A 57259-nucleotide genomic window follows, 5' to 3' on the forward strand; every position below is an offset into this window, starting at 1 on the left:
AAGCTAAAGTTTTAGTATTGATGGCCAAATACTAGTCTCGTCTTTAAAAATTTTCTAAGGCAAGCAGGGGTTGTCTTCTAAGGCTTCATCAGCACTACGTGGCTTACCAGAATTAAATCATCCATATTTGATTGCGCCACCAGTTTATGCCTCTTCCTTGTGAATTCCGGTTTGCAGCCTAGTTTTATGCCTGCTGGTCGCTTGCTGTTCAAGCACGGCACCAGAGCACCTGGACGAACAAAGGGAACAACTGCAGAAATGTACAATATGTTACGCAACACCCACTGGAACCGCTGATAGCTCTCACTCTCGCAGCACAGGTTCAGAAGCCTCCAGCAACACCTTGTTTAAATGTTAATCATCTAGCATCATCCAAACTTGGTCATTTTTGCGTCATTTGAACACTCAACGCTTGGCAATTTAAAGTTCAAATATTTGATATAATTTTGTTCTGAAAGAAAACAAGTATCTGCATGGAATGAACCATAAATGGGGCACTCCAGCTTGTTTTGCTGTGCAATGAGTCACGGTGCATCTGAACAACAGTTTGCAAAAAATCGCCAGTTTTGGACTCGAATTTACAGCAACCTGACATAACAAATCTGCAGACAACAATCCTTCATGGATTCAGAAGGGAAGAAACGATTCATATCGACTTTTCCAAACACAACATACTTGCAGATATACACTTGCTGTTATTACCGGCATATTGAATACTTCATTTGTTTCAACATACACGCTGGCTTGTAACTTTTGTTTTAGTGGGTATTCATTCACATTCACAGGAAACGGTGCTACAAGGCACTACTCTTTTGCTAACGCAGCATCGGGCAGCAATCACATTCTCCTCAGATTGTCCAATCTTGCCTGCAAATCGGCATCGATTCCGCTGTCAGCGTTCCCGGCACTTTCAGCCTGGGCAACCTTTCCAGCAGAAGCAGGCTGAGCAACAGCAGCCGATGGGGCTCCAACAAGCTGCAAATATACACAAGATGATTATATATACAGTATTCTCCCATCAAACATCAATCCATGCAGATTCAGAAGCATCAGTCCCGACCTAGCACTTGGCCATGATGGCACTTACTTTTAAAGTTTGATTTAGCATCACAATGGTTCTGGCTTTCCTTATTTGCATTATTTCTAGCTTATCCAATGTTGGATGTAATGAATCTCTCAAAAAAATAGTAGAGATGTTTCTAAAATCTACATTTAATATTTATTGAGCAAAGATCTATAAATCCTAAAATAACGGAAAGCAGATCCAAAAATGCATAGTGGTACTGGATAATTGTTTGAAAGCTAAAACCAGAAACTGTATGAGACTGGGTAGGACAAATAACATTATGGTAACACCTGGTAGGAGTAAGCAAAATAATAGATTAAATATATCCCCCCAAAAGAACCGCCTCAAAATTGGGATGGTAATACTAAGCTATCCTCAAGATGAGATCAGTAACCATAGTTTTTTTTTCCTTTACGTAATTAAAGGGAAAACCACAGTCCTCTCTAGTAGAGTTAAAAGGTTGAACAGAAATATTCTAGCTACTAGTAGGCATAACAGAGGACCATAAATCCATGGTATTGTCCTATGCAACCTTTTGGCTTAATCAAGGATGGTGCATTTAGAAGACCAATCTACACTCTAATCTCTGGTGTGCATTCATGAGAAGATAAAGACCCAAAGTAACTCACCTCTTGGTTGATATCAATGCCAATTTCATCAAGTACTTGATTCACAAGCTCCTCGGTTTCTTCTTCTTCCTCGTCTCCTTCCAAAGCATCATCTATGGCATCTCCCATCACCTCACTCACCATCTCCATCCTCTCATTTTGTCGCTCAAACTCTTGCATTATCTTCTGCAATCCTGGCAAATTTAGCTGCCTATTCATTTGAGCCATTGCTTTTGTAACACCCTTCATAGCATCACCCATAGCTTGAGTTGATTTTAGCGTCTGCAACAGTTGCACAACTAAAATGTTAAGAAGAAGGGCAAATGGATGCAATACAAAATTACATAAGCATAAGAAGCAATTTTAGCATTAGAGCTTCAGGTCTTCAGCCAAAATGCAGAATATTCAGTTCTCAGTTAGAAAATTAGAATCATATTATAAGCCATAATTTCTGTATGAAACCATATCACTACTTTGTAAGGTTTAATGAATTGAGAATGGGACTACTCCAGATCAATTTAATCATACGAAATTGCGAATTCCTAGTTAGTTTTTTCTACAGCTAACTAACAACATAGTAGGACAATACAATGCTATAGAAAGCATAAGGCCGTTTGGTACAGAAAAAATGAATGCCTTCTACCTCTCTTGGTTTTGATGGCCAGTACCACACTGGTACATCACTAGACCAACATAAACTGAAGATGACTTACCGCCACATCACAGTGGTATTTGATAAGGTGATTAAGGCACCAATATAGAGTATAGACTATAGAGAGAGGATAAGACCAAACACATGGTTACCTGAACTCTTAGAGAAACTCCTTGGAGCTGGGATTTAAGTTGATAGAACTTTGTTATCTGATGCCGGGTACGAATAAGATCTTTGGCCATTACTTTGACAGCTCCCTATAGCAGTAACAAATAGTCAGCACACAAACACTACACGCAAAAATTATGAAATTGCACCATGTACACTGAACTTCCATTTACATTTAATGAACTGCAAGATGCACGACATCGAAGGCAAGGATATCTAGGTTAATATTACTACGTTATTGAAGTAAATACTTGATAATTTAACATAGAATTTTTTAGCCCTAAGCTGACCTTCAAGAGCAAGCTATGGTCTTGCAAGCTTGTGAATGAAATGAGTCTATGACATGAAACTACGCGAGACAGGGTTCTAAGAAAATCTAGTACGCCATAGTTGTGTGTGTCAACCACGCAAAAAGTCAAATTTGCCTGACTTTGGCTAACCAAACTTTCAGGTCTTCAGGTAAAGTGAAAATAGGTACATATCTTAATGTTTCCATACACATGGCAACTGTTGGATATAAATATTTTCTACAACATTATATCATCAGACATGATTGGAAGTTGAAATATAGGGGACTATTCTCAAATAATAATAGTAATAATCCCTGACCTTCAATGGTCCCAAATACCAAGCATGCTAAACAACAGAATCAGAATATGAATTTGAAGTTTCAAAAAATACCAGAGCTCATACCATCTGGCCTTCTTTAGCTGTTTTCTTGATCTCAGTAATGAGCTTTTTCTCCTGGGCCTGCAATCCTTGCCTCTCCCGTTCAATTTCCCTGATGGATCGATCTAACATTCTCTTGTTCTCTCTCAAGAGCTCTGAAAGAAATAATGGATCATAAACATCAAAAACCATAAGCCATAGATAAGAAATGTAAGGCTACCATTGTTCATTCAATTCAAAACATGAAAAACACCGAGTGACTATTATTATCACTAGAAACTGCTGCGAAACACAATGAATCAGCTCAGGAATTGGAAGAGGTGGAAGGCTTCAACTTCAGTAGATGAAGCCTTCAGTAGATCTAAACTGAAGTACAGTTTAGCTGCCAGGTCCAACTCGAACAAACAGTCTTGCCGAAATCCACACGGTTCAAATCTCAACCTCGTGCCATCCTCCGACTACACGCCGATTTACTCCCTAACGAACTGTGCCAAGAAATCCTACCGGGTGCCTGAACCGCCCGACACAAAACATCACTGGTGTCTACACATGCCAAGAAACCCCTCCCACGACAAACAAAGATAAAACAAGCTACCGCAGCTAGGGACGATCAATCGGACAAAATTCGAACGCGAACCTCTCCGGATTGGAAGGAGGGGTCTTACCGGCGGGCGTCTTCCGCTTCCCGAACAAGAAACTCATCTTGGACCCTCCGGTTCGTGGGGGCAACTAGGATTTCGGTTGGAGTGATTCGTGAGGAGATCCCCCCGAGAACTCGATCGGATCGGCGGTAGGCTCTTCGCCGCTCAGGGACGCCGGTGGAGTGATGATTGGATCGCCCTCCTCCCTTTCCCCCTCCCTCCGCCTTTCTTCCCTGATGCCAACGCAAGTTGTTGGGGTTCTTCGGATGCCAAACTGAAAAAGGAAAGAAGAAAAAAAAAGAAAAGGGAAGAATTATGCTTTTGGGCTTCTGGGGTCGGGAAAAGGTTATAATGGGCCACCAGCATGAAGCGCCCTGGCCCAAAGTAGGCCTTATTTAGAATTATTCGCAGAAAATGATATGGGCCAAACAAAAATTCAGTCTGCGTGCAGTGGAGGCCGGAGAGCTGGTTAGATCTGCGTGCGGATGATCCGTGCATATATTGCCGTCTCTGTGCTCGTACTTTTATAGGACAGTTCATCAGTGTACCTGTGTTTAACCGGCACCCGTCAAGTGTAATCACGCTTGTAGTTAACCATATCTCATCTCTCTGAAATAAAACTGAATCAAAACCTCCGCGTAGATGGAGTACGGTCCTCCTCCAACAGATATGTCCAAAAGTTATGTGATAACTTGATTTGTGATCTACTTCATTCCAAAATGCAGTTTGTTTTAGGTTTTTTCAGATTCATAGTGTTTTTTATATACCTAGAAATAGAAATAATAGATATAATGGATATCCATATGCACAGCAAAATCTATAAACCTAAAATTTTTAGCGAAAACGAAGTATATTTTGGAATGGATGGAGTACATTAGTTACTACCAAAATCGGCTTCAAAGTTACGTGTAGACGGGTTGATTACAATTTTAAGAAATAATAATCAAAATAGTAGTATATCACTTAGTAGATGAGAATGAACTTTATCAAATCACAATTTTAAGCAAATATTCATTTTGGTTCGGCTCAAATTGGGCAAATAATGGAGAAAAAAAGGCTAAAGGGTCCAAGAGGTTCTTTTTTTTTTTGTTTTGAGATGGACTTAACTATCACAGACCATCTCATTATATTCCTACCAACATTAACCAAAAATTATGGATTTCATAATCATCGTAAAAGAAACCATAAAAAATATTAATAGATACTCCCTCCGTTCCAAATTGTAGCTTGTTTTGACGAATCTAGATATATAGATTTCGTTATGCATCTAGATAAACGCTATGTCTATATACGTAGCAAAAATTATGTATTTAGATTTGTCAAAACGATCTACAATTTGGAACGAAGGGAGTCGCACATTTGAACTCTTCAATTTCGTAGAATTTACTCATCAAGCTCAAGCTAGCAAACTATACTGATCAAGCATACTGCTTGTCGACCGATCAATGTTCTGGTCACCTTAATAGAACTTACTCATCTACCTTTCATATATACTTGCACAGAGAGAGATGGAGTCTACTTGTTAATAGGCAGAAGAGATTGATGCTCTGCGTGCTTGTATGAATCAAATTAACCCGGGGACAAACCGAGCAGTGGGTCCCACGCTCCAATAAAGATCAACGGAGAACAGGCTTCATCTCCCAAAAGCCAGGACTCCATTCTTCCAAAAGAAGAAAAAGCCAGGACTCGTTTCTTCCCCGAAGCTATCTCTTAGATTTTTTTTAAAAAAATTAGAGATGAACAAAGAAAGGATGGTCGTAGCGTCGCCGGTTACAAGGCCTTAACCATCTGTATAAATAGCGGCCGGTGTGGGAGCTATAGCACGCCGCCATACTCGATCGAGCACCTACGCCCCGGCTGGTTCTTCCGATCTCTCTTAGTATTAGCAACCATGAAGAAGATTATGCTCTCGTGCTTCCTCCTCGCCGTCGTCCTCATCGTCAACGGTAATCTCATCAGCTCGTCGTCGTTGATTTACTATGTTTGCAAATGCAAGCACCTTGGTCGTTGATCAACACTAATGCATCTGATGATACGTCGATGCTTAAGGAGAGATCTGACTTGTAGAGATTGCGTAGTTTGCTCATTTCCGGGGCTTATTAGGCATGTCCGGTTAATTACATCCGTAGAACGAGTTTACGAAACATCTCCGATTAAGCTACACTTCTATGATCGTTATCAAATCATTTGCTCGTCGTCCATATGCAATATATGGCGCGGAAATAACGTGTGTGAAGCATGCTTGAGATACGGGTGACTTTGTTTTCACCGAAACCCGATCACGATAGTATTGTCGCCACATCGGTAGTAAACAGAAAATGTTGATGAATGGGTGACTTTTGCATCATCGGTGCCTAGTCATGTAGCCCAACTTCATTCAATGTGGATATGTGTGTTGCCTTCACCTTGTCGGTACCCGGTAAAATAGTATCCAATCTTGTTATTTGGGATGTGTCGATGGAATCGTGACCTCGCCTCGCAGCACTTAGCCAAAAGATTTGTCTAGCCTCATCGGTACTAGACATGTATAGAACTCCATCACAATCGCGGTATTAGTATCATGTTTGGACGATGCTCACAAGATGAATTGATTTGAATAGCCTTCCGGCATATCAAATTCTCTTTTCTTTTATTTATTTCAGCTGATCTCTTCTCAGGTAGTTTCAAGCATTAGCCAAAAACACAAATAGGACAATTGCTCGTTTGGAAGAATGAATAACTGTATGTATGTGCAGCTCACTGGAACTTCTATTTTTATTTGCTTCTTGATAGAATAAGGATCATTGCTACCCTGCATAATCCCTTCTGGAACAAGATTATTTTATCTCTCGCTTCCTCCCACAATGGAGCAAGGGATATAAAGCCAACCGCCCTCCATGGAATAATTATGGCCGTATCACGTCGGAGAAATTGGTCGTACGAGTCGTAGCCTTTTTCTTCCGAGGACACCGTCAAGATGCAGTCTAAATATAGCCGTGTCACCTTGGGGAAACGGTCGTACGGGTTGTAACCATTTCCTTCCGAGAATACCGTCCCTATACAATCTGAATATAGCCGTGTCACCTTGGGGAAATCGATCATACGAGCGTAGCCGTTTACTTCTGAGGATACCGTCGCTATGCAATCCGAATATAGCCAACACCATCATAGATAGAAAGAAGTTTACATATTTTTGTTAGCGTTGCTCACCAAGAGTCGTAGCTGCAGGGAAAACATCGTATTGAGGCTGAACGGCTTCGCGGCGAGACGAGCGTTGGCGATGGAGCCGTCGGCTGGCGTGTGTTGCAGATTGCTGCTTGCTTGTTGGCGTCGGTGGCTGCAGCTCGTTGGCGCATCACTTGCTTCCTTCGTTGACGAGCAGCTTGCAGCGGCGTCTGGACGTGCGGTGTTGGCGTGCGTGCGTGTGTCTGGCTTGCGCACCCCCCCCCCCTCCCCCCCCCCCCCCCCCCCCGGCGCCGGTCTTGCTGCTTTATATAGGCCAGAGGAGGAGGCCTCTTGACCCTCGGCCAAGAAATAGTTTAAACAGAACCAGACTCTATCTCTTTTTTACGTGAACTGCTTTATCTTTAATTACCGGCTTTATCTCCAACTAATCAACCGGCCTGGATGCAAATCAAAACAAACCAGGGTAGGTAGAAATCCTGCATGGGCAATGACAGGTGGGCCAGCTTGTAGAGCACCCAACCTAAATCAATTCGTGGGATGCACGCGCACATGATCAAATCTCACCAGACGTGAGCTACCAACGGCACCAAGCTTTATCTTTCTATCTCTTTTCTTCTCCTTCTAGAAGCAAAATCTTTAATAATTCAAGATTAATTAGTTGAAACCTTGGTGCTCTCTCAGGGAAGCTACGCAGGAGCTTGATCTGGGTTCTCTTTAAACAAGGAGTGGGGCCCACATGTCATGGGCTCAACCATGATTTATGATTTATGAAATGATATATGTCATCATTTTTTTTTCCTTGTACCATACCTCATTGTATTATTTTTTATCATCAAACAGGAACCAAATTCAAGTAAAAAGGGGCCAAGAAATTAAGCTCAACTTTTTTAGAGCCAAGGAACCAATTTACTCTGTGCCTGATCAGGTATGCTAGTCTGTCATGTTGCAGTGTCATTAGCAGCATGTTGCAGAATTTATTGGAGAGATCACTTATTTGCCTCATAATGGTTGACGAGTGCTCATCTCTTGCCGCGTTTGTGCCTGCCGACCATGCATAAGCCACTGATTCCAAAGTACAAACCCCATGGATGATCATACGCACATGAGCCAACCGTATTCGAATTGAGTGCCAGAACTCAACCGTGCCGTCGAAAGCCATCTCAACGCAACCCAGGCAGGCCCAGAATGCAACGCTCTCTTTCGGCCCACTGATAATCTGGTAACAGCGTTCGATGCGCAAAGCTCAGCCCAGCCCAGGGCTGATGATGGGATGCACGGCGCCGACCCAACGAGCACTGGTGAGCTGAGCTGAGCTGAGCTGACAGTCGAGAAAGGAAGTAAAGAAAGCGTGCTACTGTTGACTCACTGTCCCGCTTGCACGGACGGACATGTCCATGGATGCACCCAGCTGAGGTGGGGGGGAGCCCACCGACGCGCGACCCATCAAAAAGGTATCCTCATCTTTCCTTTCCTAGGGCCTGTGTAGTACGGGCTAAGCTAGTATAGGGCCAATGACACCACCTGTTGTTTGTGTTGATGTGATTGCAGTAAAGGCTCCTGTAGGCCTGTGTGCCCAGATCAGATGCAAAGAATGCAGGAACAGTCAAGTAGTTGCACGCCAAAGCATGGACGACCATTGGCAGGCAGCGCGCGCAAGTGAACAGAGAGGAAAGGCAAGCATCCGCATCCCATCCCGTAGGCTCCTGCTGCTCAACCTCAACGCAAAAGCAGCAGCCGCCCAGCACACCAATAAAGAAAGAATAAACGAGCCGGCGTTGGTTCAAGGGCTTCAGCTCAGGGAAAGCCTGACGGGCATCGCATCGCATCGCATGTCGTGTCGTCTCGTCTCAGGCCCTATCGCCGTACGACATCGCAGAGACAGAGACCAGACCAGCAGCAGCCAACCACCCCCAGCTCTGGAAGTGGCATATGGCACTGCCGCTCTGCCCTGCCATGCCCACCACCGCTCCCTCCCTCCGAGGGGTAGGGGAAGCCAGGGAGGGGAAGGTGACAGGGACTTGGGAGGGAAGAGATATCGATCAGAAGCTGCGCCAGAGCAACAGTGATCACTGACACCGAGCTGCAGCAGAGAAAGAGCGAGAGCAATGGCGGGCGGGCAAGGAATAGTCGCTGGGTAGCGAGGAAAAGGCATTGGCCGATAGGCCCCCTTTGGCGCTAGCCCATTGGCTGCACTGCTGCTGCAAGCTCAGTGCTCAGTGCTCACTGCTCATCGCTGCTGGGAATCCACTGCTCACAGGAACTCTGCACCAGTGGCATGGCCAAACCAGGTATCATAAATATGGTTCACTTATTCCAGAGTCTTTTTTTTTGGCCACACGCTCATGCTCATGGTCCACGAATCCACTTCCCAAAACGAAGATCGAAACTTGAGACAACCATGAGCGGCCAGAGCTTCGACGATAGTGACCAGCTGGGGAGACGGAGTGCCTCTCCCCCGTGTTCCCCCAACCAATGGCCCCTGCCACCGACCAGCGAAGCACGGGTGGCCGCCGGTCAGGCCAGGCGCCCGTTTCCGGTTGGACAGGGCAGGGCAGCTCGCCTGTCAGGCGGTCGGGGGGAAGCGGAGCTGGTGGTGGTGGCGGCCGGCGAACGGGCCGGGGCCGGACGGCGGCGGCGCGCCGGCGGTAGAGAATCCTGATGATGCTGCAGTAGCGGGGAGCAACGGCGCAGGGTAGCCCTGCATTTGCCACGCCCAAGGAGGGAACGACGCCTGGGGGCCCGGCTCCAGGTGCTTCTCCGTAGCTGGTGGTGCCTCCTGCAATTGCACATACATAGGACGGGGAAGCGTCAGTCCCGACTCCTCCACAAACACCCAGCTAAACATGTCATCAACCTTTTCTTTTTTGTTTGAGACGAATCAGCTTTTCAATTAGTTTTATGGTTATCGGCGATTGTTGCTCCTGCAAAGCAGAGCAGCGCTGAGCAGCTAAGCAGGGGAGCAGTGCTGGCTCGCGCGGCAGATATAGGTGAGCATTCATGTAAACCAATATGGCATCTTCAGGACTGAAGCTGCAGGACGCTACAACAAAGATACGTCAATCGAGCTGTGCCACAGTCGACAGCTACTCCTGTGGCTCATGCAGTGTTGCAGGCTTGATCGAACAACCGCAGCTCACAAGCCAAACAGTGCCCACAACTATCTGCATATGCTATTTACAGGATCACATTCATTGGATATTGGATAAGGCCTGTTCGTTTCCTACCCTCTAAACTTTAGACCCATCATATCAAAAAGCATCTTGCTATTTAGAATTATTAAATAAAATCTGTTTATAAAACTTTTTGCACAGCTGGATGCTAATTCGCGAGACAAATTTAATGAGTCTAATTAATCCATAATTTGCTATAGTGATGCTACAGTAATCATCCGCTAATCATAGACTAATATACCTCATTAGATTCGTCTCGCGAATTAGCACTGGGATTCTGCAATTAGTTTTGTAATTAGACTTTATTTAATACTTCTAAATGATAAGATTCTTTTTGACGTGACCCTCTAAACTTTTGGCTCCAGGAAACGATCACACCCTAAGCATATACGGCATAGTGTGCAACATATTGGATAAGCAAAGTGATACTCCTACTATTTCTTTTTCAATATTCAGATTTTGTGCTTCAAAATTGTCCATTCTGAATTCAGTATCAAGTGGTAATTATAACTGCATTTGACTGCATTTGAGACAGAACAGAAAATAAGGGTGTTAGGTTTACCCTGAGGTTCACAAAGAAGCCTGGAGAAGAAGATGCATACAGATGTGGCTGCTGGGGTGGAACCAATGTGCTGTGGGGATGTGCAAGCCACTGAGGGCTTATTGGCTACAACAGCAAAAGATCCAGTGAGTCCAATATAATAAGATCGAGATCCCTAGTACCCCTCAGAAAGCACAAGTAGAATCAAAGCAACCAGAGTGTTATGGCTTTGGGAATATCTTTTAAGCGATGCGCATAAACATACAAAATTGCTCTGATTTTAATTACTAACAGGGAGTAACAGAGAAAACACATATTCTTTTGTTTGGAGTTTTGGTTAAGAACGTAAAGAGAACAGCGAGCAGCAGCAAACTTATTTTTGCTAGTGTCAAGCAGGGTTACCAAATTGGCCAAATGTGAACAGAATTTTTCATGTTAACTATCTGACAAGTGAACTTTAAGCTATTAAGAAAAGCTAAGTTACAAGATACTCATTTAACTGGTATTAAGAATCGAGAAGGTGGAACGAACTGTATCGCTGTAGCATAATATTGTCATATATTTACCTGAGAAACAATTGAACTTGAAGCTTCAGGAGAATTACAGTTTACTCCAAACCCAGTCAGGATACCATCACTTTTCGGATCATGCACATTAGGTTGTGAAATCCTCAAATTTAAATCAAGGATGTCCCCATCAACCACTGCTAAGAAAAATCAATCCTGATAAGATTTTGTAGAGGATGATTCTAGTGGCCACTGGACACAACTAAACATAATATTCCAATTAATAGTACCATCTTTCTCGATTTCAGGAGGAAGTGGAGCATCTCCATCATAGGAACTAGAATCAAAATTAGTAACAGCGTCGGGACCATTGAAACGAATGGCCGCCCTATCATATGCTCTACAAAATTGACAAACAGTTCAAGGTGAGTGAGGGGGTTTGGTATACATGAATATATATATATATATAAGAAACAAGAAGTGCGCTAACTGAACCTTGCTGCTTCGATTTCACTGTCAAACAACCCGAGGTAGATGTACCTGCACATGAACATCACTTCTTAGTAAATTTACAGAAGGATACATGGTGACTTTAGCCAAACTGCACCAGGATTGCAGTTTTCAATCACTATATTACCAGAAAAAATAAGAAAGAACAAATGCAGCCATTTACCAATAACGTCAGAGTTACCAAAGAAAGCATAAACATGTTCTTTCCAAATACATTTCTGTATCTCGATAGAGATTTTGTTCTTGTCATGAAAAAGAGCTAATCTAGAAACTATTTGAAGTAGCTATAACCAGAGCAAAGCAAGATATCAGGACTACTTACTTCTTCCCAAGAAGCTGACCCATCCGAGCTTCCCATCGACCACACTTGTGCAGAGTCACACCCCGGTACTTTGAGCTCCCCCTCGCAAACCCAGTGCTTTGACGCCGGAGTATGTGAACAAACTCCTCCTTGGTCCAATTCTTCATCTAACAGCGCACAAACTAATCAGTCAGGATCAATCAACCACACACTCAAACCAGAAACACCCCAGCATCACACGTCTGGGTCAGCATACCTGCTTCAAGTCAGCCTCATAGTCCTTCAAATGGAAGTTGATGTCCGCATCGAGGCCCCTGAACTTGATCGCAGCACGATCATAGGCCCTGCACAATCCAATCCAGAAGCAATCTCAGCACACTCGCAACAGCAGTCAGATATGAATGCGTCAGTGTTCAGTTCAAACCTTGCTGCGGCGTGCGCGGTGTCGAATCCACCTGAAACAGAAACGTCACCAGCAGAGCCCAATCAAATTAAGCACAGTAAAAGTTTTTTTTTTACTAGAAGCACGGTAAAAAGTTAACGGCAGCTTGAGCAGGGGAACTAGAATCTGAGCTCACCCAGGTAGACCTGCTTCCCGCAGTCCCTGGCCAATTGGAGGATGCAAACGAGAGGTTACTGAGTGGAAGCTCCAATGAACAAGAAGCACGGATTAAGCGGCCGGCGAGAGCGCTCACCAGATGTGCGACTCCCAGCGGCCCGTCCTCCTGTAGAAGGTGACGCCCCTGTACTGCGAGCTCCGCGACCTTGGCCCCCGGCGGCTCTTCTTCCCGGCCGCGGGCGACGAAGGCGCGGCCGCAACCGCCGCCGCGGACGCCCCGAGATCCGCCGCGCGGCGCGCCCACGGGCCCGCCGGCTCCGGCGGCGGCGAGGCGTCGGCGTCCGGGTGCGGCGAGGGGAAGAGCTGGCGCGTCACGACGGGCGGCGAGGGCGAGCAGCCCTCCTCGTCGGGGCTCCCGCCGAGCAGGTCGAACCGGAAGAAGCCGCCCGCGACGCCGCTGGAGCTCGAGGTGGCCGAGGCCGACCCGGGCGTCGGCGAGTCGGCATTGAGATCCGGCACCATCGGCCCCAGCTCGGGCCCGGCAGGCGATCGAGCCCGCGACGAGCTGCCTGCCCCGGCCTCCTCCTCTACCAGCAACCTAGCAGCGGCGGCGGCGTCGGGGCGCGGCGGGGGCGGTGGCCATGGAGGAGGAGGGCACCCCAGGACGAAGGGGACGGCGCGATGGGACGTGAGGGGGGCGAATGGCATCGCAGGCGAAGCCATTTTTGTGCAAAGCTTTTTAAGCTGCTCTCGAGTCCCACGCCTTCAGCCCCGAAAGGAAATGCTGCGCGCACACACGGGGCATGTGTTTCTTTTCCTTTTCTTTTCTTTCCCCTCTCTAATTGTAATGTTGATGACCCATATAGCCATATAGGCGCATATAGGTAAATATAAGTAAATCGCTGTGAGTGCTTGTGTGTGTAATTCGTGGGTAGACCTTGTACCGTGGTTTTTAGGGGGCGGCGGGCGCAGTTCGAAACTCAAAAGTGAGGAACGGATAGCTCGCTTGCAGGATAGAATTGCCGTTACTGTCTGGTCAAGTCGTTTTGGCGTTTAGAACGGAAATGTGTGGTTCGAAGAGAAGAGCACCGTTACAAAGTAGCGCTGCCGTTAGTGCTGGGTCGAAGTTTCTTTTTCTCGTCGTTATTGTATTACACCGGCAACTAGCGTTATAAAGTGTTCTAGTTCATGATGGCTGAAATCAGCAACTTTTAGAGATCGCTGCACCTGCTTAACAAAGCCAGATAGGTGGTGCAGTCTCCATCTCGCTACTTCCACCTTTCATCCTCACATGTACCTCTTCATTCTCGCACAGCCGCACCTTGAGGGATGGGCACATAAAAGTTACCTATCAGGCTACAGCGTTGTTGGCTGCTCTTCCAGCACGCAGCACGCATCTATATTTGTCACCGGTTAGCACTACAGTTTAGTTTTGAAGTAGATAGTTCTCTATGTTTGCATTCCGTCCTTATACCATAGAGTAAACTAATGTTTTCTTTTACCTTCAATTCTTAGCTATTTGCTAAAGGGGAGGTGTCAAAACATGTTTTTATGCAGGGGCCACTTGCTCATTTTTTGGGCGATACCTAGCTAAGCTGATGCGGAATGAGATGCAGAATGACCTGCTGCCCCGGAAAATGGCCCCACCTCTCCTCACATCACATGCCTCCTCTCTTTATGATGACTATTTCTAGAGTAACATACATCTCTAAAACAAAAGATAATCTATTTAAAGTCTTGAGCAAGGTGCTAGTTACTAAAGTAGACGAGTTATCATGCAAGATGCTGGTGACGCAGCACACTGCCTGCCAGTACTTTTACACGGCCTGAAAGCGTTGCGCCCAATGATTGTTCGCGTAGCATTTTGATGTCGGAAAATATCCACCGGCCTAGTTCGGCATTGGCTGTCCCAGAGCGTCCACGGTCAATACCCTCCTCGGCAGCACAAAGGACTAATGGCTGAAAGTACCAAGAGATTTTTACACACAGATTGTTTGGCCCCATGGCTCCTGAACAAATATTTTATTTCGACTACCCGAAAAGAAGATTATTTAATTGGACTCCTGAGCAAAGACTGGACGGTGTGTGTTTCAAGACTGTTTATTTGTGCTTTCTTTCAGCTAGTCCTTGGCGATTTCCTGCAATTTAGCTAATGAAAGGTAGAGCTGTTCCAGCACTTAGGCTGTCTCCAGCGATATCCTCCAAATTCCATCATCTACATCCTTCATTTACAGAATTCTCTACGAGATTCTCTCCTCTGTATCTCATTTCTCTCCAACAACGTTCTCTAAATCTCGTTCTCTATACATTAAACCCTATATTAGAAACGTATTTTGTTCCAAATTTTTGTACGTACGTATTTATCATACCTCAAACGCTATGGACATATTTTATTTTTATTTAATTCAGTGTTTGAAACGTAAAGAAAAAATAGAGAAGAGGAAAGAGAATCTCTATATATAGAGGAAACATGTAGCGTTCTCTATTTTAGAGGACCATTTAGAGAACGCTGCTGGAGCAATAGAGAACGGAATCTTCCTCTATATATAGAGTACAGAATGTTTTATGTTTTACAGAACGCTGCTGGAGACAGTCTTAGAAATGGCCAAGCATCGCTCAGCAATGAACTACCAGCATACAGTAGAAGAGAGCAGCAGAAACCACACAAAAATACGAGAGGAAGAAATATTATGTATATATGAGTTGCCGCATCATGTATCAGCTAGCAAAATCATGAAATAGCTCAGTTCGGGGGAATTATAAAGGTTCCCCCCGAACCCCCCTCCTGTATTCCTTCTCGAGAAAGGAAAAGGCCATATTGTATTCCAGAGTGTTAGACTGTTGGGGACCCTTTCGTTATGTTTTGTTTGCATTCCAGAGTTGATAAGGAACCTGGAGCTTTCTAGGACCTTTTTTGGGGGCCACCCTTGCTTATGAGTTTTATTTTATACGTCATTGAGAAATTGTTGGATTATTCTGGAAGTTTCTTTGATTGCAACGTACCATTGTTTTTTATGAAAAAAAATTGTCCTGCCCATGCCAATAGTTTTGGGGCTGTTTGAATTCGGGGACTAATTTTTAGTCCGGGTCACGAGCGTCTCGGACCGTTTCGTTGCTGCACGAACTTCCATGCAAAACGGGTTGAACTGGTGCCATCATCGAATGTTTAGATACCAATTAGGGGAACCAAATATGAGCTAACTATAAAACTAATTATATAAATAAAGATTAATTCACGAGATGAATCTATTAAATCTAATTAATCCATCATTAGCACATATTTACTTAGCATAATAATGTCAAATCATGGACTAATTAGACTTAATGGATTCATCTCGCGAATTACTCTCCATTTATGCAATTAATTTTATAATTAGCCTATATTTAATACTTCTAATTAATATCCAAACATCCGATGTGATACGAACTAAAATTAATCCGGGGTATCCAAACACCACCTAACCATGTATCACGGACAGGCGACCTATAGGCTATAGTCGCTATAGCACAGGACAACTGACCCTCTGCAATTTCTTGTCCGCCATAGCAAATCGCAAATTTGCACCATGTGTGCGTGGCCAATCATTGTCGCCAAATAAGAATTTTGCCAATCATTAAATAAGATGCCATGCTTTACTAGGACAAGGTAGGAGGACCTTAGTAGTGGAAGAAGATTGGAGAAGAAGAGCAAAAGTGAAGGGGAATAATGACTCGAATAAGGATACAATTGTTTTCCAACGGTTAAGAGAGATGGAAAGACCACTGTGTCCTCATACTCCTTAAGTCTGCAGTGCCATATGATTAGGTACTCTTGACCTTCACACCAGCATGATTTTGCATGTTATATTTTACGACACAAGGATGACACTAGTCGTTGACAGCTCCGTAGTCCAGGTGTTTACATCTAAAAGACAAAAAAAAAATGGTTCAATTTTTCTTTTTGAACTCAAGCGATCGACAAGCATCAGTCATCTTGACGCATGAAACAAAGTAAGACATATGCCACACGAGAGAAAGACCAAAACATTGATCAAACTAGAGTGTGGAAGAACCAAGCAAAACCGAAAAGAAAAGGAAAGGAAAGGAAAGACCAAAGCATACACACATACTATATATTCAAGATTGACCCAAATGGAGACAAAACGGCCTTGTAGTCTTACCCTCCAACCATCACATCCATAGCAAGCAAGAAAATGGCATGTATTGACCCACAAACACACACAGGCTTCCCTTTCCTTTCCAATAATGGGGGAGCTAGCTTTGGAGCCAGTGGCTGTTTTTTTCTCTGTTGGAGCCACCAATAGCTGTTGGAGAGTGCAAGGGCCAGGAATCTATCTCATGTGTAGGGGCACCATGTACCTAAGCTCTTGTTAATTGGCCACATCTTGCTTGGGTGTCACTGGCATGACTTGGACCTCACTACTCACTGGACTACAGGGCATGCTGTTGGTGCCAGCTTCCAAACTGGATGGATGGGTATTTCCAAAGTGGAGATGTATTGGGGGGTGTGTGTGTGTGTGTGTGTGTGTGTGTGTGTGTGTGTGTGTGTGTGTTGTGTGTGTGTGTGTGGGTTGGGGGGGGGCACTGTTACTGTGCCCTAGTACTGTTCATTAGCGTGTAGGGCCATGGTGCATGGTAGCGCGTACATGATCAGTTGTTTGGAGCACAGGAACGACGACGACCGAAACAGTATGCTCAGCTACCTCATCAAACCAGGAAAGGTACAGCAGGCACCACTTTGGCATTGCAGTGGCTTTTCAAGATAAAAGCGGTTTCTTGTATTCTAATTTCAGATGCATTTCTTATTTTGGAGGGTGAGCCTTAGCTTGTGAAAGAGAGGAATGCCTCTCGAAATTCCTATGAAACTACATGTTTCACATGATTTTTCTCCTTAGCTTTCTTTCTTTTTTCCTTTTTGTACCTTGTCCTGTCCTATTTACGTGCTTTTCCTTGCTGTTCAATTTAGTTTTTTTTCCTCCTGATTTTGCAGTCCACAGTCGTGAATTTGTGTTTTTGTTATTCATGTGAATTTGCTCCATCTTGAATAGTGTAATACAACGTTCTGGATAGGCCCTTATACCTAATACAATGCCTTGAATTCTGAGAAGACGCACGTGGAGCAACGGTTCGTGGACCCCACGCTAATAATTTACAAAGACAAATTCAATGATTGCGATTTGTTTGATTACTTGATTTTTGAGGCATCATTTTTTAATCCTGGTGTTTTTCCTTTTCTTTTAAGGGGGAAAAAACAAATTTTTGAGACGTCATATTTGGATCTCATTGCATAGGGTTAATTACAGCGAATATACCATTTAAGTTTCGAACTGTTCAAAACTCGATGCATTGTTTATAAAAAGGACCTTTTGAGTTTGAAAGGTAGAAAGGAAATGCTTCGCGTGCTACTTCGTGCACGATACAAGTACATCCATGCATTTAAATTTAAACTAGCTGATAAATCCATAAGCTTCTAACCAAATGATTTGAAGCATAGGATCCTGAACTAATTATTATACTTGAGTCGTCAGGAAATTGACCGTATTTTTTTTTGAGATAAGAAATTGACCGTACGTAACATGTAGCCGTGGCGCCGTGCTAAGATCCCAAATGGAGGGAATCGCCTTCTTGGTCGGCCCATCTCCAAAGTCCAAAGGCCCAAGGGCCACCCACGCAGCTAAGCGAAAAGCAGCCCGCTCGCCTCCGGCCCGCGCGGAGTTCGGCCGCCACCCGCGGACCCGCATGACCGTTGGCCGCCCGCCGCCGCAGGGGGACGGAGCGGACAAGAGCAACCTGGCGGCGGCGGCGGCTCGAGTCTTGGGCGCTTGACTCCCCCTCGACTGCTCTTTCCGTGCAACGCACGAGCAATGGATCTCTACGTGCGTTAGGTATTGATGAATCTCTCCCTGCAACGCGCGGGTATTTCTTCCAGTTTTTTCTTCTAGTTCCCCGAAAGTTCTTCCCATTTCGTTCGAGGAAAGAGCTAGCTAGCTTCGCACTTAGGGCTGGGTTCAGTTCGATCAGCATTCCTAAATGATTTTTAGGGGTTCCTATCTGAAAAATGCCGGGCCATTTTGTGAAATTTTTTCTGTTTAGATCTGGAGATAAATTGAGATGCTTTGTGTAACTAGTTACACTGGGAGCATTGTTATCGATAACTTACTGCTTTGAACTGTAGTAGGTTAGACAACATGAGCTGACTGTAAAGTAAGTAGGGAGCATAATACTATTCCTAGAAACCGAAGGTACGCAAAGCAATGCTTTAGTAACTACTTCAATTTGCACCTTCAGAACCGTGTTAGTTTTAAATCACCATAGGTTCAGACTGTGCGCACATGCTTGCTGTCACAGCGGTGGAGGCATCTCTGGCGGTCCGCCCCCTACTTCTGTCCCAGCCATGGATGAGAGATGGGCGCAGAGAGGACTTTGCCACCAACCTGCTTCTGTCCCTTGATAACATGTCGTCTTCGGATGAATTCTTGGTATGTTGTTGCGTCTGTAACCAGCACCATGTGGATATAGATGGATTCGCCGTGGCATTGAGTACTGCCCTGCTGCGCTCCGTATTCTGATAGTGGACGATGATCTTAGCCTCATGTTGCCCCCCATGGTGAGCTCTAGTTTTCGTCATCTTAAAAGGCTGCGTCTCCAAGAATGTTGATTTGGACAGCCAGTTCGCTGACCTGCTGTAAGCCTGCCCTGTCATGGAAGATCTGGAGCTTGAAGTCTGCAAGTTTTCCGGCGATTGTTCTCAAGGCATTACATCGTCCACACTGAAAAAGTTGGTATTGAATTACTGTGAGAATAATACAAGTCATCCGATGGTGATCACGGCTCCTAGCCTTTCATATCTCGAGCTTGCATCTGTATATTACCAAGCTGGTATTGTTTTATCCAAGATGGATTCCCTTGTCGAAGCAAACATTTATGTACACACATACAATGAAAAACGCGAGCTTCTTGGTAGCCTGTTCAATGTGACAAGGTTAGAGTTGATAGGATTTAAAACAGAGGTATATCTTCTATATGAGCTTCCCCTGATTCCTCCTTTACATTCAAGATGCTCACTTGAACATTAATATTCACATGAGTGACGATCACTGCTGCTGGATGTCTGTTAATGCCTTTTGCGTATGAATGCATGCAAGTTCTTTCATCTGTGAAAGATAAAAGTTATGTCCAGACTTCCAGCTACTAGAAACTTACTATATAGAAGTGCTTTCATCTGTGAAAGATAAAAGTTATTTCTGTGGATGACTGATGTATTTACTTAATCCTGATTTGATTTCTGTGTTTATTTCAGGTGATGCTCAGTAAGAAGCCTGACAAATTCCCAACATTTGTTGCAAACCTTGGACTTTGATAGTCCCTTGTTTTATTGATGAATATGGAACGACAAATTGAAGGCCTTAGGCGGCTTTCTTCAGAATGCTCCTTGTTTGGAGAAGCTTAGTTTGGAGTGTTGCATGGTACTTACTCTTCGTCTCTTGTGTCTTGTCATGTATTTTATAATCTGCTTAGATATCTAATGGCGCGTGTTTGGTTCCCTGAGGCTTATTTTGAGCCCTATTATATTGAATATTTAAATACTAATTAGAAAGATTAAACATAAGCTAAGCCTAGGGCTTATTCACGAGACGAATCTATTAAACCTAATTAATCCATGACTAGCACATGTTACTGTAGCATCACATGGACTAATCACGAACTAAATCACGAACTAATTAGGTTTAATAGATTCGTCTCGCGAATAAGCCTAGGGGTTATAGAATTTATTTTATCATTAATCTATATTTAATATTCCTAATTAGCATCCAAACAACCTATATGATGAGACTTAAAATAAACCCTAAGATAACCAAACACCCCTTACACGGATATTGTATTAATTTCCGCCAAAAGCTTACGTCATTTTCTGATTCGGAGCGGGAGATCAAAAGGACGAACACCACCCTACAGCGCCAGGACAGAAATAAAGACTTTGCCGTGTCACAACGCCAAAAGTTGATGGAGGTCATCTACGATCATGACCATGATCGCCGACTAATTGAACTTGTGTGGAGCCTTGGGAGGAGGCTACCAGATGTCAACATTGCACTTGCCAAGAAGGACAACTAATCTGCGTAGTCCTTTTCTCTTTGCAGCCTCCCTTGAGGAGGACCTTTAAAGGCTGCATAATTTGTAGCATGGTGAATGGGGCATGTGCCCTCCTTTTGCGTTGAACTAAAATGGTTTCATGAGAATTAGATGGGTCTCTGGTAGTCTGGTACTCTGGTAGCACCGTTGGCGAATAGCTAGGTGCGCTACTCGTCTTCTTTTCTAAAGATTAGGTTCATCATTCTGCGTGATAAAAGCAGATGCATTTTCCTGTTAGAAATTGTGTGGATCTTTCCATGATCAATTTGATACGCAAAGCCAGAAATGATAGTAACTTCTCATAGAAAATGGACGAATTATCCTCAAAAGTGATGATAACATAAACTATATACCAGGCCACAGGAAAACGGGATGGAAAAAGTCCTTTCAACCCCCTCAACTATCAACACAATCTGATTTACCCTCCCAGTCAAAAAACCGGATATTCAACACCAAACCGTCCAATTTACCCCCTCTGCGGTTTCCAAAGGCGATTTTACCGACGTGGCGCCATATCAGCAATTCTACGTAGCACCACATCAGCCAAAAGGGGGTAAACTGAACCATGTTGATAGTTAAAGGTGGTCAAATAGACTTTATCAAAAAATAGTTAAAACTATTTTTTTCTTGGAAACATATGCAATTAAAATTTCTAAATCTGATTTCATAATAGAAAAATATGAAAAAGCAGTTTCATACTTCTTTCTAAAACCATGCTCTATCTTCTGGTTCCTAGTTAGGAGTTATTAGATCTTTCAAAAATACTTTGATTAAAATTATTTTTATTTCCAAATTAGAATTAGGCGTTTTTAACGGATGTTAACTTCAACTTGGCTCATTTAGCTCGTCTGAAATTGAGGCTCAAACGACACAGAAGATGATAATAAATAAGTTGAGATCACTTACAATAAATAATAGAACCAACTTTTAAAAAAAAATTAAAATATGATCATAAGATCTCAATAATTTTTTACTGGACACTATAAATAGAGCATGATTTTAGAAAAAGAACTAGTTTCATATATTTGTGAGCTAAAATAAATTTTTGGAGACTAAACCAGATTTTAGAATTTTTAATTACATATATTTTCTTAAAAGTATATTTTTATAACTATTTTTTTGATAAAGTCTAGTTGACCACCATAAACTATTAATACGGTCCAATTTACCCCTTGTGGCTGATGTGGCGTTACGTAGCATTACTGATATGCCATATCAGTAAAACTGTCTTTTGAAACCATCGAGAGGGTAAATTGGATGGTTTAAATAGTTGGGGTGTTGAATGATCTGGTTTTTCAGTTGAGGGGTTAAATTAAATTGTGTTGATAGTTGAGGGGGGTTGAAAGGATTTTTTCCAAACGGAATTGATGAACTACTAGTAGCATTAGCAGCAGCCCACCCAGGCCTTTCTTCAGCCCACTACACGGAGGCCCACCAGAACGGCCTGAAGCCCTGAACCCTCTGGCTTGCTCATATCTCACGCTGCTAGGTCATCCACGGATCCACCGGTCCCACGCCGGACAGTCTCCAGCGGCAGCCGGCGGCCGGCGACAGAGGGAACGGCGGGGCGGGCAGCGCCCGTCCAGGTCGCGAGCTGCCAGTGGGGGGCGACCGGGGGAGGTAGCGCACGCGGCTTCCAGGAGCGGCGGGGCGGCGTCCGGGCGTCTAGGGAGGTGATTAATCCCTCTACCCAAATCCCTCAAATTTCTAACCCTAAGCCATGGCCGAAGTGCGGGCGGAAGCTTCAAGGCGTTGCGGTGCCTTCATGCTACACACCGATGGACTCTGCCGTGATTCTATTGTTAGCCGTAAAGGGGAGCCTTTGATCTGAGAGTTCACAATCCTGAACAGTAAATTCCATTTCCTCGAGTAGTCAGTTGTTACTGTTAGGGATACTTATGACTGCACTGAGATTTGGATCTCAAATTTATATATCTCGTGAAGGAATTGGATCTTTAGACCTTCGTTTCATTCTCTAATTTCTTTAATTTCCTTGAGATGCGTCTATTATGAATAATTTGCACTCTAATTTTCGCTGTTGGGAACTTTTTTTTTTTTACATTTTGCAGTGAATAACTTCTGTAACATCAAATAGCCATCCAGCAAATCTTGGCCATCGGGATCCAGACAACCAGACCCCCGTGAAAGCAGGTGGAGATGGCGCAACCTGAGCCAATTGCGAAGCGCAGCACGGCATGTAGCCAGGGTGTAGCTGGTGCTGTGGACAGGCTTAGTGCGCTGCCGGATGGGGTCATCCACACCGTGTTGTCCTTCCTCCCAGCCCCGGAAGTTGTGCGGACATGTCTGCTGTCACGGCGGTGGAGAAGCCTTTGGCGCTCTGTGCCCCGCATCAACCTCGATATGAAGGACTTCGGGATCTCCATGATGACCACCCGTGATGGTGCCCTGGAGGAGAAGTGGGCCAGGTTTGAGGATTTCGCCACCAACCTGCTGTTGTTCCATGATAATACCTCGTCCTTGGGTGAATTCCGTCTTTCATCGCACATCTATAACCAGCGTCATGTGGACCGATGGATTCGCCGTGGCATCGAGTACTGCCCTTCTCTGCTCAAAATTCTGATATATCCTTGCTTCAAGTTGCCACCAATAGTGGGCTCAAATTTTTGTCATCTTAAGACGCTGAATCTTCGCAATGCGGATCTGGGTAGCCATTTCACGGGCCTGCTCTGTTCTACCTGCCCTGTCATGGAAGATTTGGAGCTTGAAAACTGCGAGTTTTCTGGCAATTCTTCTCAACGCATTACATCATCGACACTGAAAAAGTTGGTATTAGACTGTTGTGTGAACAACACAGGTTATCCATTGTTGATCGCAGTTCCTAGCCTTGCAAATCTCTGTCTCATGTATGGATGCTACCAATCTTGTATTTCTTTATGCAAGATGGATTCCCTTGTCAAGGCAGAGATTCATGTTGCAGAATACGGAAAAACTTTGCCTCAGCATTCCCAGCGTGAGCTTCTTTGTAGCCTCTACAATGTGACAAGCTTAAAGTTGTTGGGTTTTCAAGTGAAGGTATTTAATCCTGACAAGCTTCCCTTGGTCCTCCTTTACATTCCTTATTCCTAAAAGATGCCATTTGACCATTAATATTGCACATAATAAGTTGTCAGTACTGATGGGTGTCCTATGAGATTTGCCAGTTGCTCCTGGTAGATGAATCTATGCAGTCTTTATTACATCTAGGGGAAAATTACAACTTCTTTTCCAGCTAGCAGATAGTTACTACACATGGCTAGAAAGGGAACAATTGTTATCTCATCACTTGCTGCTAATGACATGTGCATTTACTTAATTTTGGTTCGGTTTCTGTCTTTATTTCAGGGGATGCTGAATGAGAAGTCTGATAAATTCCCAATATTTCGTAATATGCGAACCTTGGAACTTGATAGCTGTTTTCTTGAGGATTATGAACTGTACGAAAAATTAGAGGCTCTAGGGAGCTTTCTTCAGAGCGCACCTTGTTTGGAGAAGCTTATTTTGAAGTATTGCATGGTACATGCTGTCTTATGTATCGCATCATGTTTCAGATAATTCGCTTAGATATCTCACATAGATCTTTTTGTTTCTGCTGAAAGTTCTATTGGTTTTTTGGTGCGAAGAGCGGTATAGAAAGGAAAAATATCACTCTGCACTGCCAGGATGGAAAGACCTTCCAGTGTCCAAAGCTGAAGTTGATAGAAGTCATCTATGATCAGGACAATGATCACGAACTAGTTGAACTTTTGTGGAGCCTCGGGAGGAGCCTACCAGATGCCAGCATCAAACTTAAGAAAATCTGAGGAGTTTCTTGCCTAGCCCATTTCTTTGTGCAATCTTCGGTGAGGCATTTGTCTTGCACATTTCTTAGCATATTGAGTGGACGTGTATGTGCGCTGTGTGGGCATGAATTGGCCATAGGTGTTCCATTCTGTATTGAACTTATTTGATGTAGGATACTTTTTTTCAGATATGATTATGAGTTTTAAGATGAATTTACATTTATGGTTCCTGGTTGGAATCAATTTTTGAGATCTCATATGATACTCCGTTGTTGTATACTCCCTCCGTTTCAAATTATTACATGGATTTTGCTATGCACCTCGACATAATATATATGTAGATGCATAATAAAAACTATGCACCTAGAAAACTAATATGCACCTAAAAAACTAATAATTTGGAACAATTTGGAACGGAGGGAGTATTTATTATTATCAAGTTTTTCTGATCAGCGTATAGTGTATGGACTTAGGTCCTGTGGCTTATGGTTAGGGACTTAAATTAAGTCCTAATAAATCTCTAAAATGCCAAACATGGTGATTTATTGGGACTTATGGTCTATAAGTTCATAAGTTAAAAAATATTGCTTATAGGAGCTTTTATCATGGGTACCCCTCATTTATTCACCCCCCTGGCTCCCCTAGGCACCCCTACATCGCCGCTCACCTCCCTCACCCCGGCCGCCTCCGGTGGCTGCCGCCACCGGCAACCGTCCGGGCGGCGGCGGTGGCTCGCGGCTGAGCTCGCCTCCTCCCCCCTCCTCTCTCTCTTCCCGCACGCCTTCCTCTCCCGGCCTTCTTTCCTGTGATGCTCTCCGCCGGCCGCGGGGCCGGATCCAATGTCCTCCTCGTCGGATCCAAGGATCCTCGGGCTAACTCTGTCACCAGCCCTACCCGTGGCGCGGGCGTACGATGGGCAGGGGCACCATTCGCTGCAGGTCCTCGCCGGCCTCCCTATGGCTCGTGCTCTGCTCACGTTGTGGCTCAGGTGGCTAGGGCAGTGGCTGCGCCCCTGCCGCTACGCTCCGGGGTTGGCTGTCGTCTTGCACACGCCACCCTGGAGAAGGCTGGCGGGTGAGGGCACTGGAAGGGGTAAAAGGGTTCATACACAGCTACATTAAATAACTTAAGTCCTACAACCAAACAAATTGGGATTTATTTTTAGTCCTTAGATTGGAACTTATTTTTAGTCCCTAGACAACCAAACACAAGCAAACAGGACCTTAATCGGCTAGAGCTTCCACAAGTGAGCATCACCACGCACATATTTGCATCCATAGCGATGTCTCTTGAACCTAGGAAGTGGAAATCATAGGGACGGGAACACATCTGTTTCACTATCTGGTAGCAACGCGATTGTAAAAAAAATAGAAGGGAACACGGCCGTGTTAGCATTTCTCCAAATTTCATGCGGGACAAGAAACTTCGTACACTAGAATTCCATGATTGCCAACTTTTGGCTACAAAGCAAACAACAGCAAAATCTTTTTGTGAACAAACACTTTGGTTGGGCTTGCTTTGATAGTCACCTAAACTTGCTCATAGTCCTTCATTATGTCCTTATGGGATAATAACTCGATTGAATAATTAATAAAGCTCTCTCTTGCTTTTTTTTTAAAAAAGTAGAGTTTCGACCATGTCCCGGCACAGAAGATCCCGACAACCCTCGCCGGCGCCAGGTCAGCCTAACCGTCAAGCCCCACCGCGCAGCCCCTCACTCTCCTGTACCGCTCCTCCCTGGACCCGCCCCTTCACGTGAACCCGCTCACTGACCGGCGGGCCCCACGGGCCGATCCATCCGTGGACCGCGCCCACCGCCCTGCCCTCGCCTTAAATCCCGGCCCGGTGTCAGAGCGCCGGCCTGACCCTGAACCCCTTGCCTCGCTCCCCAACCGCAGGCGCCGCCGACACTGCTCCGCCCCGCCGCCGATGGAGGCGGCCGCCCCCGTCTCCTCCGCGCCCCGCACCGTCGGGGAAATCTACAGGGACTACACCGCCCGCCGCGCCGGCCTCGTCCGCGCGCTCACCTCCGGTACGCCGACGGCATGTTCCCCCGCCTCCCTCTCCCTCTCCCTCTCCCTCTGCCGTTCTCGCGCGCGGCCTCTCCTCCGGATCTCGCGTCTCACCCCGTCCGGCTTCCGTTGCTCGGCTGTGCTTGCAGATGTGGACGAGTTCTACGGCTTGTGCGACCCAGGTACGACCGGATCGGATCTGGGCCTCGGAGCTTCGGTTGGGCTCCTGGGTTGGCGTTGCTCGTCTCCATTGGTTGGGGTTTGGGGTTTGATTGGCTTAGCTGGCTGCCTGGTTGGGCTGCAGAGAAGGAGAACCTGTGCCTGTACGGGCTCCCGAACGGGGGCTGGCAGGTGGCGCTGCCGGCAGAGGAGGTGCCCCCGGAGATGCCGGAGCCCGCACTGGGGATCAACTTCGCCAGGGACGGGATGAAGCGCCGCGACTGGCTCTCGCTCGTCGCCGTCCACTCCGACGCCTGGCTCGTCTCCGTCGCCTACTTCTACGCCGCCCGCCTCAACGGCAACGACAGGTACTTTGCTACGCTACGCCTGCCCCGCCCTGCCCCCCTCCATCAGATTGGGAATGGGAAGGGAGCGCACCGCCCCCCTTTCTGTCTCTGTGCTAAATTGACCGTCTCTGTTTGAAGAATTTGGTTCTGGTAACCGTCGAATTCGATTCTTGTCTTGTCTGCGTGATGCTGCTCCTGTGCGCGTGGGGCATAAGAAAGAAGGCGCCCCATGGATTGCTTATTTTATTTCACCGCACCTGAGGCATGTGTGTGCCCACATGGTTCTTGTGCTTCCTTCGCTTCCCCCCACCTTTTCCCTAATCTTTCTGCTGTCGATGGGGCCATGTTTACCACTGTGTTTTCTTTATTCTCTTTAAATGCTCTGTTCCTTGGTTCTCTACTGTGGCCACAATGTACAAATGATAGTGCCACAGCTCTGTTTCTTCCTTGATGAAAAAGACATTTGGAAGTTTCCTGTGGAATGCTTCTTTCTGAAACTTAGATCTTTTGGATACATTATGGTTGCCATCATTTTTGTTTTTCACATTTGCGCTCTAGATTGTAGTATGAAGATAGCGATAGGCCATGCTACCCTACATTTTTAGATTAGTATACTTGGACGAATCATAGCCCAGTGGAATGTTACAAGTTGATCTTTAATCTTCAGCTTTCCATGTTTGCGTTTGGAGTTTCACTGAGGGTGCATATTTTCAGTAGGGGGAATTTATGATTTCACCATTTCGAATGTCAGGTTTTTAAGGTGTTGCACTACAAATGAGTTTATACTTGGATGTGCCACTTTGATCAACTCTCATTTAAAATTTTCTTGTTTAAACCGAACTGTGTCAGAACAGACTGAACTTTCTGGGACCAAGCTGGTTGGTACAGCCAGGTCTTGAAATCTTAATAACCATTAAAAGCATATCCAGTTTTCTTATACACATACAACCAATTTGAATTTCTCAGGCTAATCGGATATTGTGAAAGCTATTGGAAATGACCATTTTTATCTGTCTTCACTGTATTTAGTCATATAATTTTCCAAGTTTCCTTCCTTAAATTTTATTAGTTCGGTGTACCATACAAATTCCTGCAAATGCAGTAACTTTGGGTTGTTGACCTACTTGAATGGCTGACTGTCATGCCCATTGCAAGATTTATAATCTTTGTTCGTCATAGAGATATAGGTTTCGTTGGTTTGCTGAGCTTTGGCTGCTAATTTGCCAGTCATGGTATCGATTTACTTAGGTGCTTTATAAATGAAGTTCTCGTACGATTTCTGCTTGTCAGCTTTGACTCTTTTATTATTTTTTAAAACTGGTTTCCTTTTGTTTCGTGTTAGTTCCTTTTACCGTATAGGGCTAATCAATTGCCAGTGTGAAGTCATCCTATTTTCTTCGTACTTTTGTTTTATTTTACTTAAGCCAAAACAATTTACTAATTATTTACTAAATGCCTACTATCCACTTGTTGTGCTTTTAGTGCACGTGATGCTTTCTTGGGCATTTGAAGTCTTAGTGGCGATTCTTTGCTAATCTGTTTCTCGAAGTGTTTTACCAAAGATGTTGTCAGCATGCGTGCTATTGGGACTATTTCATTGTGTATTACATACATGGTTTCTATGCTTTTGTCCATCACTTTATGGATGAAGGGGTATTTTATATAGGATAATTTCCAGACTGTATTGTGAAATGGGAATACAATCTTGCCAAATATTGTCCTTTGTACAATGTTCAAAAATCTTCTGCGGTAGTTGCTTCATAAGGTCATTTCAGCTTTCACTTCTATACATTAGAAGCAATCTCTCTGTTTTCACAGTTCAGGTTAATTATCATACAACAACAAAGCTGCTGGAGATGAAATCCTACAAGTGTCACAAAATAGAGGAAAGTGATAATAAAAGGAGATAGCAATGTAGTAATAAAAAAAAGTGGTGACAATAGTAATAAAAGTACTAATAATAATTCTACTACTACAAGGGGACAGGTATCATACTGCACTGTAATTTTTTCTCAGATTTTCATGACCCATTTAGGATATTCTTAACAAACCCTTGTTAAGGTGACAATTAGAAATTATGGTTCACTCCGATGTGAAGTAGTTAGTGTCCTTGATTCTCCTTCTGTTTTGAAATTACTGCAACAGCATCCACCACCTCTTTTCTAGAGAATGCAGTGAGCATGGTTTATGGAAATTGCTATTGGACATCTTGACTCATTTTTTTTCTTGCACTCATTATATTATTCTTTGTTTGTCAGGAAGCGCTTATTTAACATGATCAATGATCATCCATCCGTGTATGAAACAATGGTAGACCGGAAGCAAAGGGAGAATAAGTCTGGTGTTGTTAACAGCGGCAAATCCAGGCACTCAACAAAGGTGCCATGTTGACACACTATTAATCTGTTTGCTCTTTGTCAAATCGTTATCCAACCGTCTGCCTTTGAGCTATTACAGAGACTGGCATTTTACTTTGTTATGCAGCGATCAAATGATGGGAAGATAAAGAGCTCGAGATCGGCGGCTGTTGAAGATGGGTATGAGGACGACGAAGAACACAGTGAAACCCTCTGTGGCACTTGCAGCGGTTTGTACAACTCGAATGAGTTCTGGATCGGATGTGACATTTGTGAGCGGTGGTTCCACGGCAAGTGCGTGAGGATAACACCGGCGAAAGCGGATCAGATAAAGCAGTACAAGTGCCCTGATTGCTCCAAGAAAAGCAGGTAATAAAACCTTGGAGCTGTGGCCTCCCATTGCTGACTCAGCTGATCAACCAAAAAACTCTCTCCAATTTGGCTGTAGATGTGAATTGCCATAGGCATTGTGTTGTGTTAGATGCTGGAAAAAGACACATACAGGATAGTTGGGTCTAATAGACTGGTGGTTTTGCTTTTGCGCTTGTTTCATTGACATGTGGATACTGGCCATTTAGTCTTGAGAAATCATTTGTTGATGCCATCTTGGTTGGTGTAATATTTGCTTCCATTTGGTAATCTTTGTGTTGTGGATTCTAGCAACATGATGGATGTGGCGAAAAATGAGATTTGTCACTCCTTGGAGTGCGCATCTGAGGATTTGTAAAACTGATTAGTTTCGGCTTGTTTCCTTGTACAGTTTATTTTGCTATTCTGTCCCTTGTATTCTGCTTTCCTTAATTTTTCACGATAACTCTGTATTTGGATGTCAACACTACCACTCATAATTTACACCCAAAATCTGTTTAAATTTAGTTCAATTTATTATCTAATGCCTGCCGTTTAAAAATAGCAATCATCTCGCACTGTGCATACCTACTCTTATTTTTCTATGGTTTTATGCATACCTACTACACTAGTAGAGTCGTAACATCGGAAAACTTTGTTCGATCACCCTCGTTGGAGAGTGATAAGCATAAATAACCTCAAGTTTTAATAAAAAAAGTTTTAGCTTTTAATCCAAAGTTTTTGCCAGGGGCAAAGAGGTAATTCCCCAAACCCAAAGCCTTTAAGTTTTAGCCTTTAATCCAAAGTTTTCCTTCTCCAAATCAAGGTTGGGGGGGAGGGGGGGGGGGTCTGAAACGAAGTATTTTGTGCTTTTTAATCGGAAGCGGCGTGTAGTCTTGAACCGAAAAGGTTTCCAACGGTAGAACAAACAAGATTCCAGTTCCGACTGGAGTTGATGCACTGTCCGATCCGGTCGAGCTCCGGCCGACATTGAGCCTTCATAAGCAAAGCCATGGTGAACAGATGCGCAAGCAGTTCTCGTTCTCGACTCTCGAGCCTTGGTCGATCGTCCGGCAGCCGGCATCAATGGAGTCCCCGAGGTCCCCGGCGCTGAAGCGAGTCCGGTTCTTAGCTCCCGCCAGCGACGGCGTCACCCTGCAGGCGACCCGCAGCCGCCGGGCGGTCCCCCTCCTCGTCGCGGCGGTCTACGACGCCGCCGACCTCTCCCGCGTCGACGTCAGGCTCGTGGACGTGTCCTCCGGCGCCGTCGTCGCGCGGCTGGGCGGGCTGAGCAGCGGCGGCCACTTCGGCGCGGCCGGCGGCCTGGTCTGCCTCGTCGGCTCCGGCGGCGACAGGGCCGCCGTCCGCGTGATCGACGTCGTCGCCGCACCCGGGAACGCCGCGCCGGCGCACAACGGTCCGCGGACCCAACCGCCCTAGCACGTGTTCGGGCACGTCCCCGCGACGGGGGAGTACAAGGTGCTCCGCATCTCCGCCGCCGCGCCCGGCCAGTCCCAGTCCCAGTCGTGCGAGGTCCTCACCGTCGTCGTCGGCGGCCGCGATTCGTGACAGGAACCATCATGCATGTACATCCTTGTATTCCTACTTTTTCCAACCTTTCAAAAAAAAAGTTCTATTTTTTTCAAAAAATTTGTAAAACTCTAAGGTAATAAAGGTCAAATTTTCACCGTATGACGACTAGCAAGGTGAAGTTACCAAAATGGCGCAATTTAAATTTCATTGGCTTTTGAATATTCTTGATGATTCCCTAAAAGTTGGTGTAATACAAGACGAGAGTCATCGCTGGGCGCTCGTTTGTTATTAGCTATCAACAACAATTGAATGTCAATAACGATTGAACGTCGTGTATATTCTTCTTTCCCTTCCTTCACGTTGTGGTACCCTATTGTCGAGAGCGCTGGTGCGGTGGAGTCATCACCTAGCCGCTCCCTCTACCTACCTCCCTCCACCCCGCCCTTTCTTCCCAATTCGCCCGTGTGTTGGAGGAACAGGCTCAGAGGAGTGATGGGGGCGGGGCCAGCACCATGAGAAGCTTGGAGTCCTGGTAGACGGTAGGTGTTGGCGGATGGGGAAGGTGTCACGTACTAGCGACGAACGTTCGACCAATAGATTTTTGAGATACGACTGCTATGTTCGCATCCAACATTTTTATAGCGTCAGTAATACGAAAGTCTGTATCGTTCAGCATTCCTGCTGCGTCCAAACTAATAAACTAATAAAATGTTAGTTGCTCTAGTATTCTTTTTTCCATGAACTGTTCATGATAATAAATTAAAAATACTTTGATGCTTCTTTAACAGGAATCAAGGCCGTAGACCGACTTATATGGTACTTTGATCAAAATTTCCTTGAAAATAGAAAAACGTATTTCTTGTGTATCAATTCTCACAAATTACCACCGAGAAAGTTCTAGTAAGTGACTTAAATTAGAAAAATTACTTTTCCAAAGAAGAAAAAAAAACCAAGGTGCGAATAGCATCAGGAATCGTATAAGGACGTTTCACACTGCACTCGCAAAGTCAAATTCGACCGTGTTTGCGTCAAATATACTACCGTCTTCTCCCCCACTTCGTCCCTACCAAACCAGTCTCCCCACATCTTCTCCTTCCCCTGCGGCGGCGACGGCGAGGCGAGGCCACCGGTGACACCTCTCTCCCTCCTCCCCGCCGGCTTCGGGGCCTGCTCGTCCCAAGTTCCCACGCCCATAACTGGCCCCTCCTTGCCCACGCTCCCAGCGCCCGGCCTCCAGGGTCCAGGCCGCTTTCCGCAGAAGCGCAGCGCGCCGCCCACCTTGAAGGTATTCACCTCTCGCGCCGTCCTCTACTCCTCTACTAAGGAAGTGGAGATCCTCCAGGAATCGGATCGGCTTTTCCTTTTCTTGGTACGGTGCCCTATCGTAGTTTGTTCAGTTTGTTCGGATGCATTTTCCGCCTGCATATTTTCTCCGACGCGGGCAATGAAATCCAAAACTAGTTCTCTTGGTTGGATACTCAAATTCACCTGTTTGTTGCGAATTCCTTGCTGTACGGTGGGGGTAATAGTAGCAGTAACTTTCCCATTGGGGGAAAAACTAGACATTTACCTGAACAGTTATTATCTGTTGATTTCTCTCAGCCATTGCTATGCAACCGTGGAATTGTACCGAATTTGGTTGAGTTTTCTGAAATCATCTAGTCTTTTACATGTCCCACCTTGTGGTTCTGAACCAGGGCGTATTTGGAGTGTTGTTAGCAAGGCTCTGAGATGGCTGATGGGGATTCATCTGACTTCACCTTCTGCAAGGTAAGCGTGGTGATCGTTTATGTCATGCTTCTTTCTTTGTTGTCGTAGTAATTTGTACCATTACTTTATCAGTTTTTTCCTGATCCCAAAAATTTTCTGCTGAAAGCTGAACTGCATATTTTGTGGGGTTGAAAAGAGTTTTGTGAACATGAAAACAGCACTTAGTTGTTACCATACCATAGATAATCTGTCTGGTATTTGTTTCCGCACAAAAATTGATAAACCATAAGTCTTAAATCCTGTGGCTTGCTTTGATAATCCGCAAAAAGCATGGAATCAAGGATATGGTTTCACCAATATATGTTCATTTCTGAAACCAGTACAAGTGCATAGGTTACATTTCCGAATACTATGTGAATAAGTCAAGGGGAGAAATTAAGAAACAGGATGGGAGAGGGGCTCTGATTGTTTTTGTCTTCTCTTTGCTGTATGGAAATGCATGTCTTGATGCTATTCTCAAGAAGTCATGATGCATGCATCAAAACAGTTGCTCTTCGTTGTTCTTGTCTAGGTTGCTGATGTTGTAGGATTGGGTTAATTAGCTACTTAGCTAGTGTATCTTCATCGGCACTCACTTCATTACCCTTTTTTAGGTTAGTAGCTGGATATCGCTGAAGTATAGAAGTAGCATATATTATGAACTGTTTATTGTCTTCACTTTCGCTGATTACACTTAATTGCATGATGACTTGTCAATGTGTTATCTTAGTGGTCTAAACCTCTTGTATTGAATATGTAATGGCTGTTTGCCCCTCGACCCGTTGAGTTGCTAAGAGCATCCAATGGCTTGACTTAGAAACTTACAGGTGGTAAATTTTCTTTCTTCTGGTTTACTTTCTGATATGGCGTCTAAACTTTTGTGTTATATCTTTTCAGGTTAGTTCTGAAGAAAACGGCGGACAGTTAGGATCTCCTAAAGCCATTCCTGTGGCAAGTATGTCGCTCGAGGATGTTCATGTTGATAATGCAAAAACTGCAAAGAAAGATGGCTTGAAAGCCGATGACTCAGATAAAGATAGGTCTGGTAACAGCACTAGTGTATCAACACAAGACAGCAACATAAAAGAACCAATTACACAAACAAGTGGTGGAGCAGAATCAAATGTGTCATCACAGGCAAAATCTTCATCGAAGAAACCTGCAGTACGGAAGAAGGTTCCTTTCGAGAAGGGCTATAGCCAAATGGATTGGCTAAAGCTGACACGAACGCATCCTGATCTAGCTGGTAAGTTGTTACAGACTTTAGTGAGTGCTGTTTGATGATCTTTGGTACTTTGATTTATCTGGTACAGAGTGGCTTGATGCTGCTGCATAATTGATGCCTCTCAGAGGACCGGTTGTGGGGATCCGGGAATGACAGTGAAGCGGTCATAACTATACTAATTGAAAACTTGTGCATTCTGTAGCAATTTAAGTTACTGTGCCATGTTTTTCTGGTGTGTATTTTTGTCTGAGAGAGGTTCTGTATTTTGTGCTGACTTGTTAGGTCCTCAGAGGGGTTCCATCAGTAGAAAAGAAACATTGCCAGCTTGAGAAACTCGATGCTTACCTTGCTGAATAGTTCAAATTAACTAAGTTGAGAACCTTTAACTTTTTAATATTTATATTAGCCATTTTCCTTCGAAGAAATTGCCTACACTTTGTCTATTGTAGCCTTCATGCCTCGGTAACACTTTGCATCAGTCCTAGGAGTATTTATAATTGAGAAAATTCCCTATTTGACACCACTAAAGTCACTGGTTCCTTTCTTGGCTCTCTAAAAATTTTCGTTCCCTATATGGGAATGATTTCAACTTTAGTGGTGTCAAATAGGGAATTTCTCTTTATAATTTGGGTGACTGATGGCTCTTATGAATACTAGCTCCACATTTATGCTTCCATTAATGTTTCAGTTTTGTAGCACGATAAGTCAACCAGGTTCATAAGGGATGAGGCTGTTGTTTTACTTGAGGGCACGGTGATATGTTTCCTAATGATAATGCTTTAGCTACAAATTTAATAGGATTTTTTTTCTTTTGCAATTTTATGTGGTCATAATAATATTTACATGTCTTAACTTGATTTTTCTGAGACAAGTTGGCTGTTGAGCACTTATGTAAAGAACAAAATTATAAACAAGGTGATGTTATTAGTATCAGAAGTGCCTTCATGTATAGGCAGCTAGACAATGCTTACTCCATGATGCAAAACCTTTTAAAGATTAGCTAGACACGTTTTGAAATCTTGTAAACCTCTGTATCTCAGTCTGTTGATTGACTAGAACTATGTACTTATACTGAATTTTGAGTTCATGTTTTCTCATCTTTCCTTGCTTGCTTACATGTGCATTTTGCCCCTCAATTGATCATACGGATAATTGATGAAACGAACTGCTTTTCTTTCTTTTATAGGGCTCAAGGGGCAGTCAAATCGAAGGTTAATTTCTTTGGAAGAAGTTAAGCAGCATAAAACTGGAGATTGCATTTGGACAGTTCTTAAAGGCCGTGTTTATAATATTGCTCCATACATGAAATTTCATCCTGGAGGTAATCTTAGCTCATGCAGAGTTATTCTGTTGAGTTTCAGAACTGCTGCTCCCATTTTAAAGCCTTTTCAGTCGTTCCTTCAAAGTGCTGTATCATGATATATTTTGCTACCTTGCATCATATTTTGTGTCTGTTTGCAGGAGTTGATATGCTTATGAAAGCTGCTGGAAAGGACTGCACTTCTTTGTTCAGTATCCTTCTATTATTATTTTTTTTGCATTGTTGCTCAAAATATCTTGTTGCTTGTTGCGGACTCACACTGCAACACAATTCTTTTCATGCAAGTTGGTGTGGTACCAAAAGGCATGGAATAGAAACGAGACATTATGTGTTGTCACATGATCACTATGACGCTTTTGCAGCCTTATCTCATCAATCTCTTCCTTATCTCATCAATCTCTTGGTGATTGACCTGCTGATGATTCTGATCATTAGTTGTCTCATTATTGTGATTGTTGATTGTGCAGAGGTTTATAATTCTTGATGACTCCTTGACTTTGCTATAGATAAATACCATGCTTGGGTAAATGCAGAGTTCCTTTTGGAGAAGTGCCTTGTTGGATTCCTTGATCCCAACGAGTAGATCTCAAGGTTCGCGCCAATGTGTCATTTTACCACTTCTGCACTCCTGGACTATTTGTACTAGGCGCACTGGTCGATGAATTAAAGAATGTAAATGCTCTATTGTATTACAATGAGAATACAACAATTCATTTCATTCCAAAAGGAAAGAGAGAAATAAGCTTAGTGTCTGTTCGTCGTTATAGATGTGAGAAAATCCAGGGATATACTGGTATGTCAATGAGATGCGAGGTAAATTGCAACAAACAGTCAGAATGAGGCCAAGCCCTTTCTCCTGCAGTCCTGCAGAATTGAAGTTATTGTGGTTGCATGATCATGTCTATAAACAAAACAAGTGGTTTTTATATGCTTGTGTTATAACCTTTTTTTAGCATTATTATATGCATATGGAATTTCAAAATTCATGTTTCTCACCTGGAAGTTCAATTTGTCAAAAAGAACTCATGATTATTTTTATTTTTATTATTCTTTCTGATTGATTTATGTTTTTCTTGATTTTTCCTTTGTATATTTTTAAAATTAATCTACAACTTTTAATGGTCAAACTATATCGACTGGACAACATTGAAAAGGAGATTTGCATTGGCACAAAAGTGGCGAACAATTTGGATGGTAGAGGAGGAAGTTGGACTGCAATGAGTGGGAAAAGAAAGGTTTTTTTTTAGAAGCCAATATAGCAAGACAGTGTGTGTGGGCTGGGGAGTGGGGCAGTCTTCCTTGGTTTGTTCTTTTTTTCTGAAAGAGATTTTTAATGTTTTCTCATTCTTTATTAACATAACATTGGCAGTTCCTAAAAAAGTGCCAATCCTGGAGGTTTTTTTTATAACGTAGGATACGATGTTCTTTATCACGCTACAAATTTAAATTTAAGCTCAGCTTGTATATGGCCTGATGAAATAATTCATAGGAGTAAATTGAAATAAAATTTGATAAATGGATAAAGTGAACAAAGTGAATTTTCAGGATAGTGAAATAGCCTCTTTCATTGTTTTCTAGATCATAAACCACTCAGCCTCCAAACACTTTCCAAGCAACCATGACTCATTAAGATGCCCCTACAAACTATCAACAACCCAAAATTACCTCCTTTTCTGTGCTGTCGTTAATCTCTACGTCACATGAAATCTATGGTCACGGTATTCAACAAAGATAAAAAAAACCCCTATTTTTGACGACTATGGTAAAAGGGATCTTATCTATAGGTTTGTTTGGCAGAGGTCCTAAAGCAGCTCCGACATAGAAGTGATCTTCGCATCATGATTCTAGGAGCTTAAAAAGACTGAAAAAGACTAGATTCTCTTAATTCACTTCCCGCACATAATTAATTTCTCCTTAGAGAATCATATTAAATATTTTTAGCAACTTCTCCTAGAGAATCAGAAGCAAGAAGAGCTCTACCAAATAGATCCTACGAACACTTTTTATCTTAGCCACCAAAGTACACATAAAGCCGCTAATGGAGGTGCTGAGATTAGAGTTTCGAGGTTAACTAGGAAAGCAAGTGGATTCGCCGTGCTTAAAAGAAAGGATGGTTTGGAGGAGCGGGAGGGCCGGTTGTGGTGGTGGTGGGCTGGTGGCGGCTCGAGGGTGCGCCGCTGAGGTGGGAATAGCCGTTGGTTGCGGGCGGGCAGTGAGCATCTAGTCCGGATTGGAAGAGCTCGAGTGGGGATGATGGTGGTACGTAACCAAGTTAGCAAGGCGGGGTTAGCCAGACAATCGAGCGTGTAGTCGGATGGAGACTTGGAGGAAGAAGATGGAGCCAATTGAGCATCAGATGAAGATCGAACGGCCGAGATTCGTTGCCTGATTAGACAAAAGAAAAATCAGCCAACTCTAATAAAACACGCAGATGTAACGCATGGAAATTCGATGATTATCTGTTAAGATACTGAAATATACTTTTGCCAATGTTCATCTATCATTCCACGTCTGGCGTGCGTTAGACATTGATCTCCTTGTCACGTTATAGAGCTTTTAAACATGACTTCTCCAAAGTGGAACCAGATGCTAAAAGCAAACAAAAAAAAAGGTGAAAAGGGCCACAGAAACGCCGTCCGTCGTTCCTTCATGCTTTTTTCCCCGTTGCCGAGCCGTTGGTGCACTCGATCTTCTTTGCCAAAATCTAATCCATCCACCATCCTAAATGGCATTTTATGCTCTTGTTTTTTTTCACTTTTAAAGCCTACGGAGTGCAATCGAGGTATCTTTTGTCCTGTTAGCTTCCTGCTTTATGGTCAATGGCGATGTTAAGATGCTTCAGAATTCGGAGCTGCTCTTGGGAGTGTGCGACAGGCATTGCTGGAAAGAGAGGCCAATGCTCAGTGGCATCTTCAACCTTGGACATGGATGGCTGCTACTTCTTCAGTGCGCTTTTCCACAGCAACCAAGGAAAAGGTCATCAACTTTTGCCAAACTTTGGCTGCAAGCTTTCATTATGCATCGTCAGTGTTTTACCTCCAAGCCCACCGAGAGATACCCCCGAGGTAGTAGATTGTAGGTGGGGTGTCGCCGAGATCATAAACTCGAAGGTGCAAAGAATATGAAACTTTAGATAGGTTCGGGCTGTAGTATGCGTAATACCCTACGTTCTGTATGCTGGTTTGTATTGCTTTAGATATGTCTTGTTGGTTGATGCTTTGGAGGGGTCGCTGCCCGCCCTTACATAGTCTGGGGGGCAGGGTTGCATGAAAATCCTAGCCAAATACGGGTTCAGGAGTCCTACCCGAGTACCACTCGGGTAGTTTCCTTCTGTTCCGACTAGTCCTACTCCTGTACGAGTAGTTACAACTAATATAGGATGTGGGCCATGTCCCACCCCTTATTCTAGAATAAGTACGCCATGTGCACAGTCCCGTGGCTCCAGGTTTGACAAGCTCCCGAGATCTTCGTAGTCGAGTACTGCAGGTTTCCGAGTACTTCTGAAGGCGTCTTCGAGTTCTCCCGAACTCCATCTTGAAGGTGTCTTCCGAGTACTTTCTTAGCTGCATCGAGACTGTCATGCTCTGAGTAGTTTTTAAATCTTCTTTTATATGGGGTGCGATAAAACTCGTACTCAATATGGAGCAGCCCCCGAGGCTTAGGTTGAATCGAAGAATCAGGCTAAGGGTTAAATTAGTCTTAAATCTTCTGCTCTTATCTTCTAAAAATTTGAAAAATAAGCTGTCGATGACACATGTCCTGCAGCCCCCGACCTTTGAATCCAAATCCCAAGATTTTAAAAAAAGATCTGAAGAGTCGTGGCATGCATTGTGTAAAAAATTAAGAATTTGACTTGATAGTTAAAATGGGTAAATTGGTTCAGAAATTCGAAAACCTCTTTTTTAGAATGAAATCTCTGAAAAAATAGTTGTCGGAGGAAATCTCCAGCCAAGTTGCGGAATGCACCCGCCTAATCCTAGTGAAGGAAGAGTCTGGGGGAGACCTAGGAGCGCTTGATCGATGGGCGGATGAACGCAGGAAAGACACAAGGATTTAGAGTGGTTCGGGCCGCCGGAGCGTAATACCCTATGTCCACTTGGGTGTTGTATTGATTGTAGAAGTCTGGAATTGAGTCTAAGGTTGGACCTTACGAGATATGTGTTTCTAATGAGTACACTCTTCCTTTTATAGTCCAGTGGAGTGCTTACACTGTGCGGGATCCCGACAGGTGGGCCCGGCTAACAAGAGCCTGCTCTACGAGAGATATGGAGATCTTCATCTCCAGCTCCTCTCCGTAGTCCTCTCTATCGAGAATTTGATGTGCGTATCTACAGCCAGGATATGGCTGCATGCAACCTTGCCTGCACAGTGACTGCTGTCAGTGTTACCCAACAGTGAAGCCATGCTGCCACTGTTGGGTGAGAACCTTCTGTCAGGCGAAGAAATAGCGCTGACCCGCCACGCCGTTGCCTCCGCGCGCACTGTTGCAGCGCACGCCTCGGCTCACCAGTTGCAGGCCATCATCACTCACGCGCGCGGCGTCGTGATGGGACTACACGCCGTCTGCCCATGCGCGGAGCACAGTGACGCGCCGCCTTCAGATCAGGCGGGCTTACCGTGGTGTCAGCATAACTGCCTCGTGTGTCAGTGACAGGCTATACCTTTGACTTGGGCGCGCCCAGCCCAGCTACCCGCATGGGCCAGAGTCCCGTGAAGGGTCTTCTGCCACGGGCACGTGGCAGGGCTAGCCCCGCACCTGCCACGGAGGCGGCACATGGCGGCCCCGGACCCCTTCCCAGGGGGAGGGGGTCCGGGCCCCCGAGGCCGGTTGGAGCGGTCAGGCCCGTGGAGGTATGGCTCCCACACGTGGCGGCGCCGGACCCCCTGGGGGGTCCGGGCCTATGGAGGCCATCCCCAAGTACTTGCCCTCATGGGCACGTGAGGGGCGCCGGACCTATATGAGCTTAGGGGGGAGGTCCGGACACCATGGCCCCAGCTGCCAGGTCCGGTCCGTACGTCCCGTCTCCCAGAGGACAAGGATGTGGGCTTGGAAAACCCTCTGTCCACCAGGGTGGACAGTCTGTCAGATGACTTCTTGACGGGCTAGGCCTGCAGAGAGGCAGATCTCCTCGTAGTGGACTACAATGGCCTTCTGGCCGTTGAGCAGTTCCTTAGCGATGATGGAGGATAGGCGGTCGAGCATGTGATGGCGCGCGTCCACCACGATGCACTTGGCGCACACGCCGGAGCCTGACACCATCGCGCCCTCCTGTGGGGCGACAGCGAGACACTAAGGATCTGGACACCCTAGCAGGAGGTACCCTTGTCCGTATGTACCGACAATAGTTAAACAAATATAATAACTTTTCCAAAGGAACCCTAAATTACCGCTCAAAACAAATCTATCCTGAAAAAATCTCTTAAGCTTCCGCACGATGATACGCTGAGTTGTTTCCTACCCCAGCCCCGAGTATGGGAGCCAGACGAGGCGCCGAAAGAACGCTGAGTGCCTTGTTGCGCCTAGACCCCGGAGCACGGAAGCTAGATGAGCCGTCGAAGGTAGGCCGTGTGCCTTGTCGCGTCCAGTCCCAGAGCATGGGAGCTAGACAAGCCACCGAAGGTACGCCGAGTAGCGTTGGTGCCATCAGAGAAGATACGCCATATGGTTGGAGGCGCCAGCCCCTGAGCTTAGGGGTTAGCCGAATCGCCGCTAGCATGCCAAGTGGTCTGTGTCGATAAAGTGATGGCCAAATAAGGCAGCTCTCGCGAGAATACCTCACCCAGTGGTATGATCCAGGTCTTGTCCTCTGCAAGGTAAACATAAAGATATGTTGTAACTGATATACATATATCGAGTCGGGAGCGAATCCCAGCATTGTAAAATGCATGTAAAATTTTTCGCGTCTTGCTCTTGCTAGGTTACATAATTTTCCTGGGTAGGTAGTCTATTATGTTTAAGCATCTGATCCTTGATAGCCGTAGCCCATAGTGTAGGGAGCATGGCCGCATGCACGTGTAGGAACATAGTCGTACAGAAGAGTTAAGGTATCACGGATTAAAGTGTGTGCTATTTGGGTACTTTAGCGACCGTTAAGAGAAAACTAGAGTAGTCGCGCCGCATGAAAAAAGAGAACGCTCGTGAAGCCTGAAGCTGCATGAGTAGTTGGGAACACAATTATGGTGTGGCCGCGGAGGCACATGGTTAATATCTAGAGATATGAAAAATATTTAGAAAAATATTAAAGCATGACTTAGCTTGATTCATGGGTGATTTGTCGATGAAGCCGTAGCGCTTGTTGATGGAGCCGTGATAGATTATTGATGAAGTCTGACTAGTCGGAGTCAATTCCGACTAGTCATTGACGGTGTAAGTCTGCACCTGACTAGTTTTGTAGTCGAGACGAGTAGTTAAAGTAGTCGTTGGTGGGTCACCGAGCGTCCTCGCGAAGTCGAAGTAGTTGTAGCATGATCCTTCCTGGCTTCCGTGTAATAGTCAGAACAGTCGTCTCCGATCCTGAGGAGGCGATCCAAATCCTCCTCCAATGAGGAGAGAGTCTCAAATTACATGGCCTTCTGGTAAACAATGGCCGTGTTGTGTAGCCCAAAAGGGAATCATGTACGCAGATCCTTAGACCGAATCAGATACGATTTTAGGAGTCCTGGTGCAGCACGAGTTGAAGTTGGTTGAAACCAGACTCCTCGATCTACTTGGCGAGATTAGGGAGCAGTGTCTCATCGAGATCGTCGATGAACTCGTCGAAGCCGTTACGTTGGCTTGCCGCAGATGCCTCCGGCTTCGTGTCATCGATGAGGTGCCGACGGTAGCTGACCGCGCTATTAGCGATGCAGACCCACGAGCGAAGATGAGAAAGTTGTACCCTTATCGAGCACAGCGCCGGTGAAGTCATTAAATTTTTCGGTGGATGCTCGATAAACATCCCTACCTGACCTGACGCGCTATCTGTCGATATTTTACTTTTTTAAGTATCCATTTAGAATCCTAGATAGCTTCGTACGGAGGTTTAAAAGAAACCTCCAAGATACAAATACTAAGCACCAGTACTAACCACTGCTGCATTGATTTTACTGAAAGTAACTTTGGGCAAAGCTGCTTCTAGCTACAGTCGTCGCCGCCGCCCGCACCCTACACGCGTTGCCGTCTCCGCCGCGACGAGGGGCGGTGGAAAGAAGTGTCGACACTCTGGCGACATGCCCCCCGGTCGCCGTCCGTCGGTGGAGCCAACCCAAGCCATTGAAGCCAGCTCTTCCTCGCCGCCCTACAGCCTACACCATGACGGCGACTAACAACGCTAGGTTAGAGTTTATTAATACGGTCCTTAGAAAAGATGAAAAAAAGGCAGGAAAAAGACATGGGGAAAAGGACGGGGCAAGACTCGGGGCGCCAAGAATCTTTGATTCTACCGCGCGCCGACACGCCGCCCGGCGCGACGTACGTGTGCTCGTACGTGCATGCTCACTGACGTACGTGTGCTGTGCTCATCACTCTATCTAGCTTCTTAATAGTAAGTTGCAATGCTGCATTCATGTTAGTCCATGTGTATTTTCGACTCGATTGCTCATCAACCTCTTATGTCCATCGTCTGTCAGTCACTCACAGCAGTGAACTAAACTAGCCAATTAAGTAGACAAGTTAGCACCATGCGTGCATACTCTTTCCTGCAAATCAGCTTGCAACATCTAGCTAGATCCCTTCTATCATCATAGTAAGGATTCCTTACTTACTTGAAAATAATTTACCAACTCAGTTTATAAATTTTCTTCATATTGGAGGTCTGCCTGCATGCATTTCGGTTTTTCTAAGAGGATTCTACTGATCTTACTGCAGGGGTGGGTCCGAAAAAAGGCTGGGCAACCTAAATATATTCTCTTCTTCCTATTTTTCACATTTTTTTTGGCTGGAGCAACAATTTAGCAATTAGAAGGGTTCACAAGGATGGCTTGTTAAGAGCTGAAGTGTGAGCGTAAATATTGAAGAGTACATTGCTCGCTTGGCGATGCCCATCTACTATTGCCTTATTCAAAATCTTCAATGGTGAAAAAAATCATTTTGCAGGAAACTGAACTAAGACAAGATATATAAGAACTCGAGGATTCATAAAAATGGCTCAATGGTTTGTCGAAGCCGGAGATGCTACTTTCATGATCTCCTCGAAGGGGACCATCATTGGAGCTCACCTTTGGTGTTTGACTCCAATAAGAACCAACTTGATGGGAATGATATTCTTTCAGTCTATGAAGTATAATAGTCGCGTCTGATCAAATGGCTTTGAGTAGTTACTAGAGTGATATTCAATAATAATGATTGGCTCGGTGAAAATAAACAGGTAGAGACGATTCGATTCAGGATGGGGAAAGGGGCCTGAAGCCCCCTCCCCCCAACCCCCACCCACATTGAGAAGCTCCCAACACCTAGAAATAAGGAGGATATGTCTCTACATCAAAATTACGTGAGATAAACTTTTTCCGACCGTCTCTTCAATGCAAACCATTTGAGATATATTAACTTAGACTCCGAGAGGCATCCCGTTTGATCTATCCATCCTTGTAGTAGTGGGTGATACCAAATTTCTGGAGGAGTGTGCCACCAAATTCAACACCTACTATCCGGTATAAACATATGAAACAGGTTATTTCCGACTCATTTTTCGTGATAGATACATGCTCTGAAATCCATCTACACGGAGTCAGCTAGCGGGCGCTTGAGACACACCCGTATTCACACCGGAGAGGGATCAGGGATGAAATTTCCACACGCCTACAGGGCTACATGCACGCACGCTGCCGAACCCCGATACGGAAGCCGTCTCGTCCTTCTCTTGAGGGTGAAAAAAAAATGTCGTCATCTTCCAGTAAATCACCTCCGAATCACCCGAGGAAAGTACGGAATCCCTGTGCTCGGCACAGTCAATTCCCGCGCGTGTCGTCATCATGTCACAGTCGTTTCCTACTCTGAATCTCCAATTAACCGAGCAATTAAACCCTAATAAATACGAGGCCTCCGCCTCCTCGTCTATATAGAGCCACGTTGCTCCGGCTTCGAGCTCTCTCGTACCTCCTGCTCTTCTTCATCGCCGTCGCCCACACCGTCGACCCGCGGCAATGAGGCCACCGTGCGCCGCGCTCGTCCTCGCCGCCGTGGCGGCGCTGCTGCTGCTCCTCCTCGCGCCCGCCGCGCGCGCCGACGACGGCGGGTGCGGTGCCGACGGCGCCGCGGCGGCGCGGGGCGGCGACCTGGCGCGCGCCAGGGCGCTCAAGATCGCGGCGTTCTTCTCCATCCTCGTGTGCGGGGCGCTGGGGTGCTGCCTGCCCGTGCTGGGCCGCCGCGTGCCGGCGCTGCGGGCCGACGGCGACGTGTTCTTCCTCGTCAAGGCGTTCGCCGCGGGGGTCATCCTCGCCACGGGGATCATCCACATCCTCCCCGACGCCTTCGAGAAGCTCACCTCCGAGTGCCTCCCCGCCGGCGGGCCGTGGAAGGACTTTCCCTTCGCCGGGTTCGGGGCCATGGTCGGCGCCATCGGCACGCTCGTCGTCGACACCGTCGCCACGGGCTACTTCACGCGCCTCCACTTCAAGGACAGCGCCGCCGCCGCGGCCACCGCTGCCGTTAGCGCCGCCGTCGTCGGGGACGACGTGGAGAAGCAGCAGCAGCAGGCGACGGCGGCGGCGCCACACGCCGGAGGGAGCGACGATCACGAGGGTCACGTGCACATGCACACGCACGCGACGCACGGCCACGCGCACGGCTCCACGGCGCTCGTGGCCGCCGTCGGCGGCGGCGAGGGCGACAAGGAGCACGCGCTGCGCCACCGGGTCATCGCCCAGGTAATTAATTCCTTCCAGTTAATCGTGAGTTGCACAACGCATACGGTCTCTTCTAAGAGTAACAGCTGTGTTTTAGGTTTTAACCATGGATTTATTTATTTATCACCGTTGAAAAACAAATTTTAATAGCGACGAACACTAGAGGAGACTTTTAAAAAAAAAAGAAAAAAAGTTAGATTCACTGAAAGCTACATATACATGTTCTCTAAAGTCTAAAATGTGGCATGTATTCAGTGATGGTTAGAATCCAGTTTGATTTAAAAAGAGTCACACATCCTTGCAAATGGAATTATTTCAAAGGACGCATATCCGGCTTGAAACTCTGAAACAAATACTTGCGAGCAAAACAATCGACAATGATCATACTGTTTGCATATAATTTGTGATCAACAATAGTGGTTGATTGTGTAGGTCTTGGAGCTTGGGATCGTGGTGCACTCGGTGATCATCGGCATCTCCCTCGGCGCATCGAAGGACCCGAGCACCATCAAGCCCCTGGTGGTCGCCTTGAGCTTCCACCAAATGTTCGAGGGCATGGGCCTCGGCGGCTGCATCGTTCAGGTACCTTATCTCATATAAGAAAAAGAAAAGATTTAATATTGGTACCAAGTGGCGGATGCATGAAATAAATGTAGAGAGTCGCCTCCTTCCTTGCCAACCTCTCTTTTTCCCCAATTCCTTCCTCTAACCCTCGCATCTATACCAATTTCTAGCATCATTTGTGTTAAAAAAGAAGGGGAAAAAATATCTCATCTAGATACAATGGTCCGTACTAGAAGTAGAATAACTCAACCAAATAAAGAGCAGTTGCTTTTCCTTTTTGTTGAAAAGTAGCTGAGCGAGCACTTCATCCTTGGACGACGGAGTCCAAAATACCATCATGATTTGACTTGGGCATTTGAAATGAGAGGCGATGAAGAGGTACGGCCGATCGCACTAAAGCATGATATGATATGATCAACTGAGGAAAGAGTGTCCGATAGCCTTTTGCGAGAACAAAGTACATCCGCACAGCACTTTGGGTGGTTCCCAGGCTGCACTGAACAAAGTTAGGGATGCCACTTGGACGCCCTTTTTCAAAACAGGTTTTTCCCCCTCTACTTGTACTCCACCTGCTAATGTAGTCAAACAGACATGACAGTTATGGTCTGCACTTTGCCCCCCCCCCCCCCCCCCCCCCAAAAAAAAAAAGATTAGTTTCACACTTTTTCTTCTGTCTTAGTGCATTTGTCTGGAGAAGCAGACTGATTGTGCTCACACTTGGATAGTGTTCAATAGCGCTATACAAATTTAAATGGATAAACCACGCACCATATTTTTCCAAATAAATAAACTGAACATGTAAATGAGCTAACTTGAACAATCTGTTGCAAGGCGTACCTAGGGGGACCCATGCCACTCCCCCCAATCGGTACTCTTACATACATGTGGTTTCTACAAGCTTAAATTTGGTATATAAAAAGTTAAAAATTTACTTCTTATATTTAAGATATATATGATATATATTAGTTTGGCTTCCTCTTTAGATGTTTTCTAGCTAGCTTCGTCCCTGACTTGTATCTCTTACACAGGCGAAGTTCAAGCTCCGGTCAATCGTGACAATGGTCCTCTTCTTCTGCCTGACGACGCCGGTGGGCATCCTCGTCGGCATCGGCATCTCGTCGGTCTACAACGAGGACAGCTCGACGGCGCTCGTCGTAGAGGGCATCCTCAACTCGGTCGCGGCGGGGATCCTGATCTACATGGCGCTCGTGGACCTCCTCGCCGAGGACTTCATGAACCCCAAGGTGCAGAGCAGGGGCAAGCTCCAGCTCGGCATCAACGTGTCCATGCTTGTCGGCGCCGGGCTCATGTCCATGCTGGCCAAGTGGGCCTAGTCACACCAAGTTTTTGTTCTACGTACACCAGAGGATCGAACTAATTGTTGCAGCAAAGGAAAGAGGACGGACAAAGAAGAAGATGAGGGGAAAAAAGTGGTTACGCTTTTTCCCCTTTCAAAAATTTTGTGTTGCTGTAACTGTTTCAAGCGGATTTGGACTAACAGCATCATCATCAAGTGGTGATCATGCTCATACAGCAGCTGTGATCTCCTCCCTGTTCCTCCATCGATCTCAGTCCGGACGTGCACAGTTCTTCCATGCCGGCCATTGCTTGCATGCTTGTCACTCAAAGGGATGTCAACACTCTATCGCCACCCTTGGGTACGCACAGCGCACACGGATAGTCATGCCGATGGCGCCCGACTTTTTTGACAGAGTTTGCGAGTGCCACGAGTCGACGACGACACTCGTGTTGCAATGCCTGAACTAGGGCTTTCCGTCGTCGAGGAGTGTCGACACCCTCCTACGGTCACCTTTTCTTGTTAGGGCATGGCACAAACAGGGGCCTTGATGCACATGGCCACCCAACTTGTTTGACGTGTGTGATGCCAAACTCCACAGGCATTGCTCAATCAATGAACATGGCGGTTCATGGACAAAGACAAGGCAGACATATGAGCTATCGCTCGAGTTTGACGAAGGACCACTGCTTTGAGCCAGCACCGAGTTTATCATCACAGATTCTGTGGCAAAATAGACCCATGATAGTACACATTTGCGGCTGAGTCGGTGTAAGCAGGGAATATACAGCTAGAGATTGGCTTACCATCCCCATCCATGTAGGGAAAAATTCTCTATTCATATCTCCATCACCACTCCAGGGAGATATTTTTCTCCATCGCACGGATGCTCGTTGTTGTTGAGGAGGTTGAGAACGAAGACGAGGCCACATTGCTCCTTTTATCTTTTCATTTATTTTTTTTCTTTTCTTTTTTACTTTGTTCCTCATGTATGTATACTCTGTTTGACTTGGTTGGCGAGTCCGACGATGCGCAGCGAGAAGTCATCGACACTCTCGCCGTCCTTGAAGGTGATGTCGTTGAAGTCCTTCACGCCGACGCGCACCGTCTTCACCGCGTCCCAGGCAGAGCGCGCGGTCCACTTGCGCGCGAGAGACCCGAGCATCTCGGGCGGAACGGCGCGGAGGATAACGGCCAGCGCAAGGCGGTCCTCGCGGTACTCGATGACATCGCCCTCCTCCGGCTCGACGGCGTGCCAGAGGCCCTATGCCTGCATGTTCACGCGCATGAGCAATGCCCACTCCTGGTAGTTCGTGAGCGTGAGCATCAGATACTGGATGGAGCCGCAGAAGCCGCCGCTCTCCCTGATGCGCTCAATGACGACCTCGCCGCGATGTCGTCCGCGATGGGGCGCTGGAGACGCCGAGATTCGGCGCCGTGGTGGTGGGGATGGCCAGCGCCCGCCGTGCACCGGAGCTGAGGAAGCTGACATGGTCGCCGTTGACCGTAACCACTCTAGTACCAAATGTTGGAGTTCGCCGGGAAGCTCCGGGATGAGCACTCAAGAACACGATGAACTCAGGGTGTTTTGGTGATGCTGAAATGCGGCAGCTTTTCTACAGTATTCAGATTGCATTATATAGAAAATCTATAGCTAGACATGGCAGCAAATCTGCCTACATACGCGGCACGCACACCACTAGCAGTCGTGCCATCCCACGACTCATGCACAGCCACGCAGAGCTCCTAGCGAGCCAGAAAGGAGGACACGATTCAACAAACTAACAGAACAGCTAACTAACTATGTACAAGACCGGGTTAATTCCAACAGCCTCCTCGTCTATATAGATCCACGTTGCTCCGGCTTCGAGCTCTCTCGTACCTCCTGCTCTTCTTCATCGCCGTCGCCCACACCGTCGATCCGCGGCAATGAGGCCACCGTGCGCCGCGCTCGTCCTCGCCGCCGTGGCGGCGCTGCTGCTCCTCCTCCTCGCGCCCGCCGCGCGCGCCGACGACGGCGGGTGCGGTGCCGACGGCGCCGCGGCGGCGCGGGGCGGCGACCTGGCGCGCGCCAGGGCGCTCAAGATCGCGGCGTTCTTCTCCATCCTCGTGTGCGGGGCGCTGGGGTGCTGCCTGCCCGTGCTGGGCCGCCGCGTGCCGGCGCTGCGGACCGACGGCGACGTGTTCTTCCTCGTCAAGGCGTTCACCGCGGGGGTCATCCTCGCCACGGGGTTCATCCACATCCTCCCCGACGCCTTCGAGAAGCTCACCTCCGAGTGCCTCCCCGCCGGCGGGCCGTGGAAGGACTTTCCCTTCGCCGGGTTCGGGGCCATGGTCGGCGCCATCGGCACGCTCGTCGTCGACACCGTCGCCACGGGCTACTTCACGCGCCTCCACTTCAAGGACAGCGCCGCCGCCGCGGCCACCGCGGCCGTGAGCGCCGCCGCTGTCGGGGACGACGTGGAGAAGCAGCAGCAGGCGACGGCGGCGGCGCCGCACGCTGGAGGGAGCGACGATCACGAGGGTCACGTGCACATGCACACGCACGCGACGCACGGCCACGCGCACGGCTCCACGGCCATGCACAAGGAGCACGCGCTGCGCCACCGGGTCATCGCCCAGGTAATTAATTCCTTCCAGTTAATCGTGAGTTGCACAACGCATACGGTCTCTTCTAAGAGTAACAGCTGTGTTTTAAGTTTTAACCATGGATTTATTTATTTATCACCGTTGAAAAACAAACTTTAATAGCGACGAACACTAAAGGAGACTTTTTAAAAAGAAGAAAAAAAGTTAGATTCACTGAAAGCTACATATACATGTTCTCTAAAGTCTAAAATGTGGCATGTATTCAGTGATGGTTAGAATCCAGTTTGATTTAAAAAGAGTCACACATCCTTGCAAATGGAATTATTTCAAAGGACACATATCCGGCTTGAAACTTTGAAACAAACACTTGCGAGGAAAACAATCGACAATGATCATACTGTTTGCATATAATTTGTGATCAACAATAGTGGTTGATTGTGTAGGTCTTGGAGCTTGGGATCGTGGTGCACTCGGTGATCATCGGCATCTCCCTCGGCGCATCGAAGGACCCGAGCACCATCAAGCCCCTGGTGGTCGCCTTGAGCTTCCACCAAATGTTCGAGGGCATGGGCCTCGGCGGCTGCATCGTTCAGGTACCTTATCTCATATAAGAAAAAGAAAAGATTTAAGACTTGTATTAAGTGGCGGATGCATGAAACAAATGTAGAGAGTCGCCTCCTTCCTTGCCGACCTCTCTTTTTCCCCAATTCCTTCCTCTAACCTTCGCATCTATACCGACCGACCAATTTCTAGCATCATTTGTGTTAAAAAAGAAGCGGAAAAAATATCTCATCTAGATACAATGGTCCGTACTAGATAAACCACGCACCATATTTTTCCAAATAAATAAACTGAACATGTAAATGAGCTAACTTGAACAATCTGTTGCAAGGCGTACCTATGGGAACCCATGCCACCCCCCCCCCCCTCTTAATCGGTACTCTTACATACATGTGGTTTCTACAAGCTTAAATTTGGTATATAAAAAATTTAAAATTTACTTCTTATATTTAAGATATATATGATATATATTAGTTTGGCTTCCTCTTTAGATGTTTTCTAGCTAGCTTCGTCCCTGACTTGTATCTCTTACACAGGCAAAGTTCAAGCTCTGGTCAATCGTGACAATGGTCCTCTTCTTCTGCCTGACGACGCCGGTGGGCATCCTCGTCGGCATCGGCATCTCGTCGGTCTACAATGAGGACAGCCCGACGGCGCTCGTCATGGAGGGCATCCTCAACTCGGTCGCGGCGGGGATCCTGGTCTACATGGCGCTCGTGGACCTCCTCGCCGAGGACTTCATGAACCCCAAGGTGCAGAGCAGGGGCAAGCTCCAGCTCGGCATCAACGTGTCCATGCTCGTCGGCGTCGGGCTCATGTCCATGCTGGCCAAGTGGGCCTAGTCGCACCAAGATTTTGTTCTATGTACGCTAGAGGATCGAAGTAATTGTTGCAGCATTGGAAAGAGCACTGTAAGAACAACCTACTTATATATATACACACACTTATATACATATACCGTCCCAGGCGATCCCATGCAAAACTGTCAGCAGACGAGGGGTGACGAGATGCTATCTTTACCGCCGGAGCAACACACTGCATCCTTGCAGCCCGCAACCTTGGGCGAGCCGCACCTACTCCTGGCCTTGCTACTGCAGGACGTCCTCGCGCTAATGATAATGCACACCTCATCCTCACCGTTCCCGTGCGGCGCGCAGATCGCTGGCGCCGCCGCGGACGAGGCGCCGCCGCCGCAGCATCCCCCGCCTTCCCCCGCCATCGAGTGAGCATGCGCCTCCTTTCTGTGCTCAGCGACGGCTTGCGCTGGTATGGTGATCACGACGGAGTGCTCGGGCGGCTTGCATTGCTTCTGGCAGCAGTGGCAGTCGTTGTCACCCGGTCCCTTGGCGTTCGGCGCTCCGGCGAGGTGGGACGACCTCGCCGTCGGCGACATCGCCGTCGAGCAGCACGCCATGGACTTGGACGCCCCGCAGCACGCGTGCGCCTTGCTGGGCGCCCCGCCGCAGCACGCCCGCCTCGCCGCGGCGGCGTCCCTCAGCAGCAGCATGCTGTGCAGCACGACGAGCAGGCACGTCCCGACGTCGGCGAGCACGGCCACCCACAGCACGGGCCGCCACGCGACGGTGAGCACGAGGACGGCGGCCTTGGCGCCGATGGAGAAGGCCACGTTCGCGGCGATGGTCCGGCGGGTGCGCCGCCCGAGCCGGACGGCCCTGGGGACCCGGAGGATGTCGCTGGACATGAGCGTGGCGTGGCTGGTCTCCACGGCCGCGGCGGACCCGGACAGGCCCATGGAAAGCCCCACGTCCGCCATGGCCAGCGCCGGGGCGTCGTTCATGCCGTCGCCGACCATCAGCGTGGCCCCGGCGGTCGCCTTGAGCTTTGCGATGAGACGGACCTTGTCCTCCGGGAGGAGCTCGGAGTGGAGCTCCTCCAGGACGCCGCCGAGCTGCTCCTGCGCGTGCTTGGCCGCGGCCGCGCTGTCCCCGGTGAGCATCACCGACTTGATCCCCATGGATCTCAGCTCCTTGATCGCCTTCGCTGCCCCGGTTCTGCAGTCATCGGAGAGCGAAAACAGCCCGACGAGATCGCCGTCGCAGATCACGTGACCGATGGACACACCTTTGTGATCATCCATTTCTTGGACAGCTTGTATACGGTCAAATTTCATCATGTCAGAAGTCATCAGTTCAGGTACTCGTGATGCTATTTTTTTTTAAAAAAAATTGTTTCGTGAATCAAGTTCTAGGGGTTTGCATTGCTTACGTTCTTGGCATGAGGACCTTGCCATGATCTTTTTGTTTCCAATGTAGATGTGTTTTCCACTGATCACGCCGTAGATGCCCTCGCCATGATAGATGTGGAATTCAGTCACGTTTTCCGGCTCCGGCCGGATAGATTTGGTCTGAGAGTACTCAACAAGTGCAGCAGCCATGGGATGGCTTGATTTGCTCTCCATGCTAGATACCCTGAGAGAAGAAACGATTCACTCATCAGTAGCTTCAGCAGTATATACAGTTAACTCAAACACTAGTAACATAGCATCAGTTCTTTCGATTTAAATAGGTATAAACAAATGGCACGTCAGAATAGCACCACGTTCGTTCACTAAAAGGCTGTAAAATTGTTAGGTCATACTGAATTCAAAGAGGCTAAATTCTTGTACCAGTAAAGAAGCTGATCCATTTCAACCTTGTTCCCAACCACATGGAATGCGCTGATGCTGAACTCCCCTCTGGTGATCGTCCCGGTCTTGTCGAACGCTGCAATCCTGACCTCACCCAGCGACTCAAGAATGTTACCTCCCTTGATGAGGAGCCCCATCCTCGCCGCCCGGAGGAGCGCGCAGAAGGTGGCGACCGGCGTCGACAGGACCAGCGCGCACGGGCACGCGCTCACCAGCAGCACCAGGGACAGCTGGAACCATTGCTTCAGGTCATGAGCTCCCAGCAGCAAGGGCACGAGAACCACCCCTGCTGCAACGACGACCACGGCTGCAAAAGAACACTGCTTCTGCTGAATTGCTGTCAATTCCATGTCTTCAGACTAGGATCGTCTCGGAAGGTGACCGTGCGGCGTACCAGGGGTGTAGTACTTTGAGCACGAGTCGATGAGCCGCTGCGTCTTGGACCGGCTGTTCTGCGCCTCCTCAACCAGCCTCTCCATCTTGGCCACCGTGGAGTTCTCGGCCAGAGCAGTTGTCCTCACGGCAATGTAGCCTGCAACGTGACAGATTCTGCTCACCATATGTATGAAGAAGTATGAACATTGTTGAAACAGATGGTGTTTACACATGTAGAGGTGTGTGCAAAATGTAGCTATTTTTACCGTCCAAGTTCATGGTGCCGGCCCAGACCTCCGACTGCGGTTGCTTTGGCACCGGGAAGGACTCGCCGGTGAGGCTGCTCTCGTCGACCTCGCTCTGCCCGCCGACAACCACGCCGTCAACCGGAACCACCTCACCGGCCTTGACCGCGACGACGGTGCCCACGCCGACGTCGCGCATGCCGACGACCTGGCCCATCTCGGCGAGCACGACGTGCTTGGGAACTGCGGACATGAGCGACAGCATCCCGGCGCTGGCCTTGGTGCACGCCAGGGTCTCCAGCCACTCGGCGACGGTGAAGAGGAAGACGATGGCGCCGGCCTCCGTGTAGTTGCCGAGCGCGACGGCGCCGGCCACCGCGATGAGCATGAAGATGTTGATGTCCATGGTGAGGTTGCCCGCCGCGGCGAACGCCCTGAGCAGCATCGGCTGGGAGCCGACGCAGGCCGCCGCCAGCGCCAGCCACCCCAGCGTGGGCAGGAGCGGCGCGAAGAAGGACGCGGCGAGCAGGGCGCCGCAGGCGACGATGAACGGGCTGGGCCACCGGCGGGCGCCGCCGCTGCCGTAGGCTCGGATCGAGGCCTCGAGGCCCGCCTTGTTGAGGACCTTCACTGATCCAGAAAGGGCAAGCGAGAATTGACTCCCATCCATCTGTGGAAGAATTCCAGAGGAGGAGACCGGCAAGATGATTTGGTTACCAATGTGGAGCTGGGAGACGGCGGCAGCGTCGTGCTCGACGATGACGGTCCGGGAGGGGACGACGACGGTGACCGCCCTCACGCCGTCGATCGGCGACAGGAGGCGCTCGACGAGCGCGACCTCGGCGGTGCAGCAGATGCCGAGGACATCCAGGTACGTCTTCTCCCACGCGGCCGCCTTCCTGCGGCCGCCGTCGTGGTCTCCGCCGCCCCTGGCCGCCGCCGCCTCCACGGCCGGTCCCGGCATTTCGGAGGGCCAGGGGGCCAGAGGAGCAAGGCAAGCGGAAACGCGAAACGACGTGCGCCCGCGGGGCCAGCCAAATATTTAGCTAGCCGGCTGCTCCTTTATCCTGGGGTGGGTGGCCCCGCGATTTCAGCTTGTTTCCTTGTACTCCTATTTTGGACGCCTTTCAGGAGACCCGGCTGATTTGCTTCTCTTTTGATTCTTTCCAAGAACAACTCAACGAAACCGGCTCCAATGCAAAGAGGGAGTGTTCGTGGAACGCCACTCCAAAAGTCGCCACTATTCACATGATTAGATCAATTGACTGGTGTGATTTCGGGGTGATGATGTATAACGGAATTGTTAATCTTCCTTTGTCACTCAGCTCTGCTTGGTTGGTGCATGCAACTTAATACGGTGTAATAATTTAATACGGTATAAGATAGATATATTAATATTATAAAACAGATATCAGATTCAATTTCGGTCGGCGCAATTTAATAAAAATAGTAAAAATTGCTAGAGGACACGTTAAAAAATTGTAGTAATTACTAAGGCTAGTCTCAATACACAGTTTCATTCAGCCTATCAAGATTTGGAACTTGGTAACTGTGCCGGTTGGATTTTATGGGATGAAACTTCTCTCTCACCTCTCCTCGTAATGATACTGCCAAATCGGCAAAATTGCTGATGTGTCATGTTATCTAATGCTCATAAAACTCTGATGAAACTTCCATTAAGACTCGCCTAAGGGATACTAAAGATGATTTTATTTTCTAGTGGAAATTTTCTCTAGTTTATTTCTAGTATCCCGTAACAAATGAAACCCACTTCAGTGTCCTATTGCAATTACCATGATTGAAGAGTGTCCTCTAACAAATTTCCCACAACAGATAACTACAGAAAAACAACTCATCATTGCCAGTTGAATAAAATCGTCACTGATGGCTGGTTTCTTATTCTTAGCCTTTTATGCTGAGTGTGGTTTGCGGTTTCCTTTATTTGTTTTTTAGGCTTGTTGAGATTTGCTTTCATTTTGTGTATGTTATTTGGGCCCATTTTCTTCCTTAATATAACTACGTGTGGCTTGACCTGTATTTGAGATAAGAAATTATAACAATGTGTTAGAGGAACTATGTTTTTCAAGACTCCTAGCGTTAATCCAGCTCCAAATTCATCATGTACTCAAGTTTCCAGCATTTTTAGGCATATGTTGTGTAGTTGTGCTAAAAAAAATCTATGTCAACATTCTTCCTCCACATTTTGCAAAAAGTGTTATAAATATCTTCTTCTAGTGGGTACTACGTGAACTTTCTCATGAACAATATAAATCTCAAGGAAGAAAACTAAGTAGATGCAAAGTTAAGGTTTTGGTCTCTCAGCGGCTCTATGTTTTCTCAACTCAATGGCTTGCCATCATAGCTTGGGTTTAGGGAGAGTTTAGAAGCTTCAGAAGAAGATATAGGGGTATATGAACACGGGATAGAAAATATTAAGGATAATATTCACCATGCATCATCATATAGCTTGACATAGTATAAGCACAACATATATGTATGTCATCACATGGGCTTTGGCTCATAGGTCTTTTCCTCCTCCTCCTCCTCCTCCTCCTCCTCCTCCTCCTCCTCCTATTAATTTCTAATGTTGAATTTTATGTTGTATTGTATCAAAACTCAACAAATAATAGTCATTGGAATATGTTTATGAATAATAGGATATATATGTCTCGTGCTCAAGGTACAATCAGCGAGCTTATAGAACTCTTTCTAAATTATGCATGTGAAAATTTTTATCTCTATCTGTTATGATGGAATCAGGTAAGCCATGAGTTTGTAATGCGAGTGAGCAAGGCTTGACCATTTGCTAGAAGAAAAAAACGTACATATATGTCTTGCAGTATTCCACAATGCATGGAAAGCAAAAAAAGATTGTTAGTCGTAGTTTTCACCTGCCCTGAATGGTGGCTCAAACAACCCGATGAATATTTCCGGCCAAATTATGTGTGAGAGCGATAGGTATAAAATAACAACACCTAGAGAACTTATTCACCACTATTAGAACAATATCAAAATATTATTTTAAGTAAAACTCTTAAAAATCTATCCTAATTATTGACCAAGCCTCTAATAAGTGTCAGGGTCACTCCATCAATATGATACTTGGTTGTCTCTAGGGATAATTTACTATGATTTGGAACTGCTTTTATTTATAATTGTGTTGTGATTTCTATGGACCACGAGGAACAAAATGTGCATCAAGTATATTTTTCCAAAGCTTAAACTGATCTAAAAATTGTTGAATAATATGATGCAAAATTGGTGATTGTTGCTGGGAGATTCTAACTAGCGGATGATTAAACATCATTTGATGTGCATGCTAGCCTAGATGTAGTGATGTCCATGAGTTCTACCAACTTCCAAGAGAATAAATTAAGAATATTTTTTAGGAGGTGCTGCTCAATGATAGATGTTAGCCTAGAGTGTTTATTTAATATCAATGTAATTGCTATTATTGTTAGGCTAAGTTTTCTTAACAGTGTTATTATTGTTTGGGATATAACACAAAATCTCTTATACCTTTTCCTATAACATATGGCGATGATTCTAAAAGTTATTGACCAATCATTTATAACAATTAAACTTGGAAATGTGGTGTATTCCACCTTTGTTTGCTAGCACACATGATATTAGTGGACAT

At 46.4% G+C, this 57259-nt stretch overlaps 8 protein-coding genes across 11 annotated transcripts; 5 read left to right on the plus strand and 3 right to left on the minus strand.

Moving 5' to 3' along the window:
• Positions 1-603: 603 nt before the first annotated feature.
• On the minus strand, positions 604-4073 carry LOC112883506 (vacuolar protein sorting-associated protein 2 homolog 1). Its single transcript, XM_025948805.1, has 5 exons — positions 3829-4073; positions 3188-3318; positions 2479-2583; positions 1696-1956; positions 604-975 (listed from the first exon to the last, which is right to left on the minus strand). Exons 1-5 carry the CDS (start codon positions 3863-3865, stop codon positions 838-840), a joined length of 672 nt encoding a protein of 223 aa, XP_025804590.1. The 5' UTR covers positions 3866-4073; the 3' UTR covers positions 604-837.
• A 5172-nt stretch (positions 4074-9245) lies between these two features.
• LOC112883421 (floral homeotic protein APETALA 2-like) lies at positions 9246-13306 on the minus strand. Of its 2 annotated transcripts, none has more exons than XM_025948717.1 (10): positions 12693-13306; positions 12576-12601; positions 12422-12452; positions 12254-12341; positions 12019-12164; positions 11682-11726; positions 11477-11586; positions 11247-11386; positions 10702-10806; positions 9246-9745 (listed from the first exon to the last, which is right to left on the minus strand). In XM_025948717.1, exons 1-10 carry the CDS (start codon positions 13277-13279, stop codon positions 9533-9535), a joined length of 1491 nt encoding a protein of 496 aa, XP_025804502.1. In that variant the 5' UTR covers positions 13280-13306; the 3' UTR covers positions 9246-9532. The 2 variants fall into 2 exon arrangements, with proteins under 2 accessions (XP_025804502.1, XP_025804503.1); XM_025948718.1 differs by having other exon boundaries at positions 11247-11383; positions 12693-13303.
• Positions 13307-22176: 8870 nt separating this feature from the next.
• LOC112883515 (MEIOTIC F-BOX protein MOF-like) lies at positions 22177-24685 on the plus strand. 2 transcript variants are annotated; one of them, XM_025948815.1, is made up of 4 exons: positions 22177-22362; positions 22759-23722; positions 24032-24202; positions 24286-24685. In XM_025948815.1, the coding sequence occupies exons 2-4, from the start codon at positions 22847-22849 to the stop codon at positions 24487-24489; spliced, it is 1251 nt and encodes a 416-aa protein (XP_025804600.1). In that variant the 5' UTR covers positions 22177-22362; positions 22759-22846; the 3' UTR covers positions 24490-24685. The 2 variants fall into 2 exon arrangements, with proteins under 2 accessions (XP_025804600.1, XP_025804601.1); XM_025948816.1 differs by having other exon boundaries at positions 24310-24685.
• A 1655-nt stretch (positions 24686-26340) lies between these two features.
• LOC112882691 (PHD finger protein ALFIN-LIKE 2-like) lies at positions 26341-30088 on the plus strand. The gene is made up of 5 exons (XM_025947808.1): positions 26341-26500; positions 26630-26662; positions 26785-27007; positions 29245-29365; positions 29471-30088. The coding sequence occupies exons 1-5, from the start codon at positions 26398-26400 to the stop codon at positions 29714-29716; spliced, it is 726 nt and encodes a 241-aa protein (XP_025803593.1). The 5' UTR covers positions 26341-26397; the 3' UTR covers positions 29717-30088.
• A 2181-nt stretch (positions 30089-32269) lies between these two features.
• Positions 32270-36445, plus strand: LOC112879376 (cytochrome b5 domain-containing protein RLF-like). 2 transcript variants are annotated; one of them, XM_025943614.1, is made up of 6 exons: positions 32270-32593; positions 32922-32994; positions 33871-34219; positions 35385-35519; positions 35660-35710; positions 36026-36445. In XM_025943614.1, the coding sequence occupies exons 2-6, from the start codon at positions 32956-32958 to the stop codon at positions 36100-36102; spliced, it is 651 nt and encodes a 216-aa protein (XP_025799399.1). In that variant the 5' UTR covers positions 32270-32593; positions 32922-32955; the 3' UTR covers positions 36103-36445. The 2 variants fall into 2 exon arrangements, with proteins under 2 accessions (XP_025799399.1, XP_025799398.1); XM_025943613.1 differs by having other exon boundaries at positions 32270-32509.
• Positions 36446-44569: 8124 nt separating this feature from the next.
• LOC112883214 (zinc transporter 8-like) lies at positions 44570-47441 on the plus strand. Its single transcript, XM_025948484.1, has 3 exons — positions 44570-45362; positions 45774-45923; positions 46934-47441. The coding sequence occupies exons 1-3, from the start codon at positions 44640-44642 to the stop codon at positions 47237-47239; spliced, it is 1179 nt and encodes a 392-aa protein (XP_025804269.1). The 5' UTR covers positions 44570-44639; the 3' UTR covers positions 47240-47441.
• A 1640-nt stretch (positions 47442-49081) lies between these two features.
• Positions 49082-51255, plus strand: LOC112883215 (zinc transporter 8-like). The gene is made up of 3 exons (XM_025948485.1): positions 49082-49824; positions 50235-50384; positions 50889-51255. Exons 1-3 carry the CDS (start codon positions 49132-49134, stop codon positions 51192-51194), a joined length of 1149 nt encoding a protein of 382 aa, XP_025804270.1. The 5' UTR covers positions 49082-49131; the 3' UTR covers positions 51195-51255.
• An 82-nt stretch (positions 51256-51337) lies between these two features.
• On the minus strand, positions 51338-54583 carry LOC112880806 (cadmium/zinc-transporting ATPase HMA3-like). Its single transcript, XM_025945555.1, has 6 exons — positions 54337-54583; positions 53641-54249; positions 53394-53531; positions 52979-53306; positions 52579-52781; positions 51338-52473 (listed from the first exon to the last, which is right to left on the minus strand). Exons 1-6 carry the CDS (start codon positions 54581-54583, stop codon positions 51338-51340), a joined length of 2661 nt encoding a protein of 886 aa, XP_025801340.1.
• Between the last annotated feature and the right edge of the window lie 2676 nt (positions 54584-57259).

Source organism: Panicum hallii, chromosome 2 (genome assembly GCF_002211085.1).
Source record: "Panicum hallii strain FIL2 chromosome 2, PHallii_v3.1, whole genome shotgun sequence".
NCBI classification, from domain to species: Eukaryota; Viridiplantae; Streptophyta; class Magnoliopsida; order Poales; family Poaceae; genus Panicum; species Panicum hallii.

Bases quoted from the DNA above. Each gene is read 5' to 3' on its own strand.
- LOC112883506 (XM_025948805.1), bottom strand. From the start codon at position 3,865: ATGAGTTTCTTGTTCGGGAAGCGGAAGACGCCCGCCG. The intron at 2,584-3,187 runs GTATGAGCTCTG...TTACTGCTATAG, and splicing joins CAGCTAAAGAAGGCCAGATG to GGAGCTGTCAAAGTAATGGC. The intron at 976-1,695 runs GTGAGTTACTTT...GTATATTTGCAG, and splicing joins GCATTGATATCAACCAAGAG to CTTGTTGGAGCCCCATCGGC.
- LOC112883421 (XM_025948717.1), bottom strand. From the start codon at position 13,279: ATGGCTTCGCCTGCGATGCCATTCGCCCCCCTCACGTCCCATCGCGCC. The intron at 12,602-12,692 runs GTGAGCGCTCTC...CCAATTGGCCAG, and splicing joins CGCTGGGAGTCGCACATCTG to GGACTGCGGGAAGCAGGTCT. The intron at 11,387-11,476 runs GTACTATTAATT...GATTTTTCTTAG, and splicing joins TCCTGAAATCGAGAAAGATG to CAGTGGTTGATGGGGACATC.
- LOC112883515 (XM_025948815.1), top strand. From the start codon at position 22,847: ATGGCGCAACCTGAGCCAATTGCGAAGCGCAGCACGGCATGTAGCCAG. The intron at 23,723-24,031 runs GTATTTAATCCT...TCTTTATTTCAG, and splicing joins TGTTGGGTTTTCAAGTGAAG to GGGATGCTGAATGAGAAGTC. The intron at 24,203-24,285 runs GTACATGCTGTC...TTCTGCTGAAAG, and splicing joins TTATTTTGAAGTATTGCATG to TTCTATTGGTTTTTTGGTGC.
- LOC112882691 (XM_025947808.1), top strand. From the start codon at position 26,398: ATGGAGGCGGCCGCCCCCGTCTCCTCCGCGCCCCGCACCGTCGGGGAA. The intron at 27,008-29,244 runs GTACTTTGCTAC...TTTGTTTGTCAG, and splicing joins CGCCTCAACGGCAACGACAG to GAAGCGCTTATTTAACATGA. The intron at 29,366-29,470 runs GTGCCATGTTGA...TTTGTTATGCAG, and splicing joins AATCCAGGCACTCAACAAAG to CGATCAAATGATGGGAAGAT.
- LOC112879376 (XM_025943614.1), top strand. From the start codon at position 32,956: ATGGCTGATGGGGATTCATCTGACTTCACCTTCTGCAAG. The intron at 34,220-35,384 runs GTAAGTTGTTAC...TTTCTTTTATAG, and splicing joins AACGCATCCTGATCTAGCTG to GGCTCAAGGGGCAGTCAAAT. The intron at 35,711-36,025 runs GTATCCTTCTAT...ACTTTGCTATAG, and splicing joins GGACTGCACTTCTTTGTTCA to ATAAATACCATGCTTGGGTA.
- LOC112883214 (XM_025948484.1), top strand. From the start codon at position 44,640: ATGAGGCCACCGTGCGCCGCGCTCGTCCTCGCCGCCGTGGCGGCGCTG. The intron at 45,363-45,773 runs GTAATTAATTCC...TTGATTGTGTAG, and splicing joins GCCACCGGGTCATCGCCCAG to GTCTTGGAGCTTGGGATCGT. The intron at 45,924-46,933 runs GTACCTTATCTC...TCTCTTACACAG, and splicing joins TCGGCGGCTGCATCGTTCAG to GCGAAGTTCAAGCTCCGGTC.
- LOC112883215 (XM_025948485.1), top strand. From the start codon at position 49,132: ATGAGGCCACCGTGCGCCGCGCTCGTCCTCGCCGCCGTGGCGGCGCTG. The intron at 49,825-50,234 runs GTAATTAATTCC...TTGATTGTGTAG, and splicing joins GCCACCGGGTCATCGCCCAG to GTCTTGGAGCTTGGGATCGT. The intron at 50,385-50,888 runs GTACCTTATCTC...TCTCTTACACAG, and splicing joins TCGGCGGCTGCATCGTTCAG to GCAAAGTTCAAGCTCTGGTC.
- LOC112880806 (XM_025945555.1), bottom strand. From the start codon at position 54,583: ATGCCGGGACCGGCCGTGGAGGCGGCGGCGGCCAGGGGCGGCGGAGAC. The intron at 52,782-52,978 runs GTACAAGAATTT...TTCTTCTCTCAG, and splicing joins ATGGATCAGCTTCTTTACTG to GGTATCTAGCATGGAGAGCA. The intron at 52,474-52,578 runs GTAAGCAATGCA...TGATGAAATTTG, and splicing joins AAGGTCCTCATGCCAAGAAC to ACCGTATACAAGCTGTCCAA.